This window comes from Pseudorca crassidens, chromosome 15 (genome assembly GCF_039906515.1).
Source record: "Pseudorca crassidens isolate mPseCra1 chromosome 15, mPseCra1.hap1, whole genome shotgun sequence".
In the NCBI taxonomy this organism is placed as follows: domain Eukaryota; kingdom Metazoa; phylum Chordata; class Mammalia; order Artiodactyla; family Delphinidae; genus Pseudorca; species Pseudorca crassidens.
In genome coordinates, this window is record NC_090310.1 from 15,280,239 (window position 1) to 15,340,836 (window position 60,598).

The 60,598-nt window shown below is 48.1% G+C and overlaps 3 protein-coding genes across 4 annotated transcripts; 1 reads left to right on the top strand and 2 right to left on the bottom strand.

The window, feature by feature from the left end:
• Positions 1-254: 254 nt before the first annotated feature.
• On the bottom strand, positions 255-8,443 carry TRIM72 (tripartite motif containing 72). The gene is made up of 7 exons (XM_067706073.1): positions 8,179-8,443; positions 7,340-7,736; positions 4,548-4,643; positions 4,229-4,459; positions 3,388-3,410; positions 2,372-2,490; positions 255-1,458 (listed from the first exon to the last, which is right to left on the bottom strand). The coding sequence occupies exons 2-7, from the start codon at positions 7,727-7,729 to the stop codon at positions 881-883; spliced, it is 1,437 nt and encodes a 478-aa protein (XP_067562174.1). The 5' UTR covers positions 7,730-7,736; positions 8,179-8,443; the 3' UTR covers positions 255-880.
• A 7,207-nt stretch (positions 8,444-15,650) lies between these two features.
• Positions 15,651-17,006, top strand: LOC137206886 (apoptosis-associated speck-like protein containing a CARD). The gene is made up of 3 exons (XM_067706085.1): positions 15,651-16,013; positions 16,241-16,297; positions 16,656-17,006. The coding sequence occupies exons 1-3, from the start codon at positions 15,740-15,742 to the stop codon at positions 16,910-16,912; spliced, it is 588 nt and encodes a 195-aa protein (XP_067562186.1). The 5' UTR covers positions 15,651-15,739; the 3' UTR covers positions 16,913-17,006.
• Positions 17,007-23,421: 6,415 nt separating this feature from the next.
• FUS (FUS RNA binding protein) lies at positions 23,422-33,354 on the bottom strand. 2 transcript variants are annotated; one of them, XM_067706061.1, is made up of 15 exons: positions 33,269-33,354; positions 31,699-31,723; positions 31,453-31,607; positions 30,557-30,698; positions 30,206-30,387; positions 29,784-29,991; positions 28,147-28,181; positions 26,616-26,648; positions 25,720-25,823; positions 25,234-25,363; positions 24,888-24,989; positions 24,629-24,752; positions 24,194-24,294; positions 23,931-24,078; positions 23,422-23,621 (listed from the first exon to the last, which is right to left on the bottom strand). In XM_067706061.1, the coding sequence occupies exons 1-15, from the start codon at positions 33,279-33,281 to the stop codon at positions 23,582-23,584; spliced, it is 1,542 nt and encodes a 513-aa protein (XP_067562162.1). In that variant the 5' UTR covers positions 33,282-33,354; the 3' UTR covers positions 23,422-23,581. The 2 variants fall into 2 exon arrangements, with proteins under 2 accessions (XP_067562162.1, XP_067562161.1); XM_067706060.1 differs by having other exon boundaries at positions 30,557-30,701; positions 33,269-33,353.
• Between the last annotated feature and the right edge of the window lie 27,244 nt (positions 33,355-60,598).

Below are 60,598 nucleotides of genomic sequence, written 5' to 3' on the forward strand. Positions count from 1 at the left end.
CAGAGAGCTGACTGAACAGGAGGGCTAGCTAAGTCAGCAATGCTTCAGGTGTGATCCTGCTTGTGACCTGTAGCATCAGTGCCCCCTGTGGACTTGTTAGAAAGGCACATTTTTGACCTGCCCTGGCGTACTGAACCAGAACTGTGAGGTGCTTTGAAAAGGTGATATTGATGCATGCTCCAGTTGGGGAATCACCAAGTGGAAGGCCTCTTGCTACAATGAGTCTGGACCCTGGCAGTGGAGGCCCACTGGACCCTGGCAGTGGAGGCCCACTCCCAAGGGGGAGCGGAGTGTGAGGCTGCAGGGGCTCCTTACTCTACATCAGGGCTCCCCAACCCCCAGGGTCACAGACCAGTGGCAGTCTGTGGCCCGTTAGGAACCGGGGCCGCACAGCAGGAGGTGGGCTGCACGCAAGCCAGCCGCAGCTTCATCTGCGCTCCCCATCGCTGGCATTACCGCCTGAACCATCCCCCACACCCCCGCCCCCAACCCCCATCCGTGGAAAAATTGTCTTCCACGAAACCGGTCCCTGGTGCCAAAAAGGTTGCGGACCACTGCTCTACAGAGTTCTCCAGCTCCTCCCCGCAATTCTCCCCAAGCCCCCTGACCCTTCCCCAATCTGTTTCTTCCCAGAACCCTTGGGCTTTCCTGGTTCCCCAAGTGGAGTTCCCCCACTGACCTGACTTCAGATCTCCCTTTCCCACCACCACCCCAACCCCTGGCTGGCAGTCCCCTGTTCATGCCAACTCCAAAGTTCTCAGAACGCTTGGAGTCCCCAGTCCCCAACCCCCTCCGCCCTGCCTTCAAGCCTGGCAACCCGACCCGTCTCTCCTTCCAGGCCGGCAGGGCCCCGCACCCCTCCCCAAACCCGGCGGGTGGCTCAGGCCTCGCCACTGCCGTCGGGCCCCACGAGCAGCAGCGGCTGAGTGTTCTTGCCCTTGTCGTGCCAGCACACGTCGAAGAAGGGGTACACAGGCCCGGGCAGGCGCTCGTGGAAGGCGAAGAGCAGCTCGAGTGCGTCGGGGTCGCTGGCGTCGTAGAAGGAGAGGACGCCATCGCAGAAGCTCAGGTAGATCCCGATGCGCGTCGGCCGCCTCTCGGGGGTGCGCAGGGCGCGGGGCTCCTTAGCCTCGACGTGAGCCTCCAGGATCTTGCCTTCGCGCAGCCCGAGCAGCCAGAGCCCCTGCGAGGGCACCGCTTGCAGCCGGCCGCGGCGACCGGCCTGGGCCGAGATCACGCCCAGCGCCCAGCGCGGCTTGTCGCCCACCTCCACCTCCCAGTAATGCTCGCCCTCGGAGAGCAGCTGGTGCGCCACTACCGCCACGGCCTTGTCGAACTGGCGCGGGTCCTCTCCGGCCGGCGGCGCCTTCTGCTCCGAGCACTCCACACGGCGGCCCGAGGCACACAGCACCAGGCTTGGGTGGGCCGTGCTCGGGTCAAAGGTCAGCTCCTGCAGCGCTGCCACGGGAGGGAGGAGGGTCAGGCCCTGCGGGTGTGGCTCCCGCGAGCCTTCTGCCCACCAACCTGTGGGCCAGCTTCGTCTCCTCTAATCCTCCCGGCATCTCTGGGAAGTGAGCCCCTCTCTGCTTACTGGTGGGGGCCGAAGACCACACCTCTCAGGGCTTCAGATTGTTCAGCTGTAAAACGAGGCCATAATTGCCTCCTTCCAGGGTTGTGGGCAGGAGTAAGTTGATACAAGGCATGTCACTCGCCGTCTAAGGCCCCAGAGCAGGAGATGGTCAGGAAGCCCGGTCCTAGGCAAGTCCCTACCTCGCCCTACTGTGTGACCTCAGCCTTGATCCAGTCTCTGGGCCTTAGTCTTCTCTTGGATAAAATGGAGGTCCCTCCATTCCCACAAGTGAGGGCTGCACCAGCCTTGTGTACGTGTCCTGGAGCCTGGAGCCTGCAGCATCCCAATGTGCTTTAGCTATTGGGGAGAGGAGGCTGAGCCCTTGGGCCTCCCCAGCCACAGGCCAGAGTCAGTGTCTGACCGCAGGATTCCATCTCTGCAAGTCCTCAGCCCCCAGTTAGCAGGGATCATCATCTCCACTGGTCAACAGGGGCAGGGACGGGCCAAGGATCACGCAGGGCTCAAACCCGGGCCCCAGCCTCCCTTGCTGCCGGCAGCAACATCCTTTCAGTAAGCAGTGTCCTCACCATGTCAGTCACCCACCTGAAAACCCCATGCCCTCTCAGATCCCTCTCTGAGCACAGGTTATGAAGGTGCAGGGAAACCCCAAGGGAAAGGGGCAGTGGGCCCTTCTTGGATGACCTCCCCAGCTGGAATTGGGAGGCCTCTCTGCATGTGGTCGGAGCCTCCCATCAACCACACAGTTACAAACGCAAACCCAGAGCGAGACCCTCCCAGTACCTGGCATCAGAGCTCGGAACATCTTCCTCCACACCTGGAATTTGAAGTCATCTGAGATGACGGGCAGCTGGAGGTCCAGACGGGCAGGTGATGGTGACTCTGCCAGGATCTTCTGCAGCCTGGTGGGGGGGGGGGGGGTGAGGTGTGTGCGAAGGGACTTCCTGGAGGAGGCACGGGGTTGGGGGAGGGCAAGCGGGAGTACCCAGAAAAGAGGAGGATGCGTGCTACGGTGGAGTTCCAGGGTCCCCCCCACACCAGCCCCACCACATCACATCCTGGCTTAAAACGCCTCTGTTGGTGTTTCAGTTGGGGAAGATGAAAAAGTTGTGGAGATGGATGGCGGTGATGGTTACACAACAACATGAATGTACTTAATGCCACTGAACTTAAAATGTACACTAAAAAAAATGGTTAAAATGGCGAATTCCCTGGTGGTCCAGTGGTTAGGATTCTGTGCTTTCACTGCCGATCCCTGGTCAGGAAACTAAGATCTCACAAGCCGTGCCAAAATAAAAAAAAAGGTTAAAATGGTAAATTTTATGTTATGAATATTTTACTAGAACTTTTTTAAAGCCTTCTGTTAGGATAAGGTCCAGCTCCTCCGCCCTTCACAGTTGGGCCCCTCCTGCCTCACCAGCTTCATCTTCCCTCCCTCTTAGCAGTTTGCACTGCTGTTCCCTCTGCCTGCAATGCTCTTCCACCAACTCTTTAACCTAGCCAACTCCTGTTCACTCCTTCAGCATCCAACTCTACAATGCACACCTCCGGAAAACCTGCCCTGGCCACCCCCTCCCCTCCACGGCAGCACTGAGTGATTCCTGTGTGCTGTGTCCCTGTCTGTCTCCAGGACCAGTCTGGGAGGTCCCTGAGGAGAAGGACGGGTTGGGTTCTTTTCTACATCCACACAAAGTGCAGGGGAATCGCAGTGGACTGAATGCGAGTAGAGGGTGAGCCAGCCAGTGTCCCTGGCAGACAAGGGCAAAGTGGGAAAGGGGGCAGGGCCAGGCTGATCTCACCTGCTGGTCACCAGGCAGTATTTCTGGAAAAAGAGAAAAAGAGAATGGAGCTGAGCAGGCAGTGGGGACACTGGGGAGTCCTGAGGGTGGGGTGGACCACAGAAATGCTAAGTGTGGGACCAGGAAGAATCAAAGAAGACAAAAGAAACCTAGAATTCAAGGTTGCCCTTAGCCTTTTACCTCTGTGTGAATTAGAAAAATGTACCCTCCTGGGACTTCCCTGGTGTCCCAGTGGTTAAGAATCTGCCTGCCAATGCAGGGGACACGGGTTCAAGCCCTGGTCCGGGAAGATCCCACATGCCGCGGAGCACTTAGGCCCGTGCGCCACAACCACTAAGCCTGAGCTCTAGAGCCTGCGAGCCACAACTACTGAGCCCGCATGCCTAGAGCAACAAGAGAAGCCACCGCAATGAGAAGGCCGCGCACCATAACGAACAGTAGCCCCCGCTCGCCACAAGTAGAGAAAGCCTGCGTGCAGCAACGAAGACCCAACCCAGCCAAAAATAAAATAAATACAAATAATTTTTTTTAATTTAAAAAATGAATAAAGTACCCCCTTCCTCAAGAAACTAATTCCACCTGGTAAAAAAATTGTCCTAATAAATATGCAGACCTACAATATCTATGATATGAATGGTGCCCACTTAGATATAGTGTCCTTGTGCAATGCCCAACTTAAACAACCATAATGGCCATCTTGGGGTGCACCCCTCCTCAGTGTGTGACACTGGCTCTCCCCTGCCCCTCTCTGGACCTCAGGGTCCCTGCCTGACAATGGAATGAGGTCTCTGAGACCTGAACCCTGGCTGAGGGGCAGAGAGGAAAGCCACCCAGTGCTCACCATGAGGAACTCAGTCTGTGGCTTGTCTGCCACCTCCTCCAGCACCTTCTCCATCTGCCGCAGCTGCTCCAGGTAAGAGTTCAGGCTCCCCAGCTCCCGCCGCAAGGCCACCCCTGCCTCACCCCGTACACGTTCAGCTTCGCGGTCCAAGGAGCCCTCCAGTGCAGCCAGGAACAACCGCATCTTGCCCAGCTGCTCTCCCACGGCCCCCCGGAACTGACGCACTGTCTCCTGTGGGGACAGACAGACAAAAACATTTGGCCGGGAACCCCCAGCCTAAACCCCCAGTCCCCGGGCTCTGCTGTGCGGAGCCCCTCACCTCCACCTCCACCAGCTGATGCTCCAGCACAGCCACACTCTTCTCCTTCCGCATACATGCCTCCTGCAGCTGCAGCTTCTGCTGTGGGAGCTGCGTCTGGGGGGTAAGACATAAAGAAGTGATGTTGCTGCCCACCTCCCCCACTTAACCTGCTCCCTCTGGCTCAGCCTCAGCGCCAGCTTCTCTTCCAGCCAGACTGGCATCTTACCATACACGCTCACTGGTCTCAAGCCCTTGCCGGTACTGGTTCTGAGGTCTAGAATGCTTCACCCTCCTGTGGTCTGGCTAGGTAAGTCCTCCCTAGCCTTGCCTTCCTTCCCTGATTCCATCCCCTCCGCAGACAGCCCCCCAGCACAGGTCTCTGTGAGGATGATAATCACAAATGTGGTTTGGTCTCCTCCACTGGAGGGGCAGGGGCTTTGCACACAGCAGGTTTCAGTGGTGAGCAGAGGATGTGAAAAGAAGAAATGCAGCCTCCTCCTATTCCTGGCCTTCACCCTATACTTAAAAGCAGAACCTTAGCAAAACGCCCTAATCAGCCTCCCTGCACACCGGTGCGCTCTTGGGGTAGACATTTTAATAAAAATGTCTTCTGCATGAATGAACCAAACATATCTGTGGGTCAGCTCCTACCCTAGGTCTGTCAGTTTGTGATTCCTGAAATGCAGGTGTAGGGGAGTTCCTATACCTCCAGCCAAAGCCACTGTTTGCTGGGAGGTGCACGGCCCTGGAATCAGACCCATGGCCCTGGAATCAGCCATGCCTCCATGGCTTCCAACCTCAGTTTGGTCTTCTGCAGAATGGGAACAGTCATCCCCACCTCACCTCTGATTGTGACAAATTGGCAGCCTCCTTCCCACCTCCCCCTAAAGGAAGCTGGGAGACCCTCTAAGCACTGTTTGCTGATGAATCCCCACTGGAATTGTACCATGGGCTCCCGTGGCCAGCCGCCAGGTCAGTCTCCTGCCCCAGACGTCCTGCAGGGCCACAGCCCTGCCTGCTGCAGGACAGGGTGGGCCTGGTGGCTCTCAGCCATCCGACGTTCATGGGCAGAAGGGCTGAGCCATGGGGACCAAGCACAATGCCACCCTAGAAGCTGGGGGCTGCACAGAGACTTTCGGAACATCCCGCAGTGAGGAGGTGTGGGGAGCAGTGCTCCACGACGTGGCGTGTGGTGGATCTTACCGACAGGCTTGTCTCCTACTCCGAGGCGTGCAGGAGGAGGCAGCACGGCTTCAGGGGGGTGTGAGTGTCCCCCTCACCTGGCAGATCCCATTCAACCATACTTGGGTCTGGCACATGGTCTCTGGACCCAGCCCCTCTTCCTCCCCAAGGACCCAGGTGTTCAGTCCCACCCCAGGCTTCCTGCCCCGCTCCTCCTTCAGGCTCCTTCCAGAGATCCCCATTTCAGACCTCCAGCCAGCCCCTCTCTGCGGCTTAGGGTTGGGCTGGTACAGACCCTGGCAGACTGTATCCCACCCCACCTGCCCCCTGGAGGCTCCTGGGCTGCCTGCTGCCCTGTCCCATTTCACAGACTCTGTTCTCTCTTCACAGATAAAGATGGATAAGGATGGGAGTTCTGGGGTTATCAGCAGAGGTGAGCCTCGGCAGGGAGGGCTCCTGGGTGGAGGAGGCTCCTGCACTGGGTTAGGGACCACCAGCCAGCACCGAGCTGGACTGTGCTAGGCTGAAGCCGGAGGTACGGTGAAGTTGGGCCCCTGGGAGAGAATGGGGCCCTCGAATACCAGCCTCAGGGCGGGATCTACCCCCTCTAGGAGTCTGGAGGCCAAGGAGAAGTGCATTGCAACGCTGATGTTTGTGGGCAAAGATTACCCCCCACCCCCCCAAACAGCAGCGCGAGAAGACGCTGGCAGTTTCTGCACCGCGGAGACGGCGACGGAGCACCGCTCCACGCCTCCAGACCCCGCCTCCTCCCGCCCCTGCACCTGTCGTTTATTGTTCCAACGACCCTATAAATGCTTCATGACAGACCTCCTCGGGCCTGTGTATACCTAAACCCTCCCGTAGCTGCATGCGTGTGATTTGCCATACGTATGACAGCTGAGCCAGCGTGTGCCTGTGTCTCCATTTGCCAATGTCTGGGTGTCTTTGCTGGGCTTCCATGGAGATCGCCAACCTCGGGGCGCACAACTGTGTGTGGGCTCTGGAAGCGTTCGGAACTTCCAGCTCCAATCACAATAACAGCCTGGACTTGGGTCTCGGTGCCAACCTGGGCCTGTGCACAGAGGTGCGTACCCAGGCGTGCCTTGGCCTCCCGGGTCCCCTTGGATTAGGCCACATCTGATGACGGTCAGGCCCGCACAAGCTCTGCTGCTCCAGGGGCGCAGGGGGGGCCACCACCCAGCAACTGTGTGCCCACCCCGCCCAGCACCACGCCCCCCCAGGCCAGCCCCGCCCCTCTTACCCGGGCCTGTGCCCAGCAGCAGAGCCTGCGCGCCTGGGCCGCGGGCACCGACTCAGTCCTCGCTCAGCCCCCGGCTCCGCAGACTCCGCCCTACGGCTGAGTCCCCCGCATCTCCGGCGCGCTCCAGCTGGCGCGCCTATCCCGCTGAGGCCGGTCTCCGAGCGCCTCTTCAAGGCTGAGGTCTCCGCCAAGCTCCGCCTTGAGCTCATCAGCACCCCCATTCCCTAGCCGACCCGCCCTGCCCGCGTACCTGGCAACTCCATGCGCCCCGGGCCCTGAAGCTCAAGAGGCCCGATCGGCCCGGCCCCGACCCGTCCAACAACCCCATCCGCCCCCGCCCCCCACCGGAGGCCGCCCGGCCCCGCACCTTGAGGCGCGCATGGGCTTCGGCGGCGGGCAGCAGGCGGTGGCCGCGATGCGAACCGAGCGAGGCGCACACGCCGCACACGAGCACGCGGTCCTGCTCGCAGTAGATGCTCAGCGGGTCTAGGTGCTCTTCGCAGTGGCCCTGCGGCACCTGCGCCAGCCCCTCCACCAGGCGCGCCAGCTGCAGGTTGGTGCTGAGCGCCTGCGGCCGCGTGGGTGCCTGGCAGCTCGGGCAGAGCACCGTGCCGTCCGCGGCCGGCTCCCCTGCCACGCGGCCCAGGCAGGCGCGGCAGAAGCTGTGGCCGCACTCGGCTGTCACGGGCGCGTCGAACAGCTGCAGGCACAGCGGGCAGGACAGCTCCTGGTGCAGGAGGCCGGGTGCAGCCGACATTGCGGGCCTGGGTAAGGAGGTGTCGGTCAGGGAGGCTCAGCGGAGCCACAATCCCGGGCCAGCCCCAGCCCCAGGCCGGGTTGGCAGCCCCGCAGGGAGGAGCCCCAGCCTATAGAAGCCTCTCATCTCAAACAGGAAGGGACCCTGGTGCCGGCCAAGGGAGGGAAGGGGACTCCCTCTCAGTCCCAAAGGCAGCCTCAACTGCGGTTCTCAGCCCCGGCCCCCCAAATAGCCCCTATCAGGGACCCGATCTCAATCCCAGTTCCTAAACACGAGGCTGGGTTGCAAACACGGTCTTACCCACCGTCCTTCCCTCGACTTAGCCCCAGGCCTCAGCCCCAACCCCAGATTCTCCAGCGCCCCTCCCCCCTCCCCTCCTCTCACCTCTCCAGGGCCCGCAGCCCTCCCCTCCCCCATATCCCCAGGCCGGCAGGACCCGCAGGACTCACAGGTCTGGTTGGAGATCTTGGACAAAGAGAGACTTGCAAGAGGCCCAGTCAAGGTCAGGCCTAACTGTAGGTGGGTCAGATCTGTGTCTGAAGACAGGTGAGAAGGAAGCACCGAGCTCTGACCGAGGACAAGGGACACCACGGGAGATGGGCCCGCATTGAATAGCAGACAGACCCTCCCAGACTGACCTCTGGCCCCAGGACTATATTTAGCTGCCCTGCCCACCCCCTTCCATCACTTCTGGAAACCGTTCTAAAAGTGAGGACTGAGCTGTCAGCGGACAAGCATCACATGTCAAGGCCACCTGTCCTGGCCCATCCCACTGTCCTCTCCCCTGCCCAGCCTGGAGCCAGAGCTCAGAGCCAGCAGAGACAGGGCCTCTCATACCACGGAAAAGACAGAAACATGATTGAAGGGAGTCTCCGCTTTCTCCCTCACCCCAGCCTCCGCACTCTCCAGCCTCCCCCGTTCCCTGCCTGTGGCCCCCTCCCCAGCTTATCACCCACTTATTCCCCAGGCTTAAGGCTCTCCAAAGTCACACCGGCAGTATTATTTCCACATGCGGGAGAATAGAACCTCCCCCAACCCTGAAAGTTTTTATTCCTGCAGGGCTGAGGGGAGAGCCTTTTCCCTGTTGGTGTGTCTCCAGTGCTCAGCACAAGCTGTGGGGCAAAGTGGGCCTCCCTAAGTGCTTGGAAAATGAGTGATAGAGGGACAGCTGAATAAATGAATGAACTAGATCCAGAGCCTGCAGCCGAGAGCCTCAAGGCTTATCCTTCAAATCTCAATTTAAAAACCGAAGTCCTAGGGGCTTCCCTGGTAGCGCAGTGGTTGAGAGTTCGCCTGCCGATGCAGGGGACACGGGTTCGTGCCCCGGTCCGGGAAGATCCCACATGCCACGTAGCGGTTGGGCCCGTGAGCCATGGCTGCTGAGCCTGCGCGTCCGGAGCCTGTGCTCCGCAACGGGAGAGGCCACAACAGTGAGAGGCCCACGTACCACAAAAAAAAAACAAAAACACCAAAGTCCTCACACCCTAGTCATCACTCACACTCACCTCTCCCTCTGCTCACTCCCGCCTCGGCCTTTGCATTTCTCTCCCCTCTGCCTGGAACACTCTTTCAAACCCCAGTTATGGCTGCCTCCCCCTCCTCCCTCAGATCTTTACCCCATGTCACTTTTTCAGTGGGGCTTTTCCTACCTCCCTGATTTTAAATCTCACATCTTCCTTCCCCTTTTTATTTTTCTCCATAACATTTATCACGATCTGACACATGATATATTTTACTTGTTGGTTTCTTGTCTGTCTCCTCCTACCAGAATATAAATTTTGTTCACTGCTCATCTCCAACTTTGAACAAAGTCTGTGGCACACAGCAGGTGCTCAGTAAATACTTAGTGAATGAATAAATACAGAGACTCACTCTGTCCTCTCAGCCTTTTCCTGGATTTGTTCATTTCTCCCTCGACCACTCTCCGTCTCTGTTAGTCTGAGCTTCGACAAGAGCCAGGTCAATTGTCCCATGAGAGTAGCCAGACACCCCGTACGTGAGAATCAAGGAAGAATTATTTTCCCTGCTTATAAAGGAGAAGGAAGCAGCTGTCCCCCTTCCCTCCTTAAAAGTCTTCTTTTTTTTTGGCCATGCCTTGCAACATGAGGAATCTTAGCTCCTGACCAGGAATCGAACCCATGGCCCCTGCAATGGAAGTGTGGAGTCTTAACCACTGGACCACCAGGGAAGCCCCCCTTAAAGATCTTCTTACTCCAACTTTTTGGCAAGTAAACAAATCTCCCCAGGAGTCAGATAGCTCCTAGCACACCTCTGCTTTTATGACTTGTCTCTGAGTTCTGGGGCTCATTCCTTCTTGAACCGTTGAAGTTCTTGCATGTTTCATGCTGGCCCGCTGAGGGAGCTGCTCCAGGCTCCCTGGCACTTTGGGGTCTTAACCTAGGAACTTTGTTCGGGCTGTAATGATTTGGGCCTCTCGGGAAGAGATAAGTGAGGTTTTATCATTCTTTTGGATTAGAGCAATTAATCCTGGTTCTATGAAGGATTCTGGTTATATGAAGAGTCTCAGGAAGATAGGGCTTTTTACCGGAACCCTGAGAAATCCAGAGAAGTTCCACTTCCCCAAACAGGAGGCAGGTGGGGATGAGAGCACATCTGGAGCTGGTCTCTGAAACCACTAGCCACTTCATTTCGGTTCAAAAAGTCAACATCCTGAATATAGATCTCACCTGGAGTTTCCACCCCTACCAGGCTAGGGCTGAAGGTTTTGGTCACTAGGAGTGGGTGCCCAGGAAAGGGAGGTGACACTCAACTCAATCCCTTTCTGTAGATGGGCCAGATCTGACCTCTGACCCATGAAAGGAACATAGATCATCTACAGCAGGGTGGGGGACAAGAAGGGGCCCAAAACCATGTCCGGGGAGGAGGAGGTGAGGACTAGTATTGCTGAGGCCCAGAACTCAGAGGGGGCAGATTTCAGTTTGTCCTAAGGGAGAGCTTCCCAACGGCTGGAGTGATAAGTGCCATGGGAGGTGAGAACTCCTTGTATTAGATAAATGCAAAGAGAAGCCAGAAATCCCCCGATTGGGGCCCCTGCAGATGCAGGATCTGAATGCTGGTGTCACAAACTCATGCTGGGTGTCCCCAGAAAGATCACCTACCCTTTTGGGCTGCAGCATCTTCAGCTACAATATAAGGATAAGTAGGATAATAATACCATCCCTGTAGGGTTGTTATGAGGATGAAACTAGATAATATACTAAATAAACAGCAAGGACAGCATGCTGGCACCCAAGGACTTCGGAAGCAGTGACTGCCACCACTAGGCTCAGATCTTGACTGCTCTTCCCTCATCGTGTGACCTTGATCAACCTGATTTTCTCATCTGGAAAATGGGGATCATGTCAGGATTATTATCGAGACTATTGGATCGTTAGGAAGATTCAACAAGCTAATTCATAGAAAGCTTTTAGAACAATGCCAGGCCCATAGAAAATGTTCAATAAATGTTGATATTGATATTATTACTACTAATTGTTCCAACGAGCCTTCCCTACAGCCCTGTAAGGTCAATAACATCATCCCCACTTCACAGATTTGGAAACTGAAGAATGTTAAGAAACTTTAACAATGACAAAAGCACCTACTCTGTGCCAGGCCTGTTCCAAGCACTTCACAATCCTCAATCCATTTATAGTCTCATAACCTCATTTATAACCTCATAACAACCCCATCATTTTCCCTATCTTAACAGGAAGCCATGAGGCATAAAGAGATTAAATGACTTGCCCAATGTCCTGGCAGTCTATGGTCTTCTGACCCCAGGAGGTGCAATCTGGCTCCAGCAATCAGTTACTTTTGTTGAGGGGTAGAGGTGTCGGATCACACCCAGGAAGCATCTTACCACCAACAACTGGTCTGGCCTAGTCCAGGGGGCAAGAAGGTGGGCCCAAGGGGAGACCCGGAGGTTCTTTCCTGCCAGGAGTCAAAGCTCAGAACTCGGAGTACTTCCCCCAGAAAAGGGGGGCCCAGGGAGAAGGGATTACCACAACTTCCCAGAGAGTTGCCCAGGGCTCCTATTCCCCACCTCTGCAGGGGGAAACCGCCTTGCAGTCTCCAAGAACCAGCGGCTCTGAGTCTACCTCCCTAGGGTACCCTAGAGAAGCCACTGTCCTTCTCAGAGCATTCATTTCCTATGCGCTGGCGAGTGCAGACCCCGGAAAAGGGCTGTGACCACCCTGAGTCACACAGCTAAGAGGTAGAGGGTCTGGGAATCAAACCTGAGTGGGTCTGATACCCCTCATCTCCTGTTTTTCCCACTATTCCACAGTCTTCTGAATGTGCTTTGTAAGTTTCTTGAGCATTCTGCCAAGAGGAGGAAGTTAACGTTATCATTCCTAGTATTGCAACATGTGCCCTCCTAAGGGTGTATTCGGACAGTCTGGAGGAGGCATACATTTCCATATACATTATCTCTCCAAGCAATTTGTCAATTTCTGAAGCCAGAGAGTGGGACTTTGAGGACGTAGGTTGGAATTTGGGCCCAGGAGTCAGGTGGCTCCGTCTGTATTTCCTCATGTACTACCAGTGCAGTCTTCCAGAGGAATTTTTGAAAACTTCAGTTTCCTCCTCTGTGAGGTAGGATAGACACACTTACCTCATGGGGTTGTTGGGAGAATTAAGTGAGATTATGCATGTTAAGTGCTTAACACAGTGCCTGGAACAGTAAATTTGAAAAATGGAAGCTGTCATTACTATTATTAGTCTCCCACATCACTTATCATGAGGTTGGGCATCTAGTAGGTTCTTAGGACATCTTTTTTCTAATTTGTAAATTTTTACTTTTTATTGAAGTATAGTTGATTTACAATGTTTCAGGTGTACAGCAAAGCGATTCAGTTATACATGTGTGTGTGTATATATATATTCTTTTTCCAATTCTTTTCCATTATAGGTATTACAAGATACTGAATATAGTTCCCTGTGCTATACAGTAGGTCCTTGTTGTTTATCTATTTTATATATAGTTAATACATCTTTTTAGAATCAAATAGATTCTCCTTCTGAGTTGAGAGTCTACAGTGGGCTCAATAGAGCATGTCCACCTGACAAGGTGTCACTTGTGCTCTCTGACCTCCAGCCTGAAATCACTGCAGGAGTGAGGCTTCCACTGCTAGTAGAGGATGCTCCTGCACTTCCAGCCCCTTGTCCCTTGGCTCCCTGTGACATCACACCAAAGTGCTAGCGTGTGCTCTGAGGCATGTCAGGCGAAAAATCACAGCCGGATCTTCTGTGTCTCAGTATGAATGTGTGTGAGCAGGAATGAGACTGAGTCAGGTGCCAGGGGCCAAGCTGGGTCCAAGAGGAAGGGCCCTGGGTGGTGATAAGCAGGAACAAGGGAAGGGGCACCGTGCCACACGACACACATCCTCAGCTCTCCCGCTTCCAGGAAGCCAGGTGTGGGGAGGAGACCTCCTAGCCATGACACACACTCCCCAGTGTGCAATTTCCTGCAGCCCCAAAAGTTCCATTGAGATGTGTTACATTGGTTTTACGTAAAGCCAAGGCCACCCCATCCAAACAAGAATTCAAGAGATGCAGTAAAATGGCCACATGTATGGCCAAGGGGATCCCTGCTCTTTTGGGGAGGTGCGGTTTGAATCAGGCAATCGCTTTTTAAATTCCATGGATCAAACACCCACAGCTTCTAAGATTCCAACAAATGTGAAAAGAGCAGGTTTCTATGATTCTAGATTCTAGGATTCTTTTGTCATTTCATGAAAGCTTATCAAGGCTGGAGCTGTGCCAAGCCCTGTGCTGGGTGCTGTGGACCTGAAAGGGTCCTCAGTCTGGTGAGGAAAGTAGAGTGACCAGACACACTGTGTGGTAAACACTGTGAGAAAGGCATCATAGGGGCATCCAGCCGACATGGCCAAGGAATAATTCATTTTGCACAGAGGACAGTAAAGCCAACTGGGAAGAGTAGACAGCGGCCAGACTCAGAAGCTAACGGCCAGACTCAGAAGCTAACCAGACAACCTGCATGATCCCTCAGCTATATGACCTTGGGCAAGTCCTTCAACCTCTCTGAGCCTCAATCTTCTCACTTGTACAACAGGGCTACTATTCCCTATCCCAAAGGGACTGTTGTAAGGGTTAGAAATAACGCATGTGAAGGATCACAGCCTACACACAGGGGCTCAGTTTTTCTATTTCTCAGAAAAAGTGACTCCTGATGCATGTCGGAGGACAGGCAGGAACTCATCAAGCAGACCAGGAGGGAAGAGAGGCCAAGCAGAGAGCAGGTGCTGCACGTGCAGAGGTCCAGAGGCTCACAGGGTAGAAGGTGCTGCCGAGGAAGCTGGCAAGGGACTTAAAGGCCAAGCCAAGGAGCTTAGACTTGATTCTGGGGGCACTGAGGGGTCATAGAGGTTTTCAAGCAGGGAAGGGACAGCATCAATGTGTGGGCTAGGGAGATGTAGCCTTCTGGCCACAGTGCACAAAATGACGTGGAGATTCTGCAAGGACAAAGACCAGTGAAAAGGCACAATAATGAACAGCCATGAGCCAGGGAACACTAGCCGCTGGGCCACAAGTGCCACCCATGGTAAGGATGTTGGCACATAGTACTACCCAGCCTGTGTGGGGCAACACGCACACGGATGGGGAGCAGGGCCCTGCCACTCTGCTGGAAGCTTTTGGAACACATGTTGCAGGTAACACAGCCTCAGTCATTCCTTCATCCAGCAAATCTTCACTGAGTACCTACATTGTCCCAGGCACTCTTGATGCTGGAGATTCAGCAATGAACCAGCCAAGGTCCCTGCCCTCATAGAGCTCATGTTTTAGTGGGGAGGTGGGTGCCTAAACATACTCACAGTTACAATTTAGTCACAATTGCTGTAAGAGCTACAAATCAGTAGCAAGTGTTTTGAACTGGAGGGATTCTAAACCTGGTCTCCCAGAGGAAGTAGCATTTAACTTAAGACCTAAAGTCTTGAGAGTTTGTCAGGCAAAGAGTGAGGGAAGAGAGCTCCAGGTTGAGCGAATAGCACGTGCAAAGGCTTGGAGAAGCAAAGAAGCCTGGCACATTTGAAGAACTGCGAGGCCAGTGTGGTTGGAACTCAGAGATGGAGTGTGGTCAGGGTGTGGTGCAAGACAAGGCTGGCGAGGTGCACAGGGGCAGACCAGCAGGGCCTTCCCAGCCATGTTAAGGGCAAATTAAGGATTCTGGGCACAGCTTGGCCTCCAACGCCAACCCACGCCATCCCACTCCAACCTACACCAACCCAAGCCACCTTTCATCTGCTCTTCTGGGTCAAGCCCCCTGACCCCAGAATAGCTCTCTTCCCATGACCTTCCCTCCAGTCAAGAATTTTCTCAACCATTCCAAGTGTCTCTTGTCATCACTTCCCAAGAAATTCAGTTCCTGGGGGACCAAATCCTGGCTCTCCCATGAAGCATTTGGCAAGGTTTCAGGCACCATCAGGTAGCCCATGTTATGCTGGAATATTTACTAAGTGAATGAGTGTTATTATCCCCATTTCATGGATAAGGAAACTGAGGCTTGGAGAGAGAAAGCACACACAGTAATCTACCCGTGGAATTTGGGGAGCTACGTGGCTGTTAGGATTCCATGATTCTGATCCTATGACAGGGAGAGAGGATGCTAAGGTTTAAGGAAACATGGAGATTTCAGGGTTCCAAAATTCCACGATCCTAAGCCTTAGCGCTCCAATAAACCAGGTTCCTGATCTGTGCTACCTAGTCCAAGCCTGGAGAGGCAGGCACCATCCACGAGCCCTTTTCCACCGGGTCTCCTGGGTCCCACCTCTTAGACCAGCCAAAGGATGCAATCTGGGCGCCCCCCGGTGGCCAGGAGAGAAAGGGAAGGAACGCGGTAGTCAGGAGCCTAACACCCAAGGGCAAGCTCTGAGGCAGGGACAGGACTGAAGGCGGGGAATTCCAGGCCCCGCCCCAGAGCAGACTTCCTGCTTGGCAGACTGCCTGAGCGAGCTGAAGCGGCGGCTGCGGCAGGGGACCCCAGGAGCCATGGGGTGCACGCGTGATGCCATCCTGGATGCGCTGGAAAACCTGACCGCTGACGAGTTCAAGAAGTTCAAGATGAAGCTGCTTTCAGTGCCGCTGCGCGAAGGCTACGGACGCATCCCACGGGGGACGCTGCTGCCCATGGACGCTGTGGACCTCACCGACAAGCTCGTCAGCTACTATCTGGAGGCGTACAGTGCCGAGCTCACGGTATTCGTGCTGTGCAACATCGGCATGCAGGAGGTGGCGGAGCAGCTGCAGGAGACCTTGTGCAAGGGTGAGTGCGCCCCCTCCACACAGGGCCAGACCAGTATCCCCTCTACACCCTCCTCCCAACCCAAAAGTTCGCCTCTCCTGGAGCTTCCGCTTCCTGTTTCTCCTACCCTTTAATAAAATCCTCCTGCTGGGGAGGCTTCCCGCGCTTGGTACTGACCTTGGCTTCCGGACCAAGAGACCCCCGAACCCAGAAACACTTGGGAGACACCACTTAACATTTTCTTACAGGCCCCGGAACCACGCCAGCCGGGATCAAGGCCCCTCCCCAGACAGCAGCCAAGCCAGGTAAAGCCTTCAACGCCCAACCTCACCTACCTGGGCACCTCACCAGCCCCGCCCCACCGTACCCCTGCACAGCCTCTTGTCCCAAGGCCAGGAGCACCCAAAGAGCACAAAGCTAGGCCAACCCTTCCCACCCACCTACTCACACACCTCCTGGGGCTGAGCCTGGCTGGGAGGAAAAAGGGAGACAAAGTTAAACTCATCCCACTATAGGTAGAGTCCTGGTGGCATGCCCACCTTGAACCCCACCGCTTAGGGTTGCATTCAGGGCAATTTCTAAAGAAAGCCTAGTGTTCAAGAGGGACAGGCTCCAGCACCCACCCTGGTCCCAGCTCATCCCCTCTCCTCCCTCCCGCCCCAGCACTGCACTTTGTGGAGCAGCATCGGGCGGCCCTCATTGCGCGGGTCACAGACGTGGATGGGGTGCTGGATGCCCTGTACGGGAAGGTCCTGACAGAGGACCAGTACCAGGCAGTGCGGGCGGAGTGCACCAATTCTAACAAGATGAGGAAGCTCTTCAGCTTTGCTCCAGCCTGGAACCTGACCTGCAAGAATCTGCTCCTCCAGGCCCTGAGGGACACCCAGCCCTACCTGGTGGTCGACCTGGAGCAGAGCTGAGGCATCTTCCCCAGCAGCGGTCCCACAGACAACCCCTGGCAGTTCCAGCCATCTTACCTGGAGTCTGATTTTTTAATATACATATGAAAATCCAGCTTGTATTTGGTGTGTCTTCCTACTTCCAGCCTGGAAACTCATGCAGAGCTACATATCCAAGCGCCGCAGTGACTCAGATGAAGCTCTAGCCTCCGCCTGTTCCTGGGGCAGCAGGCTCCCCAAACACTTCATCCTTCCTGCCTCAGTCACCAAGGAATGGTCCCTCACTCACCATTTGGTGGCTCCCTTAATGCCACCCCACAGGGTCTGCCCCTGAGACCTGTGAACACAGGTTAGTCTTGTGGCCAAGGTCTAAAAATTAGAATAGAAATATGTACAAAGGGCCTGGAACTGGGGGGGGCCAGACCTGACGTGCATTTAGAAGCAGACTCGTCTGCCAAGCTTCTCTTTCGCTTTTTCATAGGAAAAAAAATTGCAAAATGAGAGCAATTTTCAGGGGAAGTGACAAGAGTACCATCTAAGCAGGAAAGAGCACAAGCCACCGAGTGTCCCTAGGGCTCCTTCTGGCACGGACACCAGCAGGCGTCACTCCTCCCTCTGCTCCTTCCCACCCGCTCCAAGAGGTTATAGGTTACACTCTGCCCAGAAAACATGCCAATCACAAAAGCAACTTCAGGAAATGAGTTCTAGTAGCTGTTCCCTCTCTCGATGAAATTGTGCCCACAAAAGAAAATAGGAGTATTTATTTCCACAAAACACTTAGGGAGCCTTTCCAGAGGCTGTTACGGAACCAGATTCTAGGACCACATCCTGAGTACACTTTGCACCCAAATTCTTTCTGGCCTGCAGGGGGTAGATGCAAAGCAACAGGCAGGCCCCAAGGAGGCCAGATATCCTATCCTTAGGAGTCAGATCATCAGACTCGGCGATCCAGATATGAGGGTACAAAGTGTGCCGTTCACAACGACAGACCAGCACAGAATGGAAAAGCTGTATGAAGGCTTCACTTGGAACACCCTCCCTAGACACAAGAATTGACAGATGCAGTGTTTATCCCCCTCCCCCCACCCCACACAGTCAACACTTCCCTATTCTGATGACCAGATCACCAGAGCAACAGGAGAAAACAAGTTGTTTACTGCAGGAGGAAGCTACCAAAAAGCTAAGCTAATGACCACTGTCAAGGCTACAGTGACATGGGACTGCTCCTAATGCCATTTAGGACTCCAGGAGGAAAGCTGAGCTTCCGCAAAAGTGGGAATCAGCCCGAACACTCAGGATCCCGTGGGCTTATCTTCTTTGGCCAAATATCCCATAAAATAAGTGATGCTCCCCATTCTACTCTCAGCCCTTTTCTACCAAGTCTTCTTAAATCTTATAAACCAAGCCTCATTCAATCCCCGAGATGTGTTTGCTCACTTATGTTCTGAAGGACCTTGCCATTTCCCAAACTGAAGTTGTCTTCCTTTTACTATCCCTGTATCTCGACATATGGCAACAGCAGCAGCCTAACCAGAAAACAAGAAACACCAGCGTGTTCCATAAAGTTTAGTCAGTCTTCCAACTTACATCCAAACACCTTCCTTTTCAACTTCACTGCCCCCCTCTGGCGTATGCCTTCATGTCTTACCACAACAGGCCTCCTGATCTCCCTGCTTCTCGTCAACCACCTTAAAGGGCCTGAGTACTGAAAACTGATGACGGAAATGGACTCCCTTCTAACAGTAGCACACCTAAGCCCCGCTTCCAACCTGACCCTGAATAACCCCATCCAACCTCTCCTACCTTCCTCTTCACATACCACCAGATCTCAACACTACTTATACACCCTGCCCTACCACACGCTGATCCAGACTCTGGATACCTTGAAACCCACCTGTCCTAGCATGCCTGGAGAGGGCCTTCCTCTGGGCTCCAGTGGCATTTTCACCTAGGTTCCCTGTGGTAGAGCAAACCATATTGTCACATCTACTTTCACACAGGACTCTCCCATTAGATCCCCACAAAAAGACATCTTTTCAACCTCTGTACAGTGCCTTGCATGTGAAAAATAATAACATCAGTTACTGTGTATGTCTACTGTCCTAACAGAGGATTTTTTTTTACACTTCATAGGAACCTAATGCTTCTCATGATATGGAGCCATAACACTTCCTTGCACAGCAGATGCTCAAACAGAGCAGCTACAAAAACTAGTGCAAGCCTGAGGCAAAAGACACAGTTCTAAGAAACAGCTCCCCGAAGTTGAAAGACTTCTTGGGGGCTTTCTTTTTCCTTTTTATTTGGTGGGGGAGGCGGGGAGAAGGGTGAGGCTCAGAGTTCTACCAGCCACAGCATATTGGTTAAGGACACACTTCTGCAGCCAAAGGGCAGATTCAAATCCCTGCTCTACCTCACTCACCAGTTATGAGACTTAAGGCCAGTTTGTACCTCAGCATCCCATCTATAAAGTAGGGATAACAGGACACAGCTCATCACCTAAAATCAACTGGCCCACAGTGAGCACACACTGGTGTCAACAGTGATCTCCAGGATGTTTCTGTTCCTAGCTGCTCAATGGCTTAGGCTCCTCAGTCTGAAACAATCAACATTTTCTGCTCAAACCTCTAAGCATCACAAGACTGGGGAAAAAAAAAAAGCAGATCAACAAGTAATGTCCGCTGGGCCTGTGCTAATAAGAACAAAAACCCACATCCAGGACCCAGCCTTCCACGAGTGACCTTTTTCTTAGCTCCTGGCTTAAACTGTCTACATGAACAGTTCTGTACAAAACTGAGTTCCCCTTTCCAGACATGACAGGGGGAATTAGCAGAAAAGGAGTCTCTGCAGAACTTCAGAGCATCGCCAGAGGTGGCAACACCCCACCAGGACCTACACACTGAGTTAGAACCGACGTGCTAACCACATTGCCAAGCGATTCAGGTACGTATTCAACTTACACGCTGCTATAGCGAGAATGTGGCTCTGCCACCTCAGTCAGCCTGTGACAGGTTTGCAGAAGCCTTCTCACAGAGGGATGTGCCTTGTCACTCAGGGAAAGACTATACAGGATGGGCCCATTTCCCCTCAAATTCTGGTTTAAGAGGGGAGGAAAAAAAAAAAACAGCCATCAAGCTAAATCTGACAGGTTCGTACCTCAAGCAGGCTGCAGTGAGGCCCTAAGGATCCTGCACGGAACAGCTACAAGGAATCAGTGCAATTGTGCAACACTGCCACCCTGAGGTGCGCATGCAGAATGCTACCTGGAAAGCCTGGTTCCTGCCTCCCTTCAGTTTCTTCTTCCCATACCCACCCCACCCTCCTTGGCATTCTCTACCGGCAATGGCCTAAAGCTCAGTTCCCCACTACACACAAGGAATCCCCTATCTTCGACCGCGTAGTCCAAGCTCCCTTCCTGTCTCCAATCCCCACACTGGTGGCTCTCAATTATCCTTCATGTTAAAGGAGCCCTTCATGCTAGCACTACAACCCCAAGACAATCCAAGGAGCTGAGAGAGCACAATCCATCCACAGAGCACTATTTCCAGACCCAAACTCCTCTGACATACTTCTGTTCCTCCCTCAAAAATATTTAGGAATTTTAGGGCTTCCCTGGTGGCGCAGTGGTTGAGAGTCCGCCTGCCGATGCAGGGTACACAGGTTCGTGCCCCAGTCCGGGAAGGTCCCACATGCCGCAGAGCGGCTGGGCCCGTGCGCCATGGCCGCTGAGCCTGCGCGTCCGGAGCCTGTGCTCCGCAACGGGAGAGGCCACAACAGTGAGAGGCCCACGTACCGCAAAAAAAAAAAAAAAAAAAAATTAGGAATTTTAAATTCAATGGTCTCTTAAAACTCTAACTGCTAACACCATAGGATTGAGGGCCAAACAATTTCTACAAGCCCAAAAGTCAAACCTGCTGCCAAGATCCACTTGACACTACTTCCTCATTTCTTAATACCCCCAGCACCAGGAAGATTACCGTCTGCATGGGGAGCTGAACAAGATAATTTTTGTGGAAACCTAAGTCTGAATTATTTCAAAATAAAATTTAAAGATGAAAGGAAAGAGACTAAGTATTGAGGGCCCAAAGGCAAAAAAGGGAGTCTGAGTTCTGAAAAGACTGGAGAGGAATGGCTGCAGATGGGACCTCACACTGAGCTGAGCCTCTCACAGACTAGTAGAGGGAGTGAGACCTGGTTACAAAACCCCTGGTGGAAGACTGACAGGAGACTGGAAGTGGGAAGCAACATACCTAAATAAAGATGTTAATGTGTTGAGTCTCACAGGAGCTGGACCCAGCAATGACTTAACCTCAGCCCTATATCCAAGTTACTGAAATCCAGCATGTGATGGGGAAAAGGTGAAAAGCCTGAGAACTAAACCAGTGGAAACAAACAGACCCGCAGCACACTTCTCCCCACCACAACCTACCCTCCTCACTTCTCCCTAGTCAGCCTGTCCCAATTCAAAAAGCCAGGCGCCTAAGTGCTTCCAGACTGCAGGCCATTTTCCATAATTCAGTAATAATGTATTCTTTAGATCTCTAAGGACTAGCCTAAGATCCTCATCAGAGAAATATGACTGGCTATTACTGGCCTAGTGCTTACAAGGGAATGCAGCCAAGAGCAGAGGGCCCAAAGTCCAACCCCCTTGAGGTCTCACTCCTATTTTCTCGCCAGTGGATAAGCTGGCACCAGAACCAACAACATTCCCTCTGTTGCTAGTTCTGTCGTCATCCATTCTTTTCTCCTGGAAAAGGACTCCAAACTGGATCTACCCACTAGACACTTGAGACTCTATTTTCTTTTACTTAAGAGCAAAAGCAATCACTGAAGCCCTTTAAAGGACAAAAACTAAATACTAACAGTCCCAGTCAGTAACTGGGTCTCACCCAGAGCTTCAACCTCCTTCACCGCTAGCAGTAGGGATGAAGGAACCACAACCAAACCCTAACACCAGAACCCTACCAGGTGAAGCACACACAATAAACTTCTCAGACATGGATAGTGCCATTCAAACCAAGCATCACTGTTAAGAAAGCAGAGGCAGCTGAACACACCAGGGAGAGAAACGATGCCATATCCTCGGCTCTAATTCTGAGGGTTTCTCAAGCGTACGAAGTTCAGTAAGCCAAAGGAAAGCACTGCCTGGAGCAGCTCAGCCATTCTCCACCTACTCTTGGTAGAGCACCTCCACACAGTAGGGAGGATAAAGCAGCTATTCCTTTTGACAAAGCCACAGCTTCCATCTCAAGTCACCAGAGATTGGAAGACGAAACAACTCCTAAGAAGAGAACACTTACAGCATACTTGACAATTTTAAACCAAGAGAAAAAGCACTTCCCACCAGGGGTCCCAGGCACTCTACGAGCTGTGCTTCTGACAGCAAAGAAGCCTGTTGCTGTTGGCTATAATTTTCAGTTCTGTATAACTAAAATTCAACTGCTTGGCAGGGATGGGCAAGTTTTCTAAACTCAGTCTGAGCTGGAAAAAAGGCAGGGGGGAAATTTTTGGGGTCAGGAAAGGCATGTTAAGGTTGACAGGCACTGGAGTCTGAGGTTTCAACTCATCGGCCCCAACCTTTGCCTTTCTCAAAATTATCAATGACCTCAGCCCTCTGGGTATAGGCAGGATGTAAACATGACCCAGCTAGACCACTGTCTCTCTAAAGACACCTACCAAAGCCCCACCTTCAGGAAAACTAATGGAGGGGGTCACCCTGAAATATAAAGAACTGCCTCTACCTTACTTTCCCAGCTAACCTTCCCCCCTTTACCATCTCCTCTCCTTCCCAAGTCTCTTTCCCTAAAATTTAGCATCCTCTTAAGGCCTAGGCAAACAACGTTTGGGATAGGAGTCTGTCCCCTTCAGAACAATGATTTCAGAACGAAATGCCAAGAAATGAAAATGAAGTGATCAGACAGGGACTCCATCCTGGGGTCGACCATTTCCTGAGAAACGAGAGCCACATCACCCATGCACTGGGCATGAAGTGAGCAAGGCCACGGAACACCTGCCATTAAGTAGGTGCTCAGTTACTCTCCTTCCTTCAAAACACCCAACTGGCTAATAACTATGTGCTCCAATCACGATCAAGCTTGAATACCACCCCCAAAGCAACCTAATTTGTTTGAGCCCCACTCAGAAAAGTGCCAGAAGAGCCAAGAGGCCTTAAAAAAAGAACAGAACTACTATAATAAACTCACTAAAACCAGCATGTGAATAAACATGGTAAAAGAAAAACTTCCAAATGGTTGGACAATTCTGGGCCAACACACCACATGTTTCTCATTTACCACTTTCATTCATCTAGTTTTTACCATAACAGAAAAGTTTAATCTCTACTTTCAAGGATACACTTGACCTTTTCTCCCTGAAACAAGTATCAAACACTTTATTCCAGTTCCTGCTAAGCGGGAACAAACAAATTATTCCAGTTCCCACAAGGCAGGTTGATCTGAAAGAGGAACACTCCCCACATTCTTGACCTGGACATCAACGCTCCAGGACAGTGAAGAGGGGGAAGAGGAAGAAAATTTAACTAAAATGATGGTTTTTAATGGGAACCAGAGATATGGTTACAATTACATAGTCCGACACAAAAAACCCGTGGGTGATCAGGAGTTGGAAGGTTACAAAATAATGAGGGTAACACTGGGTACAGGAGAAAGCCGCTCCAGAACTTCAGGAGCCAGGCTAATACGGCCTCTCCCTGCGGTCCTGTCTGTGCTCACCCCTGCAAGAAAGAGTATCCATTAGGTCTGAGTTACCAACCTCTCTACCCACCCCACCCCAGAAATCCTATCTGCCCCTGCTACCCAAGCCCAAGAACTAGCTCATATCTCCCTATAGGTATAGAGAGTACACGGGAGTCTACAGATTAGCTCCCCCAGATAATCTTCCTTCCCTCCTTCCCTACCCACTATGGTTACAGTCTCAGCTTTCCAACCTAGCCCTCAAAATGAAACCACTGTCCCAAAACCTTGCAATCCCATGACCTCTGTTCAACTGCTCTACTTTCATTTCAATTTAGAGTCTTACTTACCTGGAGTCCATCTTGCCAGGGCCAAAGCCACCTCTGTCCCCACCACCCCGGCCCCCTCGGAAGCCCCCACGGTCCCCGCCTCGGCCTCGGTAGCCGCCCCGATCATAGCCTCCTCTGCCACCACGACGATCGTCTCCATAGTTACCCCCTAGGAAAAAAGAAATATGATATATCCCCATATCACATCCCCCAAATTCCTCCTACCTTCCCTCTAGCCTCCTTTTGATTCCAACTCCTTATCACCAGCTCTGCCTCTTCCTTACCCATATGAGAGCCTCCTGGTCCCCCTCCTGGGCCATCTGGTTTAGGGGCCTTACACTGGTTGCATTCATTCCTCCAAGAGAAGTTCATGTTCTCACACGTACTGAGGAAAATAAGACAATTAGTCAGGGCCGGGGGGCGGTAAGACAAGACCTAGAATTACGAACACTCCAGTTACCTTACGGATACGTGAGGAAAATGAGGCCTCGGAAAAGCAAAAAGGCTTGTTTCTCAGGAGCGAGCCAGACAAAAACTGCAGGTTATTGAACCCAGTCCAATACCTTTCCCACTAGAGCAACCTCACCTAGGTGACTCCTGGCCAAGCCTGTCAAAGTGTACCTTTGACATCTATTAGTCGGAAAACACAAGCTCTACCATAGTACCAAAGGGCACACATGTAAGAGGGCTGAGAAAAGAATTAAAGTTGTTTCACTCACGGATTAGGACACTTCCAGTCCCCTGCTCGCTGCTGTCCTCCACCGCCACCGCCACCGCTGGGGAATCCTCCTCGGCCCCCACCACCACTGCCACCACCTCCATAGCCTCCACGGCCCATGGGTCCTAGTGTAGACAAAAGAATACGTCTGCTCCGCTTCCAAGTCTGGTTAACCTAACCTTCTCTCCTATGCAAACCCTTACCACCCTCTCTCCCTTCTCTCCCCATCACCTCTTACGCCAGCAGAAGTAGATCCTCACCTCCTCGCCCTCGGCCTCCACGACCATTGCCACCACCCCGATTGAAGTCTGCTCGCCGAGTAGCAAATGAGACCTTGATAGGATTCCCAGAGAATTCTTTACCTAAAGAAATAAAGGAGGTATAAAGAGACTTTTTATTAAGACCTGTGGGTCTAAAAACACACTTGGTACAATCAAGAGAAGACTTTGCCTTCTTGTAAATGTTTACAATCTCATGAAACATAAGAAAAAATAAGACCACGCCAAAATAGGAGTGTTGGAAGACTCATAGAAATCCTCAAAACACAGGCCGTTTCCCAAAGCTAGTTACCCTGTCCCCCACCCCTGCCAGCCTCCGCATACATACCATCAAACCAATCAATAGCTGCTTTAGCAGAAGGTGGGTCATCAAATGACACTGTTGCCTCTCCCTTCAGTTTGCCTGTTTCCCTGTCTGTGTACAGATTAATCATGGGCTGTCCTGTTTTCTTATTTGTCTGAAAAAATCAACGTGAGATAACATCAGTCTTAAAGAAGACAGCACTATCACAACCATACCTTTCTATTTCACGTAACTTGAATTAAAGCCATCAACTATAACTGTTTCTCACTTCAATATTAAAAAATGAAAGTAAAGATTATAGACTACAAATTCAAAAGTTTTAGACACTCCCTTTTTTATCAATTGTGCGTTTGTGTTAAAATGTGATTCCCTTTAAAAAATGGCAAAGGCTAATGTTCTTTCTTCAACAAATTAAGCAGGCAACCATTAAGACTTTTTTTTTTCCACTAAGGTATGAAATCCAAAAGCCTGCAGCACTGATAGAAAGCACCCACTCTGCTCCACAAGTACCTTAATGATACCAATCTGCTTGAAGTAATCAGCTACAGACTCAATTGTAACATTCTCGCCCAGGCCTTGCACGAAGATGGTGTTGTTGTCTGAATTATCCTGTTCTGCTTGTCAAACGCAGAAAGAAACATGAATTTGGAGAGGAAACAAGCAAAGGTAAAACAAGTCAGTGACTCTTAATAACCTAACTTTAATACTTGCTATTTCGCTTTCAAAGAAGAAAAATTCTAAAGCAAGCAATATACTTTGGTTTAGGTCAGACAAAAGAAATCCCCATCCCTTCTATTTTATTATCTGAGTACCAATATGCCAGCCACTTCACAAATTTAAATTTAGTTTTACAACTACCCTTTGAAACATGATGATACTCACTAAAGAAACCAGGGCTCAGGAGTTAACTGCCCAACCACACAATAAGTACACCAGTTGTCAACGTTAAGACCCCCAAGTTAAGAAACCTATTTTACACTAAAATCCAGTATATAAACATAATTAAAACAAAAAATACACTAAGTGCTTCCCTTTCTGTGTCTTTTTCGTTCAATAATTTGGTTACGATCCCCATTTTTAAAAGCCACTGCTTTAACTGAACCAGCAGTTCAGGATTATGGTCCACACACAGATGCATCAGCATCTCCTGAAACTTGTTAGAAATGCAAATTCTCGGGCTCCTCCCAGACCTACTAAATTGCTGGGAGAGGAAATCACCACATCAGGTATTTCTGATACATGGCTCATTTATAAATCACTGTTAAGTATAGCTACACCTAAACTCCCTTCCCCACATTTTCCTTCTTCTCTACCCCTGTTCTTCACATCCCTTTAAGTTTCAAAGAACATCCAGGAAAAGTCCTGATACCACTTGAGCCATTCCTTCATGCCACCTCTGGACTTACCAGAGTCATGACGTGATCCTTGGTCCCGAGGGCCTTAAGTGACATGAAAAAAAAACAAAAAACAAAAAAACAAGGAAAGAGGAGCCGTTAGTCAACAGGCTGAGAAAGACAAGGAGAAAAATTCACACCAAATCCAAACTTTTGCAAAATATCAGGTAAGTGCTCACAGCCTCACTCCAAACCCTGTCCTGGGTTGCCTGCCCAGAGAAAAATCCTAGGCAGGTCTGGGGAAGACAGAGGCCCCTTTTCTTAAGACCTGTATGTAACCTGAGTCCCCACAGGGACAACGCCACACTTCAGAAAATGCTGCCTCCCCCAGCTCAGGCTGGGAAATGTCCTCAGCACAGACTGGGAGGGCCAGGAGGGAGACCCCTTGAAGTTAACCAACTCATAGCTTGGCCCTGTTCTCTCACCCCAGAGAGAAATGGGCTCACCACCAGCAATGTGATATGCATCCATACAGTTTCTCCAAACTTTAACACCAAAGACACTTATCCCTTGTAGAACAATTTTTAATTTCATCTTTAGAAACCATTCTTAAAACCATGTTTGTTTCCCCCAAAACCACATGAAAATAAAAATCATACATAACAGCTATTGTATTTTTTAAGCATGTCCCAGGGAACAGACCAGAAATCTTATTTCCATAATGCAGCCTCTCTTTTTTTTCCAGAGACCATCTTTGACCAAAGTTTATCTGAATTCATCATAAATAAATATTGTACCCACACTCAATGACACCTAAATCATGAACCCAAGCCTTTGGCTTTAAATGTTGAGACAAATCAAGAAACCTTTTGTTAGTTAACCAAACCAGAAAAGTTCCGGCTTACTGGGAGACTTCTCAAATTTGCCATTTTTCCATGAATTCAGTTTTGTGCTGTTTAAGACCTGGTTATTTCCCATGAGCCACACATACTCCCAACCTTTCTTGGAAGTAGTCCACACCTTCCTTCCCAGAGCTAGTTTCTATTTGCCCATCTGAATTGAGTTTAAATGCGTGTATGTAGAATCGCATCGACACCATTCAGTATTTAATATATAAATATATACCAACTTCACCATCCTCAGGGCAGGGCAAAAGTTCACATCCCTCGTCCAGAATTAAAACATTTGGAGATTGTTACACACACACACACACACACACACACACACTAACCTCGGACACACTGATCAAAAGGGTCCTAAAGCCAAGTCGGCCCCACGTGTCCCAGCACACTCTCCAGCTTCTCATTACGGTGCTCACTAAGTGCCGGGTGTGGCAACACTCCTCTCAGAGGCCTACTTAAACACCTCTTATTTAACCTGGGTCAAACCGAATTGGTACCAGATGCCTGCTGAGTCTTACCCCTGCCTGCCTCCAGGTTAGCACACATCTGGCAGCAGGTGGCATTCTACCCCACCCCTTTCTGGAGGTGGTTCTGGACACTCCAAAACCTTTGACACTTAAAACACGTTAAGACATCTGCAAATGAACAATCAGACAAAGCATTGCTGGGAGTTGGGAATTTTGGAAACTCTGTTCACTTACCACCAAATTTATTGAAGCCACCACGGTCACTTCCGCTGGAGAAGACAAGTTAGAAGAAAGGACATGAAGCTTCCAACGGCTACAAAAGGGCGGTTTTTGATTTTGTTCAACATTCCCCAAACATGGGTAGGTGTTTTGGGAAAATGATAATACAAATGGCTACTAAAATACATTCCCCTTCCTGACCACCCCTTGTCTGACCTTTGAGCATGTCACACACACGTGTGCAATTTCTCAGACACAATTTTTAAGGATTTTGCTTTAAAAGGTTATATATCTATTTCCTCTGGAAAAAAAAAAAGACCCATTTTCCTTGGTCGTTCTTCCGACGTAGCAGATGTTTTTTCCTCTTGTCGCGAGTGGATGACAACCCAGTAGTTGGTTTAAAAACCCTACCCCCGATTTACCCAGAAGACATTTCACACCAGGCTGGGGTAGCCCTGAACACATTTTTGTGGTTTTTTGCTTTGAAAGCAGCAAGCAGACCCAACCCTGTTCCATAAAAAGTCAAAACCAAAGGCAATTTCCCCTTAAAGCGAGACCAACTTAGCTAAGCCCTACCCTAACTACTGAGCTGTTTTTGATCTCTCCCCACCCCCGGGGTCACCCCTTCTAACACTGTGAGAAGAGCGGAGTATTTTGCAATGTCACCTTTCATACCTGTGGCACATAAAATGCAGAGCAAGTTAACAGTCACATTAACAGTTGTTTTTCTTTTTAAAGTTTTGCATTAAACACACGCACACAACAGAGTTTTCCTTATTTTGTACGGTTTTTGAGATTGCCCCCACCCACCTCTGAATACTTACCATACACAAACTCTTTAAAAAACCTACTTTTTCCCAAAAAGGAATAACACACTGACATTCCTCCCCTCTCAAGGGAGACAGAGTAGGGTCCTTCAAATCATATTTACCAACAGATTTGACAAGTGCTTTAACATCAAATCTAAGGTTTTACTTCAACTTCAGCAGGAAGGGGAGGAAAGAAGGTCCAGTTGGACAAGTAACCAGAGGAAGGGGGACAGTGGAGCAAATAGGTGGGATACCACTGTCAAGCATACTGTATTTTGTCCAAAAGGTCTGCACACTTCAGATAGCCCCATGAACCAAGTCACACACAAAATCATTACTGTCAGTCAAATGAGTGCTCGTGGATTCAAATGACTACAGAATACAGAAAGAGAGAGTAGCCAATTCCTGGAAGCTCAAGTCAGGTTAATCATTTACAACTTCCTCAGAGGACACATGGGAATACAAGTAACAAGTAACAAGTTTCCCTATTACCAGGAGTGGGATCATCGGTTTCCCTTGCAGAGAAAGAAGCCTTTACTTCCATTTTTCTTGCCTAGGATATCAATGACTCCAATCCATATACACCCATGTTTCTTTTTCTTGAGAAATAAAAATGTCAGTACTCAAATCTCTATACAGAGGTGTGGGTAGAAGTTCAGGTTCCCAAGTTCTCACAAAAATAAAATGGGGATGAAGAAGAAACAGTCAATGCTCCTAAATCAAAGCCCCCACAAATCCCTAGAATAAGACTAACCATGCACTAAGGGACTAGGCTTCAAGGGAGATTCATGCAACCCTTCACACTGCTCAGTGATGTTACTCCCTGGCTCACAAGACACCTACCCCATGCCGCCTCTGCCTCCACGGCCGCCTCCACGACCTCTGGGTTCATAGCCACCACTGCTGCGGCTGTAACCACCGCCACCGCCCCGGCCACGGCCCCCACGGTCCTGCTGGCCTCCCCCGTAGCCGCCGCCACCACTCTGGTCCTGATTGCCATAACCGCTGCCACCACTACTACTCATGGAGGGCTGATCTTGGCCATAGTTACCTGTCAGGAAAGAAAGGATGCCTTTAAGAAACACAAAACAGACTGTGAGGTGGCATAAAGCAGTTCAACTGCACAGGTGATAAATGACAATAAAAATTAAAATGAAGCTAGGAAACAAAAGCGCAACATTTTTAAGAACCTTTTAGGGAACGGGTCGAGCGGGATACAATTCCTTACAAAAAGCAGGTATGAGACAAAGCTGAAGACATCTCACCTCCACCACCCCCTCCACCTCCACTGCTGCTGTTGTACTGGTTCTGCTGCCCATAGCCCTGAGGGGGATTATAGCTTTGCTGCTGTCCATAGCTTTGCTGCTGTCCACCATAGCCAGACTGCTGGCCATAGCCCCCACTCGGGGGCTGCCCATAGCTGCTGCTCTGAGAACTGCTACCGTAACTAGGGAAAAGGAAAAAACAGAATCATAATGCCAGCATGTCCAAAACCTTCTTTCACTTTCAGTACACCCCATTCTCTGTACCCAACAGAGGCCACCCCCGTTAGTCCTCATGCTCACTCATGCACCCCTAATCTTTCAGTCCTCTCCCCTCTCCCCAGAACTCCTTACCTTCCCGAGGCGCTGCTAGGAGTTGGCTGCTGGCCATAGCCAGGGTATGAGGACTGCTGCCCGTAAGACGACTGAGAACTTTGGCTACTGCCATAGCCACCAGTTGAGCCATATCCCTGGGGAGTTGACTGTGTGCCATAGCCTGCTAGAAGAAAAAGGAAGTCACAAAAACTATGATGAAAGAGAAAAGGCAGGGAATGGGTTGAAGAAAACATTATATACCACCTAATGCTTCCCATACTTGAAAACTCAACCTCTTAGAAGATGCTTGGAAATCTTGCAACTCACAGTCAGAGATTACCCTTCTTTTACCTTAAAGCTTAATATTCCAACTTCTACCAACTTCAGAGTTCCAATCTCATCCCACCCACACCAAAGCCAGCCTCCAGGACCACCACTAATCACAGCCCAAGAGATCCCTATTAATTAACAGCATTTTAACCTGCCCATTACGTGTGCAGTACCAATAAGACAACCCCATATTATTTACACTTCAGGACCTCAGGGCAAATTCCACCTCCTGGTGTATCATGTGATATACAGCAGTCGGACTTCAAACATCTTCAAGGAAGCCATTTTCTCCCTTTAAGTATCTAAAAGTTTTCTCCCTTTAGGCAATACTCCCCCACACACACACCCCGCCCTCCCATTTCACTTTCACTCTTAGGGGAAATGGGGAAAAGTGCAACATAAATAGAAAAGTAAAAAGTCAAAGAAAATAATAGGAAACAATTACAAACCAATTAAGTATTTTTGTTTGAAAGGACTCAAAGGCTTAAGTGCTTTAAGGGTCATAGACTGGTTAAAGCAAACACTTCAGCACTGCTTAGGTTTTAAAAAAAGCAACATTCAGAAACAGCAGGAAGCGGTGGGGTGACCCACTAAAAGAGACTCACTGTTCTGGGTCTGTCCGTAAGAACTACCATAGCTGCTCTGGCCATAGCCTGAAGCATCCGCTGACTGGCCGTAGCCACTGTAACTCTGCTGTCCATAGGGCTGATTGCTCTGCTGGGAATAGCCCTGCCCAGGCTGGGTCGGGTAGGCCCCATAACTGGAGAAAAAGACAAACCGTGCTCTCAGACAAAAACACCTTAGCCACCCTCGCCCTTTACAAACTCTGGAAGCCCAGAAATGACACTCACCTTTGGGTTGCTTGTTGAGTATAGTCTGAAAAACAAAAACACAATTATATTACCTTCAACCATCCCTAAGAGTAGACTAGGGCGAAAAGTCTTAACTCAAGCTAGCTTTGGGGCCCCCAGAGAGGAAAGTCAACGAGGCATAAATTCCCACATGAAACCCTAGTTGAGAGGAGCAATCTGGCAGACCGTAGTCAAGTTTTCTTACAATAAAGAAAAGCAAAGAAACAGCGAATTTCTACAGAGACCAAGAAGCCTTAAGTACTGGAAAAAGCAAGAGCCTTGGTGAACAGCTCCAATTTTCTGCAACTTCAATCGATGTCAGGAACTGCACAAATTTACACACATTTCCTTCTCACACCTGCTCGAAGACAAAGATATCACCGAAAGTCAAGCTAAAGTCACACAGCTGCTTCAGCAGAACAGGTTTTAATTCAAGCCAGAGGCAGAACTGTTCGGAACGTAGCCTTCACTTTCTCAATCCGAAAAACAAGAATGTCTCCAAGGAGGCCGCTCTTCACCCTTTGCCCAATCTTGGGAGACTGGAAACGGAAGCTTTTAATGCAAAGCTAGCTAACCAAGAGAAGAGCGCTCTTTGATCCCAAACAACAGAGATCACCATCAAGAGCGGTCGCCTCGGGAGGCAAGTCGACTGGTACTCAAGTCCCCAGCCCTGTGGCTCCCCACGAGTGCGTTTTCTTATCTCCTCCTTGCCTGCCTCGGGACTGTGGGGAGACTCGGCGAACCGAAGAAAGAGAAAGCGCTTTTAAAACGCCACATGTTAGACGCACTGGCCAGATCCACTCGTCTCGCCGGTACAGAAAACGAGGCGCTTCCTCCCGCAGAAAAGAGCAAAAGGACGGGGAGAAGGTGGGGCCTCGGGCGGCCGTTCCTTTCAGTAACCACCTCCGAGAGAGGAAATTTAGGCGGGAAAAGCCTCGGGCCGGGTCCCCAAGTCCGTTGGACCACCCCCAGCCGTTAAGCGGGCCCAAGCCTCCGCCCCCGCCCGCGTGGCAAGCGAGGCGGGAACGAGGCGGTCCCGCCCCTTCCCGAGGGACCCCGGGGGCGAGGCCCAAACCGGACGCGCGCCGCGGAGCCTCCAGCGAAGGGTCTCGCGACAAAAAGCAGGGCCGACACGAGGCGGGAGGGGGGGTTCGCGCCGCCAGAAAGGGGGGAGGGGCCAGCAGAGCGCGTGCGCGCTCCGAATGCCCGGATGCAGCACTGCGACAAAGCGGGCCCGAGCGCGAGGCTCGGAATGAGAAGGAGTAAAGGCTACAGGGACCGGGCATTTCCATCCATGCCTCACGTTTCCAATCTCCAAGAAGTGTCCCTCCCAACCCTCACCTCAAGGAAAGGGGCTGCGAAGGGAAGACCTCCCGCCCCGCGCCAGAGGAGCGAAACAAGATGGCGACATCGGCCTCCCCCTTCCACCCCTCTCCGCTGCTTCCCGCCAGTGCTGCGAGAAGACCCTACACGCGATCGCCGCTCAGGTCCCACCGAAAAACAAAAGCCCGACTGGAAGGTAACAAGGCCCGGGGCCGGCGCGCCACCGCCGCCTCGCGCCCTTACATACCGTTTGAGGCCATGTCCGCGCACGCGCGCACAGGCCGACAATCAGCAAGATTCCAATACCACAGCACCGACGCCTCGAGGACTGAGCAGCCCCGCCTCCTGCGTCGAGGTTTATGTACGCCTCCCCGCCTACGCATGCCGGGGGAACGCACCAACTGCGGAAAGGAAAGGGGGAATCGTGGCCGACTCCTGCAACTCTTCAGGGAGTATAGAGGACCCTAGCAGGCAGAAAGGAAGCGTATTAACTAAGAACCTTGCAAATAATACATATAATCCTCTGTTTTTCTGACAAAGAAGTTATATTTGCTTTTCAGGACTAAGCCCACGTTTCACCCTCACCCCTATGATGGCATAATGGTACAGCCCTATTACCCTCTGGGGGCGGGGCGAGGGGCCCAGGGCGGTTGCGGGCGGAACTGTAGTCAAAGCCGGGAGCCGAGGGGCGGGAACCGAAATTCCTCAGGCTGGCCCCTTTCACTGGGCCTCACTTTCGCTCAGGATGGAGAGCTCCTGCGCTCCATTCCCCTTACACTGCATCAAATGCATCCTCCCTCCGGCGCCAGCCTCCCTCTCTGGCTCTAGTGTTCCTCCACCGACAACACACACCGACCCTCTCCCTGCGTCTAGGTATTCACTCATCGTCTTTCAGGCTTGCGTCTGCTGAAGTCCTTACCAGGGTTTGTAGATTGTGGCACTTGCCATGAAAGAAAGCATGGACCCTTGGGTCCCAGTCTGGTCAAGCACTGATCGCCCACCCACACCCTCACGGCTTGGCCCGCGAGTAGCTTGGCTTGAGTAGCTCTTGGACTGGAAAGCCCAAACCCTCCGGATCTCAAAGAGCACTGAGATTAGATCAGGGATTTCCCAGCCTTTTTACTGATAAAGGGCTACTCTTTATTCTCCTGAAACCCTACCGAGGAACCAATGTGGAGATCCAATAATAACTGATATTTGTATAGAGCTGAAGTGATTTCAAAATGCACAATTAATTGCTTTCCCATTACAGTCTTATGAAGAAGGTAAAGCTATCTCCATTTTACAGGTAAGAAAAATGAGACTCAGGCTGAGTGCAATCCATGATTATAGAACACCTAAGGGTCAGGGGTCCTGATTTGAATCCAGGTCTGTGTGGCTGCAAAACACTCCTTATGTTGGTTATGCGAACACTTTGAAGTGTTCTGAAGCCTTTTCACTCCCTATAAGAGCAAGGACAAAAAGTGAAATTCAAATTAACTTGCAACTTGCACTCTAATCAGCCTTGCCTAGAGAAGGAAATTTGAAAGTATCGAATAAAACAAGACAAAGGAGGTTATTCCTGGTACATGTGCCATGCGGATTTTCCTTCCCAGCTTACCTGTGATGTGGGTTCCAGAACTTCCTTTGTAGGTTAGACACGTTTTCCTAGAGAAATAATTGTGGGCTATGCCCACAAACTTCTACTAAATTCCTGACTTAGGCCCTAATGGCCCTTGAACACCCTGTCACCCACCCCACCCCCACTGGGAGGGCATTGTGACACTTGAGTGAGGGCAAACAGAGGGAAGTCCACCCCTCATTCATTCATTGATTCTACAAATATTTATTAAGTACCTACAGTGTTCCAGGGACTGTCCAGGGTACTGAGGATGCATTAGTGTACAAAATAGATGAAGCAATTTAATAACAAAGCTAACATATAATAATAATAATATTTATATATAACATATTTATAATAACATAACACTTTGATAAGGCTTACTAAGTTTCAGGCAGTGTTCTGAGTGCTGTAAGTATAGCTTGTTTAATCTTATTCTTCACAATAAAATGTTGACATGAGGATTACCTTTTACAGATGAACAAAAAGGCATGGAAAGGTAAAAAGCTGTGCCCAGGGCTACACAGAAAGTGGCAAAGCCAGGTTCCCAACGCAGGCAGCCTGGCTCAGAGTTCCGGCTCTTAACCCCCGTGCTTCAGCAAACGTCGCTTGAGCACTGCATAATATGTACCAAGCCTGGGGCAGACCTAGAGAGAAGAGGATAAAAAAATCCAGTCCCTGAGCCACAAGACCTTATAGCCAGTGGGCAAGATGTGGGTGAGACCCACAAACCCCACAAACCCCAAAGTGTATTTGAATCAAATGTGGTAAGTGCTGTAACATGGAATCAAGGACTGTGGAAACTCTTCTGGGAGAGCAAGTCATCCATCAGGTAGACAACCGCAGAAGAGGAAAAAGAGGTGGTGACATTGAAGCCAGGCCTTACAGGATAAGTAGGAGTTCACCAAGCAGCAGAGGATATGGTGTAACAGGCAGATGGAATGGCAAAGTCAAAGGCGTGGGTGGGGAAGGGCACTCATGCAGCAGCATGGCAGGGAGTAACAGGCTCAGACTGTGACTTGTGAAAGGCATCCTCAAGTGACTGTTTCTCCAGGCTTATCTCTCTCAGTGAACCTCTCCTGACTCACGAAACACGGGGGCCTCTCACTCCTTAAAAGTCTCCTTACTTGGCATCCCTGCTCCGGGCCCTCCCCCCTTTCCCACTGTCCATTTAGCTCCTTCCCTGCATTCTCCTCCTCTGCTCGCCCTGCAGATAGCAGTGCTCTCCAGAGTTCTGTCTTCAGCCTCCTTTGCTTCTTCCTCGAGACTCAAAAGCCCCAACTGCAGCCTGGTGTGAAACGCAGCCCGCAGACAGGTTGTCTGTAGCCTACATGTTGGTTTTAATTTTTTTAACCATTTGCCAACACTAAAAATAGAGAAAAACCCAAACTTCTGGCTTTTCTTGAAAACTGGAGGCTCTGGCCATCCAGGGCCCACTTTCCCGCAGGGCAAGGGTCAGCTGGGACAAGAAGCTGCTGAGGCATGTGCTTGCAACCGACCAGAGTCTCCATTACTTCCTAGTATTCCTGACATGGAAGCCAGAGTCAATTGCCATTTATATCAGGTGTTTAACGTAGTTGTTCTTAGAGTGGAATTAAAAGCAAGGGAAAATATTTCTTCCCTTCAAACGTAAGAAACCAAAGCAGGTCCTGGTTTTCAGGCCTCTACCTGGCCCTTGGAGGCAGTTGAGTTTGTGATTAGTTCCAGATGAGAGCTTCTTAACCTCTTTTTGTGCCAGAGTCTAGTGAATTCTGTGGATCCCTTCTTAGAATATTTTTAAATGCATAAAACAAACATTGTAAGAATACAAAGGAAACCAATTAAATGAAAATAGAGTTATCAAAATATTTCTTAAAAACATCTTCATGATCAAATATACAGACCTGATAGCATAATATCTGAATTTTGAAGTAGAACGGAATGTAAAAAGTGTTTTAAGTTACCTGCAACAGCTGCAATGTGATATGAAAATTTCTGAGATTTCTGTTGGTGTCAAAGACCCAGACACTGCTGTGGTTTGTTGCCTATAGACAGCCGATTGAGAAAAATGCTAAGTGTCAATTGGAGGTTAGTAAAAATTTAAATGTACTCTTTTCTGTCCAAATCTGTGACCCCCCCGATGCTATTCTCAGACCCCTAGCAAAGACTCCAAGTTAAAAATTGGCTCTGGAGAATCTCATCCACATCATGCCTTCAGCTCCCCGATGTGTAGGTCCAGCCATGATGCTCCTGAGTTCCACGCCTGTCTCTTGATCACCTCCAGCCCAATTTTGTCCAGCAGATGCATCACGCAGGATTGGAGGCAGCAGTCATTTGTGGTACATTCAGCTGTTCTGGCCAGCATAGCAGCCCAAGCCTTTGGTCCTTCAGGGGTAGCTCTTGTGCAGGTTATAACATCCTTAGTATCACTAATGTCAATGGCATGAGGCAACAGCACTGGAATTTCCACTAGAAATTTTCTGTGGTGTTGTTGGAACCTCAGCCTGGTATCTATTACCGGCTGGGAAGCATCCAAACTTGACTCTTAACCTCCTCAAAAACTTAGTCACCACCTTATAATCCCTTTCTGCTTAAACTAAAATAGATTATATCATCTGCAACTGAGAACTCCAATTTATACCATTGTCAATGCAGCACTGTCTATATATCAAAATATTAGAAACCACCTAAGTGCCTATCAATAGGGGATCTGGTTAACTGAGTTATTATACAGCAAAATTTCTCGGTCTCGGCACTATTGGCATTTTAGGCCAGAGAATTCTTTGCTGTGGGGGACTGTTCTGTGTATTATAGGATATTTAGCAGCATTCCTGGCCTCTACCCATATTGGATGTTTGTAACCACCCCCAGTTGTAATAACCAAAGTTGTCTCCTGGCTGGAGGGGGAGGGGGTACAGAGTCACCCAAGATTGAGAACCACTGTGATACAGCTATACCATGAGATTAAGAAAATTAGATAGATCTAAGTGTAGACACTATGAGATTTTTTTTTTAATGAGATGGGTCTGAATGCACAGATATAAAGACTATCTAATCTCTATTACTAATGGGAGGAAGGAGCAAGGTACTGGACAATATGTGTGTAATATGCTATTATCTAGGTTTTAAAGTGAGGGGGGAGAGTTACTTTATATATATATATATATATATATATACACATATATATATATGTTTGTTTATGCATACAATATCTCTGGAAGAAGAAAAAAACTAGTAACAGTGGTTATTTCTGGGGAAGGAGTCTGAGAAACTTGGGATTGAGTGTATGAAGGAAACTCACTTTTCCCTGGATCCTCCTTTATATTTGAAATTTTTTACCATGAATGTATATTGACCAAAAAGAAATTGACTCTTACAGAGTGCCATAGCAGTAGGTGGTAAGAGGATGTTGTAGGGTGGGACCAAAGAAGCTTGATTAGTTTTGCAGTGAGCAGTGGAATGGATCAGCCTTCCCTATAATAGACGTGAGGACTTTGCAGCTGGGAGTCTACAAGACAAGCAAGGCATCTGTCAGCCCAAGAATGGCGTGAACCGAGGAAGGAGGAGGAGCCAGCTTGACCGAGGGCCTGTCCTCCAGACACTGTGGCTGGGTCCCTGCCTACAGGGCTCATGGGGAAGAGCAGGCAACATCCCTCTTCTCAGGAACTTTGAGACGGATGGAGTGGGGCTTTGGGCCAGACCTGGGCACTTAGCCTGCAGTGTGTCTTTGTGTGACTTGGGAAGGCATCCCTTCCTCCAGGCCAACACGGCCCAAGCAGGGCCCAAGGCTTAGCGAATAGAGCAGGAGCTGAATTTCACGCAGCCCCAATTTGCCTCTTGGAGACGAGTTTTCTGCAGGACAAAACCCATAGCAACTTAAGCAGAGGCCCTGAGGTGTAAGACAACTCTGCTACTTCCTATAAGTCAAAATAAGAATAAAAGAAAGCAACCTTGTAGGTCTAAGGTGAATATCAAACGATATTTCCATCTGCAAATCACCTGTAACTGGGCCTGGAACATAACTGCATGAATAAATGTCCTTTTCTCTCTCACCCGTCCTTCAAGATGCACAGCTTCAAGTAAGAAATAATTGCTTTATTATTTCCTTGGGCAGCGCCCAGGACAGGAAGTGCCGCTGGCTGTGGGGGCTGGTGGTTAACTCAGTTTCTGTGTCTCTGTGGGAAGTTGTCATGATAAACAGAACTGGGAAAGTAAATACTGGGCAGCTCACTGGGCTGTGCTAAGAGAAAACCTGCTTGGACTGGCTAGAAAAGGGCCACACAGTTCACTGGGTCTGAGCAAAATGGCAGAAAGCCTTCTAGGAAGCAGAGCCAGGAGACAGAAAGGACACGGGGCGAGGAATTTGGTGGTCATGGCGACACCAAAGGGCACAACTGTCCTGTCAAAATGGCACATCCATTTCCAAATGGGTTAGAGGTCCCAGGGGAACGAACTGGCCAGCCCCAAATACTGGTACCTGGTTCATGAAAATGAAACATGAAAGGCTCTGGTGGCATTTCCGCATCATTGCCTGTCAGGGAGGGTCTCTCGCTCTACAGACAAAGGAAAAAGGAGGAGGGCTGAGAAAAGGTAGCAATACAGGGGCTTCCTGAGAAATAAATAAAAAATCTGAAAAAACTTTATGCTTGAGTTGTTTATGCAAAGACCTGAACATTCCAAATATATTTTGTTCAATTTCATTTGCATATTTCGACAGGAAGATACAAGTAAGAGAAAAGTTCTCCTTACTTTCTTTGTGGGGGCCTAAAATGAAAACTACACATATAAAAAATTGTTTCTAATGAATGTCCAAAGGAACTATCTAGAACCTTAAGATCCACTTACATAATTTTAATTTTTCTAGGCCACATTTTAAGAAGTATAAGCGAATCAGTGAGATATTTTACACTATTATTTTTTCAAGCTATGTCTTCAGATCTAGTAGGTCAACAAGATGAGCCTAGCCAAACTGCAATGAATTCTGTTTTCAACGAAACAGGTTTTGACTGGCTTTTTTTCTTTTTAAGAATTTTGCCCTAAGGCTCCTGCCTCTTAGCTGATTAGAAACCAGAGAACTTAGCAGCGCCTCTTTTTTTTTTTTTTTTTTTTTTTCTGGCTGCGTTGGGTCTTTGTTGCTACACGCAGGCTTTCTGTAGTTGCGGCGAGCAGGGGCTACTCTTCTTTGTGGTGCACGGACTTCTCATTGTGGTGGCTTCTCTTGTTGCGGAGCACGGGCTCTAGGCGTGCAGGCTTCAGTAGTTGTGGTGCGTGAGCTCAGTAGTTGTGGCACACGGGCTTAGTTGCTCTGCAGCACGTGAGATCTTCCCAGACCAGGACTCAAGTCCGTGTCACCTGCGTTGTTAGACGGATTCTTAACCACTGCACCACCAGGGAAGTCCCGCAACTCCTTTCTTTAGTGAAAGCTTCATATGAAACAACTTAGGAAAGTGTTGCTTAAAAAAAAAAAAAAAAGTGTGAAGAATATGGCATAGTAAAACTGAGAGATTTGCTTCTCATTTCAGGGGTTTTCTTTTTTTATTTATTTATTATTTTAATTTATTTATTTTTGGCTGTGTTGGGTCTTCGTTGCTGTGCGTGGGTTTTCTCTAGTTGCGTCGAGTGGGGGCTACTCTTTGTTGCGGTGCGTGGGCTTCTAAATGTGGTGGCTTCTCTTGTTGCGGAGCCCGGGCTCTAGGCACACGGGCTTCAGTAGTTGCAGCAGGCAGGCTCAGTAGTTGTGGCTCGCAGGCTCTAGAGCACAGGCTCAGTCTTTGTGGTGTATGGGCTTAGTTGCTCCACGGCATGTGGGATCTTCCCAGACCAGGGCTCGAACCCATGTCCCCTGCATTGGCAGGCAGATTCTTAACCACTGCACCAGCAGGGAAGTCCTCAGGGGTTTTCTTACCTGATGGTTCTTACTGAAATAAGAAGACATTATGGGTAAATTTGGCTTTAGTAATTTTTAGGTGGAGATGTATTTCTTCTCTGCAGTAGAAGAAACACATCGTTCCATCATCCAGAAACCTAACCACCATTGAGTGTAAAATTGGAGATACAGGCATAGTTTATTATTGTCCACAGGGAAAAATAATGTAGCTGTGCTCAACGTAATTGTTATCGGCTACTTTTTCTATGACAATAGGAAAAACCCTCTGAACCAGTACCAAAATTCTGTGGAAATTTGCTGATAATCATATCAAAATGTATCTAATTATAGTGGCGTTATGAGGTTGTAATTCACCAGGGCTTGTCTATTTCAGAACTTCCTTTTACTGCTGCAAGACGGCAAGTAGTATTTGCAATGATGGTTCAAATAAACTCTCTGGGTGAGAATTTTCCTGTGTCATCTTGAATTCATTTCTAGAACTCTTATTCAGCAGTGTTATCTAAAGAACGTAATAAACATTTGAATATACTCAAGTACCACAGAGTAATTGGAATTTATCAGGAAAACCTCAGGATGATCTAGGATACCCTTGTTCCAGCTTTAGCCTAAGTTTTTAATTACAGTTGTCCCTTGAACAACACAGGTTTGAACTGCAGGTGCACTTACAAGCAGTTTTTTGGTTTTTGTCTTTTTTCCAATAAATACATACTGTAGTTCTACACGATCTGCGGTTGGTTGAATCGTCAGGTTTTGGAACCATGGATATGGAGAGACCTCATATACAGAGGAACCACGTGTACAGAGAGCCGACCATAAACTACAAGTGGAAGGTCAGCACCCCAACCCTGCCGTGATGTTCAAGGGTCAGCTGGATTACAAAAAGCAAATAGTTGTGCAGGACCTACTTTAACTAGTAGCTCTCAATAATTCAGACTTTTACTTTAGCCTCTAAAATTTCTAAGGAATAGACCCTTAATTTTTAATCTCTGCTCCCTGGAAACACTATATCTTTCAAAAAGAGGCCGGAGGGGAACCTCCCTGGCGGTCCAGTGGTTAAGACTTCTTGCTTCCACTGCAGGGGGCGTGGGTTCGATCCCTGGTTGGGGAACTAAGATCCCGCAAGCCATGCTGTGTGGCCAAAAAGAAAAAAAAAGCCAGTGGGCAAATGAGCACAGACCTAAAGATAAAACATGTTCTGGGCTTCCCTGGTGGCGCAGTGGTTGAGAGTCCGCCTGCCGATGCAGGGGACACGGGTTCGTGCCCCGGTCCGGGAGGATCCCACATGCCGCGGAGCAGCTGGGCCCGTGAGCCATGGCCGCTGAGCCTGTGCGTCCGGAGCCTGTGCTCCGCAATGGGAGAGGCCACAACAGTGAGAGGCCCGCGTACCACACACACACACACAAAAAAACATGTTCTGAAACATGTTCTGATGTTGAAAAGTGTGGGAAAACTGGAGAATCATTACATAGTAATGGTAAAATAAAACACAATGAGGGGGCTTCCCTGGTGGCACAGTGGTTAAGAATCCGCCTGCCGATGCAGGAGACACGGGTTCGAGCCCTGGTCCAGGAAGATCCCACATGCCGCGGAACAACTAAGCCTGTGTGCCACAACTACTGAGCCTGCGCTCTGGAGCCTTTCAGCCACAGCTACTGAAGCCCACGCACCTGGAGCCCCTGCTCCACACACCACAATGAAGTGTAGCCCCCTCTCGCCACAACTAGAGAAAGCCCGCGCACAGCAATGAAGACCCAACACAGCCAATAATTAATTAATTAATTAAAAAAAAATTTTTAAATACCCACAATGAGGGACTTCCCTGGTGGTTCAGTGGTTAAGAATCCGGCAACTAAGATCCCACATGCTGTGGGACAACTAAACCCGAGTGCCACAACTAGAGAGAAGCCGGCAATGAAGACCCAGGGCAGCCAAAAAAAACCCAAAAAACAAAAAAAAAAAACCAATGATGTAAGTACCCCCCAGCAACACAGGGAAAGAAATGACAAGGAACTTCCTGTAACAGGAGAGCCTGTGATTTTATAAATGGGATAATATAAAAATAGATTCCAACAGCAGGAACTCCAGTTGGCATGCTGAGGGACCTTATGGCCGTAAGTGTCTGATGAGCTGGCTAGGAGCACCGTTGGAACCTGCAGAAGGAGCCGAAAGGGAACAGCAGAGCAGAACCAGCACACTGCTTTAACAGCCTGCTGGCCATCTCCTCTGAAAATCGTATCAGTACTCTTGAAGATAGATGGGCAAGGATACATCCCTATGAATGAAAGCTAAAGCTTTGCATAGCACTATAACTTAAATGTATACTTTGTGTAATAATACATGTCATAAAACAAATATTTGGGGGAAATGTGTATAGGTATGAAAACAAAGAAAGGGAGAAGAAAGGAACCCCCAAAAGCTTTTCTTTATGTAGGTTATATCTATCTCTATTTACTATACTGAAAAATAAAACTGGTAATTTTTTAAAACACAAGAACACATTTCGTTAGCCATCGGAGTGATAACATCATCACGTGTTACATAGTCTTTGGAAAACTCCAGAGAGTGAAAAAACAAATAACCTTTTAGTATTATCATGAAAATAGTTTTGATCTTGCAGACCCTCCGAAAGGGTTTGGGAGCCCACAGAGGTCCCCAGACCTCACTTTGAGAACTGCTGTGCTAAATTATCATGCTGTGGTAATAACCCCAGTATCTCAGGAGCTTAACACACATAGGTTTATGTCTTGCTTCATGTCCACTGAGGGCTGACTGAGGGCTCTGCTCTACATCATTCTCATTCTGGGGCCAGGCTGAAACATTGCTCATTACTGGGGCAAGGGGAAAAAGCCAGTGCTAGGAGGCCCCAGCACTAAAATTCTGGCCTGGTAGTTGCACATGTGTTGGAGGAGGTCATGGAGAGGAAACGACCACCAGTTGATGTCAGAAAGCTGGACCCAGTCTTTTGGAGTCTCCTCACCCACACCCACCCCCGTCCTTGGAATGTACACTCTGCCCATTGTTCCCACCGTGGGAGCTACTACAAGGAGGTAGCCTTGAGAGAGTATGGTGTTGCTGAGACCATCTGGACAGTATACATGACTAAAACCAGTTAAGGCCGCTATATAAACTTGTAAGCTACTGGCTGGCAGGTGTGGAGATCTACTCATCTGTGGCTGCCCAAGACAAGCCTCGTATGTAAGTTCCCTTGCTTATTGCACCTGCCATCTACCAATCTGGAGTCTGGAGTCGTCTGCTTCTTTCTTCGACCTCTCTTTGCCCTTTGTTTATGGGGCCAGTTGGTGAACCAACACCATGGCATTTCCACTCAGAGCTTATTGGCCAGAACTAGTCACATGACTCTAGGGGGGCAGGAAGTACAATCCTGCCATGGGAAGAGGATCCTTTCTCCTTGAAGAGATTTTTCTTTTTCTTTCGTTTTTTTTTTTTTTTTGGCCACACAGCAGGGCATGCAGGATCTTAGTTCCCTGATCAGGGATCAAACCCATGCCCCCTACAGTGGAAGAACAGAGTCTTAACCACTGGGCCTCCAGGGAAGTCCCTGGAACTTTTCTTTTAAATAGTGGAAGAAAGTCTTTTACAGAAGCTCCAGCAGAGTTTCCCTGGGTCAGAACTGAACCAATCACTGGTGAAGAGGAGCAGTGTTGCCCCCAAGTGGCTGACACCCATCCTCATGCACCCCCTGGGCAGGAGGTAGGGGTCCTACATCCGTGGACATATTGCTGCCCACCCAATGGCTGAACAAAATTGGGATCCAGTTAGCAAGAAAGAAGGAGAGGAATGGCTGTGACAATCTTCCCCTCTCATTTTTGTTTTTGTCTGCTCTCCCACTAGCATCATGAATAGTGTATTGAGACAGGCAGGAAATATACTTAGGGTGTATCTCTTAAAAAGGAAGATTTCCATCTACAGTAACACTTGCCTAAGAGATATCAAAACTGAATATTGTATTTCATCTCAACCAGCTGAAACTAATAAACAGGTGTGGCTTTAGACTGACCTTGTATGCCAGACCCTCTGATTGGACTTAACTGAAGACTCTTTCCCTACCAATGAGCAATGGGACTTGTTTTAACCAATTGGGTCAGGTGCCCTCTGTAGAAAACTATGACAAATACCAATCCGTTCGAGAGCAGGGCCAGTCAGGGTCACCAACAGACCACCATCCCTACTAACACCCTGATTGGCCCAGCTTGAATCAATTCTCCTAGACTAAGAACTGGTCAGGGAGGTGAGGTTGTGTCTTTCAAAATGGCTGATAGGATGAGATTGAAAAAAGCAGTCAGGGACCTGTGTCCCCAGGCATTGTGGGTCATACTGAGGAGTTTGGTTTTATTATAAGAGACTTGAGTAGCCACGGAAGACTTTTAAGCAGGGGAAAACATTTTTTTAATTTGAGTTAATATCAGCTAAGGCCCCACTCCTGTGGATCAGGGGAGCAGATAGGAGGAAGTGCTACTGGAAGCTGAACAAACAATATAGAACAGCAGGTATACAACAGGATTTTCTGCAATGATGGAAATGTTCTGTATCTGTCCGTCCAGTGTGGCAGACGCTAACCCCATGTGGCTATGGAGGCTTTGAAATGTGGTTAGTGCAACTAAAGAACTGAATTTTAAATTCTATTTAATTTTAATGCATTTTAATATTAATAGCCACATGTAGTTAATGACCTTTGTATATCTTTCCTTCTGTTCAAAAGTTCACTTTATGCCACTCACTTTTACGAAAGACCTACATTAGTACCTGTCTTTGCTAACTGAAAGATATACATAGAGGGTTTCTGCTTTTACAAAAAAGAAGTGAAAAAAGTGTTCAGTGTTTGCTGTGAGAAAGCTATGTCCACCCCAAGCAGCGAGAGCGGCACCACCAAGCTCCTTCCTTGGGAACTACACTCAACATTTCAACATCAAGCTCCCTTAGCTCTGAACTACGTCTGGGAGCATCTGTGCTTTCTCTGGATTTATTTTGTGCAACCGTTAGCAAGATGTATTCTGAAGTAATTGCTTCTTTGCTTTACGCCATTTTGGCTTACGAAAAGTTTCATAAGAATGCTCTGCTTTCAGAGAGCAGGGTGTTGACCTAAAACAAATAGCCTGCCAGATATTTCTCCAGCAAAGATGAATTTATTCAGGATCAGTAGAGAATTGTAATTCAGAGTCTGCAACCATGGCAAACCACATGCAAGTCCCCACATAGCAAAAGAAGGAGAACTCTTTTATAGAGGGGAAAAGGAAGGTGGGAAGGCTATCATAAACAAAGAGTATATGGCTTTTCATTGGCTGAGTCCTTGCCAGGAAAGAAGAGGAATTTTCTTCTTCCTGTTAGACTCTACTATGGTCCCAGGGTATGGAGCTTCCCCTCTGGTCTTCCAACTCTATTTAATTGAGGCTTCTCTTTATTAAGTTTTTTTTACAGATCCTCCTTTTGATCCAGTTGTTTCTCTGAATGCATTGCTGATCAAGAGTCAGGTTTTCTAGTTTCAGCAGCTTTTTGTCCCACAACACCAGGAAGGACCTTTCCTGGGTATAGTGTCTCTTTTCAGAGGGAATGTACACAGATTGGAAACCTGTTGAGGTCACATCTGGGTAACAAGGAGGGAAAGGAGGGAGAACTCTCAGGCACTTTCAATCTCAAGTCCACCTGTCGTCAAGATCATAGATATTGGAGATCATCTGAAACATTATGTCGTCATCAACAGTTTGGTGACAAACATCCAACAGGCCTGGTCTAGATATCTTGGGAAAGCTGTCTTATCAGATGTTGTCTCTTTCAGTTCTAGGAACTCTTTACTTTCAGGGCACCAGAAAATGTGCAGGTCCAGTCAGGGTTCAGTGCTTCCTTTAGGTGTGTCACATGAATCCAAGGGTCTATGCTTTGGAGTTTGACAACCCAAGCGCTGGTTAGCAGAACCTGATAGGGGCCTCTCCAGTGAGGTTGAAGAGAGTTCTGAAGGTGTCTTTTCCAAAAGACTAAATCTCCAGGTTGCAAGATGTCATGTTTAAGGTCTTCATCTCCCAAGGGCACACTGTGAAAAGACAGTTGCTCTACCAAAGCATGATTATTATTCTTTCTTTAAAAGCTTTTCTCTTTCTTTTTTGTTTCTCTTTATTTCTTTTTTGGCTGCATTGGGTCTTCGTTGCTGCATGGGCTTTCTCTAGTTGCGGCGAGCAAGGGCTACTCTTCATTATGGTGCGCGGGCTTCTCATTGTGGTGTCTTCTCTTGTTGTGGAGCACGGGCTCTAGGCGCGCGGGCTTCAGTGGTTATGGCACTCGGGCTCAGTAGTTGTGGCTCGCAGGCTCTAGAGCACAGGCTCAGCAGTTGTGGCACACGGGCTTAGTTGCTCCGCAGCATGTAGGATCTTCCCGGACTAAGGCTCGAACCCGTATCCCCTGCATTGGCAGGCAGATTCTTAACCAGTGTACCACCAGGGAAGTCCAGAATGACTATTTTTAATACAAGCAATTATGCCTTTGAAATATTGGAATATCTCTCCTTTTATCAGTTGTGGGTCAAAAGAATCAAGAGACAAGTGCATTGGATGACCCGTGACTATCTCAAAGGATAAGTTTCATGGGTTCCAAAAATGGGTGGATCTGAGATTTAGAAAGACCAACAGCAGTGCTTTTGACCAAGGTATTTGGAGGATCTCTATAAACTTTGTCAACTGAGTCTTAATAATGCCATTAATGTGTTCAAGTAAAGAAGAGGATCGAGGGAATTCCCTGTCAGTCAGTCCAGTGGTTAGGACTCCATGCTTTCACTGCCAAAGGCCACCCGTGGGTTCAATCCTGGTTGAGGGCGGCACGTACAGTGAAAGTTTTGTAAAACGGGCCAAACTGCACAGACTTGTTGAAGTATGTGGCAAGTAAAATGGGTTCCTTTATCACTATGAAACACAAAAGGAGTTCCCCAAGTAGGGGTAGTTTTTTCTAAAAGGATTTTAGCCACAGAAGAGGCAGTAACCTGTCTACAAGGGAAGGCTTTAGTCCAGTGTGAAAACATGTAGACCATAACTAAAACATTTATACCCATAAGATGGAGGAAGTTGTATGAAATCCATTTACCAGATTTCAAATGGTCCATTAAGCAGTTTAAAATGTCCAGGAGCAGTACGAACAGGCTTCCCTGGGTTATACTTCAGACAAGTGGGACAAGTGAGGTAGGCACTTTTTGTGGTGCTGTTCATGTTTCCTCACCAATATTGATTCATGAATGCTATTATTTTATTAGTGGATCAATGGTTTAATGCATGTACAGTGGTGAAAAGTGGGAATTTTAGAGTCTCCAGTAGGACTGGGTTGTTACTTGACCAAAATCGGAGCCTTCTCTTTTTATCAAACCAAGAGTTGTTGAATTTCCAAACTTGTTTTTCCTTTTCTGAGGCCAATTGTTGGGGTTCTCTAGCCAGTTTTTCTAAGTTATCCTTTGGGGGAAATATTCCTTTGGACCATGACAGAGGTTTCGCTGCTCTTGGTCCCATTAAGGACAGCATTCTTGTGGAAATATCAGCAAAGAGGTTTTCCTTAGCTTCTAAAGAGTCATGTTTAGAATGCCCCAGAACCTTAATAATAGTTAAAGTGGCAGGTAAAAGTATTGCATCCACTAATTCCTGAATATAAGGGCCATTTTTAATTTTATTTCCACTGGAAGTGAGGGGAAGCCATGTTGCTTCCACAACATTCCAAAATCATGAACTACTCCCAAAGCATATCTACTATCAATATAAATACTGGCAATTTGGGGGAATTCCTTGGCGGTCCAGTGGTTAGGACTCTGCGCTTCCACCGCAGGGGGCACGGGTTCCATCCCTGGTCAGGGAACTAAGATCCCACATGCCACACAGCACAGCCAATAAATTAATTAATTAAATAAAAATAAATAAATAAACATTGGCAATTTTTTCCTTGGCCAAAGAACAAGAACGATATAATTCAGCCTGTTGGGTTGAAGTAGCCGTCGGTAAAGATGCTGCCTCAAGACAACATCAAAAGGAGTAGCACAGCATACCGAGCATGATATTAGCCATTGTTCCCTTTTAAATAAGAAACATCATTCAACCATGAGAAGTCAGCGTTATCCAAAGGAATTTCCTGCAGACCATCACCAGGAGTCAGGGGGTGGTCCATCAGTGTTAAGCAGTCATGAGGAATTTCATCAGTGACAGAGTGGAGAAGAGTAGCAGGGTTAAAATCATTACAACAAAAAAGGGTTATGTGAGGAGCAGTTAACATAGGACTTCATAGGAGGTGAGGTGGCTGACTGAGAACTATTGAGTGTGGTGAAAATTCAGGAAAACTTCTATTGCATGAGGTACAGAAATGGATAAAGGGGATCTCACAAGGATTTTCTCAGTGGTCATAACCAAAAGGGCAGTGGCTATAATGGCTCTAAGGTAAGGGGCGTATCCGTGTGCCACTGGGTCCAGTTACTGGCTATAACACCCTATGGATCGATGGAGGTCCTTGTATTTTCGGGTGAGTAGCCCAAGTGCTCTCTTTTCCCTTCCTTTTCATATACGAAAAGGAAAAGGTGAATCTGAGCATTGGGATTCCCAAGGTCAGGTATGTTCATCAAACTCTCCTTTTAAGGCCTTGAAGTCTATGTTGTCTGGCTCAAAATTGGGTCAGGGTTATTACTGTTGACTAAAACATACAGAGGTTTGGCCATAAGAGAAAAATTTGGAATCCAGTTTCAGCAATTACCAACTAGCCCAAGAAAACCTCCCAGTTAACTCTTAGTTTTGGGTTTGGGGAAACTTAGGACACAATGAGTCCTATCTGGATCCAAGTGTAGCCTTTGTTCTCTTATCAAATGCCCTAAATATTGAACCTGGGTTTGGGCGAACCATAATTTTTCTTTGGTGAATTTATGTCCCTTTAAGGCTAAAAGCTTTAGCGAGTGGATGTTGTCTTCCTGTGAGGAGGCTTGAAAAGGAGAGCAAAGAAGCAAATCATCCACATGTTACAACAAAATAAAACCTCCAGGGAACGTTATATCATATAGATCAGCCCTCAGGATCTGCAAGAAGTAGGGACTCTCAGTAAAACCTTGAAGACTTACTGTCCAAGTGAGTTGTTTTTCTTCCCAAGTGAAGGCTAAAAGGTATTGGCTAGCTTCATCAGCTGGAATACTAAAGAATGCACTACATTTCTTTACTGTAAATCAATTACAGTAAAGAATTAGCTTCCCGGGAATGGGTGTTAGTCACATATGAGAGTTAGGAATGACAGGGTGTCCAGGGATGTGTATTGTCAATGTTGTTTATTGGAGGTCCTGGACCAACCTCCACCCTTGGCCCTCAGGTTTTCTCACTGGTAAAACTGGGAGTGTTACAGGGGCTAATACAAGGGATAATGAGGTCTTGAACCTCGTAATCTTCTGTTATAGAATTTATGCCTTGAAGGGCTTCTTGACTTACAGGGTATTGATTAATTCTGAGAAGAGGTTTTGAGGAATCTATTAGAATTTTTTTAATTTATTTTATTATTATTTTATTTATTTTTATTTTTGGCTATGTTGTATCTTCGTTGGTGCTCGCAGGCTTTCTCTAGTTGTGGCGAGCAGGGGTTACTCTTCATTGTGGTGCGCGGGCTTCTCATTGCGGTGTCTTCTCTTGTTGTGGAGCACAGGCTCTAGGCGAGTGGGCTTCAGTGGTTATAGCACTCGGGCTCAGTAGTTGTGGTGCATGGGCTTAGTTGCTCCGCGGCATGTGGGATCTTCCCAGACCAGGGCTCAAACCCCGTGTCCCCTGCATTGGCAGGCGGATTCTTAACCACTGCGCCACCAAGGAAGCCCTCTATTTGAATTTTGATGGGAGGTGTGCTTTGACTTTTGCCAGCATCATTTGGAGATTTTTTCCCATAAGAAAGGTGGTAACTGATTCAGTAGGGACAAATGATTAGTGTTTCCAGAATCAGCTCTAGTACTGTCAGAGATGGAAGGCATAAAGAATGTCAAAGGGTCATTTTGTTCACCTGGTTGGTTACTTTGATTGAAATTATTTCCTCCTTTTGAGAGAAAGAAATTCTTGAATGATGCTTCTCTAAGAAGTCTCAGCCTAATAAATGGGTAAGAGCAGAGGAACTAAGTATAAAAGGGTGTGTAGGGCTTCCCTGGTGGCGCAGTGGTTGAGAGTCCGCCTGCCGATGCAGGGGACACAATAAATTAGCAGGCTGGTCTCCCAGTTGTAATTCTAGAGATCTGTCAGGATTTTTCTAATTATTTTCAATTTTCATCCAATGCTGGGCCTGGCCTTCACTGACAGGTATAGAAAATGGCTGATAAAGGGAATCTCCTGGCTGTCCAATTGTTAGGACTCAGCACTTTCACTGCCAGGGCCCAGGTTCGATCCCTGGTTGGGGAACTAAGATCCCACAAGCTGTGTGGCACAGCCAAAAAAAAAAAAAAAAATGCTGATAAGTCAGAGAAAGCAGGTTAATAAATCTGAGTGACTTTGTTAAATTTCTCAGCAAATCTGTGAGAAACTTCAGTTACTTTGGGAAAATCTTTGACTCTGGCTTGCAGTTCAGCTTTAGTCCAGAGAGTATAAGCTATTAAAGCTTTAGCCTCTGAATCCTCAGAAGACTTAACTTTAAAGGGACAGATTCTGACAAGTTCAGAGGAAAAGGGAGCAAGGAGATTTTCATAGAAAAGAAGTTCAGAAGAAAAGGGAGCAAGGAGATTTTCATAGAAAAGGAGAGAATTGGTACTGGGGAACTGAGGGTATAGAGGAGGCCTAGGTGGTGTAGGAGGGAAAGAGGAAGATGGCCCCATAGACAGAGACAAGATGACACCAGAGGTGGCGCCTGAGACAAAGAAGCCAAGGAAGAAGAGCCTGAGGCTTCCGGAAACATGTTTTCTTTCTTTAATCATTTGTTGGCCTCAGTTAACCTTAAAATCTTATTTTGCAGAGAAGCAATTTAGACTCCAGATACTGTTGGGAAGCCTCAAAAGATCAATCAAAATAAGCATTCCAGAGCTTCCCTGGTGGCGCAGTGGTTGAGAGTCCGCCTGCCGATGCAGGGGACACGGGTTCGTGCCCCGGTCCGGGAAGATCCCACATGCCACGGAGCGGCTGGGCCCGTGTGCCATGGCCACTGAGCCTGCGCGTCCAGAGCCTGTGATCCGCAACGGGAGAGTCCACAACAGTGAGAGGCCCACGTACCGTAAAAAAAAAAAAAAAAAAAAAAAAAAAGCATTCCACTCAGTTCTGAAAACGTTTGAGCTATTGTAGTCCAATTTGGCTTTAAGGAAATTAAGTTTGGGGATTTCCAAATTTCCCCATCATGGCCATCGATATTCTAAATTGCCTTTCTTCAAGTTGGTCAGTTTAGTTAGATAGAAATGATTATGAGGAAGAACTGCAGTTTTGAAACATAAAATCGGCTAGAGTCCCTAGATGTGGGGCACTCTCAAAATATTTAGATAACCTGGATCCCATTTCTCAGAAGTTTTTCTCTAGAGTAAAAGAAAAAATTTCAAACAGCTTCAACAGCTTCCAGCTTCAAACAGTTCAATTCAGACAGCTTGCAAGCTAATATCAGCTAATTCTAAGGAAACAGCTTGGACCCAGAGGAGCCAGGCCAAAGACTTTTTCAGCCAGTTTCCAGAGAATAGTTTATTCCAAAGGAATAGACCAAAGGTGGCAAAACTGGCACAGTTTAAGTGAAGCAGCCCCTCTTCCCAAAGGAATGGGCCAAAGGCATTTTCAGCCAGCTTTGGTTGAAACAGTCTGATCTCAAAATCAGACTGAAGTATCAAATGAGTACTCACATGCAGAACAAGGCCTTAACTCAAAAGACAAAACCTAAAAATAAACCCTAAATGAATCCTGGAAAGCTTCAAATGCAAATAGGGTGTGAGCTCCAATCCAGGAGAAAGATGCACCTTCAAACTCCAGGGTTGGTGAGAAAGCACTGAGTGAAAATGGGCTCAATTGTGAGTACCACACCTGTCTGCTCACCAGCCCCAGAGCCTTCAGGGATCTTCTCTGGTCTCTGTATGGGCCACCAAAATGTTGACCTAAAATAAAAAGACTTCCAGTTATTTTTCTAGCAAAGATGGGTTTATTCGGAATCAGCAGGGAATTCAAGCCACATGCAAGTCCCTGTACAGCAGGGGAAGGAGAATTCTTTTATAGAGGGGAAAGGAAGTTGGGAGGGCTATAGTAAACAGAGTCCATGGCTTTTCATTAGCTAAGTCTTTGCCAGAAAAGGAGTCTTTTTTCTTGCTGTTGGGCTCTGTTTCTGTTGTAGACCCTTCTGGTCTCCCAACTCTATTTAATTGAGTTTTCTGTTTATTAATTTTTTATAAGGGGAAACCTGAAATAATGTGCCTGTTTTTTTGTTTGTTTGTTTGTTTTTAGTGGTACGCGGGCCTCTCACTGTTGTGGCCTCTCCCGTTGCAGAGCACAGGCTCCAGATGCACAGGCTCAGCGGCCATGGCTCACGGGCCCAGCCGCTCCGTGGCATGTGGGATCTTCCCGGACTGGGGCACGAACCCGTGTCCCCTGCATCGGCAGGCGGACTCCCAACCACTGCGCCACCAGGGAAGCCCCTGTTTTTTATTAATATAATCTGAGTGGGTTTCTGTAATCTACAGCTTCCCTCCTCAGACACGCTCTCATTTTAGATGCTTAGAATTCAGAAAACCCAAACAGCTTACAGGAGAAATATCTGCTATGGTATGAGTACCCAAGGCCCACCATGCTTCATCCCCCATCTTTACAGAGGGGTCTAGAAGGCTTCCTGAGCTCAGGCCTCCAAGTCAGGGCCTTGTTGCCACAGTTGCTTCTCAAAAATCTTGCCCTCACCCCAACCCCAATCATCTCCTGACTCCCTCTCTTACCCCCAGGGGCTAAACTGGGCTCAGCCACACCTGTCCACAGCTGCTCTCCTCAGAGGCAGAGGGTCTCTCTCCCAGACCCCAACACAGATCATTTCCTCTTTCTCTCAAGAACCACCCTCCACATGGCATAGATTGCACCTCACTAAAATGAGTCCTCTTGAAGTAGGGCTGCTCATTTGAGACCAAAGTGCTGAGTCCTGGGGCAATTTCTGTCTCCAGTGTGCCTCAGCTGCTTGGGGGATGTATTGGAGGAAAGGAAGGGAGGCCCAGGTGGTGACCTTGTGCCAGCATGGTCCCTGGAGACCAGGTGATAGAGGCAGGGGATGGGAGTGTCTGGTGGAGTGATATGGAAAGAGGAGCAGTTACTCTTTCCTGCCACAAGTGGGAGCTTCAGACGACATCTTGACCGTACCAGTCAACTCGGCTTCTGGTACAGAGTGGAGTCAAATATGTCAACTTTTATCAATGGTCTCTCAAATATTCCCACTCAGAGGGACACTGCACCGAGTTACATGGCGTGCGCATTTTAGACCCCACCTCAAGTTATTTTGGAGCACACTCCAGAAAGTCTTCTTCCAAGCGAGAGACAACACAGTAACTTAGCAAGGCAATGTTATAGCCAAGGGAATAGGGTTGCCAAGTTTAGCAAATAAAAATGCAGGATGCCAAATTAACTCTGAATTTCAGATAAACACGAATAATTATTTCCCAAATATTGCGTGGGACATAGTTATACAAAAAACTTGTTCATTGATTATCTGAAATTCAGATTTAACTGAACATCGTCTATTTTACCTGACAACCTTACCAGGGGTTACATCCAATTTTAACAGTTTTCCAAACTAAAATGTTTGCAGCCTTGCTCTGTGATGACACCCTTCTGCTGTGCGTTAGAGCAGACACCCCAGATCCTTTTCCAATTTCTTCACATCTTTTCACAAGAAGATGCATCACTGTCCAGCTTAGTCACAAGGAGTATATGTGGCCCTGACCTTAACCTGTGGAAACAATCTCCTGCCCCCTCTGCTCAGCACCTTTCAAAAGCTTGGCTGGGAGAAACAATATTTTTTAACGATTATCTCAAGAATGTCTTTTTTTCTAGGTCAGTGATAATCAACCTTTTTAGTGAGAAGCCCAATTCAGAAAAAAAAGTAACTTGTTACCAATTTTTTTTAAAAGAAATTATCTTTTTTATCAGGAATGTAGTATCAACAACTTTGCTTAAGTGTGCTTTTATTGTTTCTCCAATCACTAAAGGGCTTCATTCTTTTGGCTAAACTTTCAGAAACTACATAACATGCCTGCTCTGGTGTATCTGATGGAATGCTCCACCTTTTACCAAAGCTTGTGGTCTAGGAAAGAATTTTTGGAGCTGGCTCAGTTGTTTTTCCTTAATTGACCCTGGAGTCCACTTAATTGCAAAATGTGCTTTGTCTCTTTTTATTCAGGCGTAACGACCACACAGTAAAAGTTCACAAAGTGTGCTAATCTTAAATCTCAGTGAAGTTCTGAATTTGTATACACCTGAGTAGCCACCACCTAGATCAAGATATAGAACTTTCCTGCACTCCAACAAGTATTTTTGTGCTGTTCCCAGTCACTACTTCCACCAGAGGTCACCACTATTCTGACTTCTATATTCGTTGATTAGTTTTGTTCTTGAATCGTATATAATTGGAATCATACATTTAGGATACTTATATTTGTTGAACATTTTCTGTGAGATCCATCCGTGTGGGTGTACATGTCAGTAATTCATCCTTTTTTATTGCTGCATAGTATTCCATTGTATGAATATATTACAATTGATTTATCAATTTTCCTGTTACTAGGCATTAATGTTGTTTCTGGGTGTTGGCTCTTATGAATAAAGCTTCAACAGACACTTTGTTATACTCATGTCTTTCGGTGCACTCATTTCTCTTGTGTCTAATCATAGGAGTATTGTTATTGGGTCACGGTATAGGTATATGTTCAGCTTTAGTGAATACTACCAAACAATTTTCTACCCACCCTCCCCACCCCTCAGCAGCGTATGAGAATTTCACTCACTCTACCTCTTCACCAACATTTGGCGTCGACAGCTTTTGAAATTTTAGCCATTCTGGTGGGTGTTTGGTGGAAGCTCTTGATGGTTTCTCTCGAGTCATCTTGCACAGCTTTTCATATGCATATTGGCTGTTGGGTAGCCTCTTTTATTGAAGTACCTGAGAGTCTGTGGTAGGTCAGCTCCAAAGATGACCCCCTCAAGGAAGCATGCCTTCTAGTATTCACACCCTTTGTAATCCCCTTCTCACTGAAATCTGCACTAGGTTGTGACTCTTTTTAACCAATAGAATGCTGCAGCAGTGGGGCTGTGCCAGTCCAGGCCTAAGCCCCAGGAAGGCATGGCAGCGTCTGCTCTAGGGTTCTTGGGAACTTCTGAGCCACCAGTAAGAAGTCCAGCTGCCGTGCTGGAGAGACCATGTAGAGTGACTACATGGAGAGGAGAGACCTTGATGTTACGTGGAGAAGGAGAGAGGCCCAGCCATCCCAGGTGAACATCCAGAAATTTCCAGCCCCAGCTGCATCCGACTGCAACCCCATGACAGACCCCAAGCTGGATCAGCAGCAGAACAACCCAGCGGAGCCCAGTCACCCCTCACAACAAAGAGAGATAATAAAAGGGGTTCTGTTTTATTTGTTTATTTATTCGAAGTTCATTTATTTATTTATTATTTATTTATTGAAGTATAGTTAATTTACAATGTTGTGTTAGTTTCAGGTGTATGACAAAGTGATTCCGTTTTTCAAATTCTTTTCCCTTATAGGTTACTACACAATATTGAGTATAGTTTCCTGTGCTACACAGTGGGTCCTTGCTGTTTATCTATTTTATATATAGTAGTGTGTATATGTTAATCCGAAACTGCTAATTTATCCCTCCCGCCCCCCGCCGCCCTTTCCCCTTTGGTAACCATAAGTTTGTTATCTGTGTCTGTGAGTCTGCTTCTGTTTTGTATACAAGTTCATTCATATCATTGTTTTTATAAATGTATTTATTTTATTTTTGGCTACGTTGGGTCTTCGTTGCTGCGCACGGGCTTTCTCTAGTTGCGGTGAGCAGGGGCTACTCTTCGTTGTGGTGCGCGGGCTTCTCATTGTGGTGGCTTCTCTTGTTGCAGAGCACGGGCTCTAGGCACACCAGCTTCAGTAGTTGTGGCTCGTGGGTTCTAGAGCGCAGGCTCAGTAGTTGTGGCGCACGGGCTTAGTTGCTCCACAGCATGTGGGATCTTCCCGGACCAGGGCTCGAACCCATGTCTCCTGCATTGGCAGGCGGATTCTTAACCACTGTGCCATGAGGGAAGTCCCTGTTGGTTTGTTTTTGAAGTATAATTGACCTACAACACTATGTTAGTTCCTGGTACACAACATAGTGATTTGGTGTTTCTGTACATTTCAAAATGATCACCACTATAAGTCTAGTTCCAATATGTCACCATACAAAGATATTACATAGTTATTAACTATATTCCCCACACCACACATTTCATCCCTGTGACTCATTTATTTTGCAGCTGGAAGTTTGTACCTCTAATCTCCCTCACCTATTTCTTTCCTCCTCCCACCTCTCTCCCCTCTGGCAATCACTTGTTTGTTCTCTGTCTCTATGACTCTTTCTGTTTAGTTATGTTTGCTCATTTATTTTGTTTTTTAGAGTCCATATGTAAGTGAAGTCGTATGGTATTTGTCTTTCTCTGTCTGACTTATTTCACTAAGAGTAATGTCCTCTTAGGTCCATCCTGAGACGTTGTCGCAAATGGCAAGATTTCATTCTCTTTTATGGCTGAATAATATTCCATTGTATATATGCACATCTTCTTTATCCATTCATCTATTGATGGGCACTTGTGTTTCTTGCATATTTGGCTATTGTAAATAATGCTGCAACGAGCATAAGGTGTATATATCTTCTCTAATTAGATAAATACCCAGGAGTAGAATTGCTGGATCATATGGTAGCTTTATTTTTAATTTTTTGAGGAACCTCCATACTGTTCTCCATAGTGGCTGCACCAATTTACATTCCCACCAACAGTCCTCAAGGTGTCCCTTTTCTCCACATCCTCGCAAATCACATGAATCCTTAAACTCAGAGAACTTTTTCTGGTTTTGGCCAGAGAGGAAGATGTGAAGACAGAAAAAGGTCAGAGAGATGCAACATTGCTGGTGCTGAAGATGGAGGAAAGGAGCCATGAGCCGTGAGAGCAGCCTCCGAAAGCTGGAAAAGACAAGCAAATGGAGTCTCCCTTAGAGCCTCGAGGAAGGAACTCAGCCCTGCTGACACCGTGATTTTAGCCCAGGGAAACCCATGTCAGAATTCTAACCCTCAAAATTGTAAGGTAATAAGTGTGTTGTTTTAAGTGACTAAATGTATGGTATTTTGCTATGTCGGTGACAGAAAACTAATACACTAGTTGATCTATAATTTCCCCTTCCACCAAACAGATCAACAGTGAACTGTGTGTCCGTGCACTGCCTCTCTTACCCAAAGCCATCCCCATATAATTATTTTATTGACGATGTTTGATTATGGTGTTATGGGCTGACATTCAGCAGCTCTATAAAAGTCAACCTTATGGGGCTTCCCTGGTGGCGCAGTGGTTGAGAGTCCGCCTGCCAATCCAGGGGACGCAGGTTCGTGCCTCGGTCCACGAAGATCCCACGTGCCGCGGAGCGGCTGGGCCCGTGAGCCATGGCCGCTGAGCCTGCGCGTCCGGAGCCTGTGCTCCGCAACGGGAGAGGCCACAACAGTGAGAGGCCCGCGTATCACCAAAAAAAAAAAAAAAAAGTCAACCTTATGAAACTCCTAGCTGTTTTGTTTTTTGTTTTGTTTGTTTGTTTTGCTGCCCCACGGCATGTGGGATCTTAGTTCCCCAGCCAGGGAACGAACCCATGCTCCCTGCATTGGAAGCGTGGAGTCTTAACCACTGGACCACCAGGGGAGTCCCTCTTTGCTGTTTTTGCCACAATGATACTGTTGAGGAAGATTTCATTACACTGAAGTGTCCTCTCCATGAGTACCTTCAGGAGAAATTTATTTTCTGTCCTAGTACCTGGAAGAGAGACTCCTGCTTGGGTTTCCCTCTGTGTTGGCTATTAGAAAACTTAGAGCAGTGATTCTTAAGCAAGAGCATATCGGGGTGGAGCAACTATCAGAATCACCAGGGCAGCTTTTGAAAACTGCACTTGCACTCCCTCAGAAATTCCAATCTGTCTCCCTAGAAGAAAGTGTTCCCTCTTGCTCCCACAAGATGCATTGCTTTGGGGAGCCCCTGTCCTATTTAGAAAGGTCTTTTGGGTTGGGGAAAGGGTAAGAATTATTGTCTTGAGCAGCAGTTCTCAAATATGGTCTGGGAACCCCTGGAGGAGCCCCAAGACCCTTTCAAGAGGTGCTCAAGGGCAAAACTATTTTCATGACGTCAAGTGTACAATGTAGGTTTCCAAAGGATTCTTTTTTAATGGCGGTTCTTTTTTTTTCTTTTTCTTTTTTTAAATTTATTTTTGGCTGCATTGGGTCTTCGTTGCTGCACGCGGGCTTTCTTTAGTTGCAGCGAGCGGGGGCTACTCTTCATTGTGGTGTGCGGGCTTATTGCGGTGGCTTCTCTTGTTGCGGAGCACGGGCTCTAGGCACACGGGCTCAGTAGTTGTGGCTCGCGGGCTCTAGAACACAGGCTCAGTAGTTGTGGCGCACGGGCTTAGTTGCTCCGCGGCATGTGGAATCTTCCCGGACCAGGGCTCGAACCCATGTCCTCTGCCTCGGCAGGCGGATTCTTAACCACTGCGCTACCAGGGAAGCCCTCCAAAGGATTCTTGACACATGATGTCCCAATAGACTGGATGCAAAAGCAGATATGAGAATCCAGCTGTATTTTATTAATCAAGACACTAAAAAAGGTTTGCAAAAGTGTAAAACAATGCCACTCTTCTCACCTTTTCTTTGGTTTTGGAAATGTAGCTGTTTTTCATAAAAAATATGTTATTTACATTAACATAATGAATTTCTTTTTAATGAATTAATATGTATTTCAAGTATTTTTCAGTTTTAATTTCAAATGCAGTAAATATTGATAGATATAAGGCACATAAGCGAAACCTCTTCAGATTCCTCAATAATTTTTAAGATTTCTAAGGAGGTCCTGAGACCAAAACACTTAACTGCTGAATTGGAGGAAGCAGTTTGTAGGTGAGGGTCTTCGTGGCGTGCATGCTTTGCATTAGCCACTCTCCACACCCTCTTCTTCCTACCTTCTTTTTGCCCATACCTCATTTTTCTGAGTGTTTATTGAATAAATGGCTGGTTCTTCATCTTTGGAGGAACAAATGCCTACAAATAAGTGCCGGGGGAGACTTAGAAACCCAAGGATTGTGTTAACAAGTCTGAAGTTGTTATCCTAAAACAATACAACAACCAGTTATTTTACCAGGAAAATGGGTTTATTCGGGAGCAACAAAGATTTGCCATTCGGGACATGCAACTATGGCAAACCACATGCAAGCCAGGTAACGCAAAGGAGAGTTAACTCTTATAGAGGAGAGGGGGAAGTTGAGAGGGGCTGTTATAAACAAAAAGTCCTTTCGAAGAAACTGGGAGTTCAAAGTATAGTGGCTTTTCACTGTCTGAGACAGTCTCTCATTGGCTGAGCTGCTGCCAGGCAGGGAAAAAATCTTTCTTCCTCCTGCTGGGGGTAGAAAAGTAGTGTCACTTCCTGCTGGAGATGCAAAGCGATGTCTCTTCCAGTTGGGAACTCTATTGACATCAAGTAGTATGTGCGTGAGAGCTCCCCCTTCTGGCCTCCCAACTCCATTTCAGTGAGGTTTCCCTTTAGTAATATTCACACCACCACGTTGACCTTCATTTCCTGCCACGGACTAGCTAAAGTTAACAAGATTATCAATCAATAGTTGGGTCTCTGTATTTGCATTTCCTCTCTCCCTGATCACTTCTCATTTTCCTTTACTCTTGCTGCCCTGCGACTGCACTTCCCAAAAAGGAAACAGCATGTAGGTTTTGCCTAGGCCTCTGTTTTCTAGGGAAACTGGACTAATAGAGTATTGTTATTATTCGCTTATGTTATTGATAAGAAAATAGATATATTTGTGTGGATACTTTTTGTTTGACCCTCCATTTCCATTCCCCACACTTCTCCATCCTGATCTGTTCCCCCAGAGGGTGACCTGTATGGACCACATCATGGGCTCC

Excerpts from the sequence above, each read along its gene's own strand:
- FUS (XM_067706060.1), bottom strand. Across the intron at positions 31,608-31,698 it reads ACTCAACAAGCAACCCAAAG|TTATGGGGCCTACCCGACCC; the intron begins GTGAGTGTCATT and ends CTTTTTCTCCAG. Across the intron at positions 24,295-24,628 it reads GACTGGAAGTGTCCTAATCC|TACGTGTGAGAACATGAACT; the intron begins GTGAGTGAAACA and ends TATTTTCCTCAG.
- LOC137206886 (XM_067706085.1), top strand. The coding sequence starts at position 15,740 with ATGGGGTGCACGCGTGATGCCATCCTGGATGCGCTGGAAAACCTGACC. Across the intron at positions 16,014-16,240 it reads GCAGGAGACCTTGTGCAAGG|GCCCCGGAACCACGCCAGCC; the intron begins GTGAGTGCGCCC and ends ATTTTCTTACAG. Across the intron at positions 16,298-16,655 it reads CCAGACAGCAGCCAAGCCAG|CACTGCACTTTGTGGAGCAG; the intron begins GTAAAGCCTTCA and ends CTCCCGCCCCAG.
- TRIM72 (XM_067706073.1), bottom strand. The coding sequence starts at position 7,729 with ATGTCGGCTGCACCCGGCCTCCTGCACCAGGAGCTGTCCTGCCCGCTG. Across the intron at positions 2,491-3,387 it reads TACTGCCTGGTGACCAGCAG|GCTGCAGAAGATCCTGGCAG; the intron begins GTGAGATCAGCC and ends CCCCCCCACCAG. Across the intron at positions 1,459-2,371 it reads GTTCCGAGCTCTGATGCCAG|CGCTGCAGGAGCTGACCTTT; the intron begins GTACTGGGAGGG and ends CTCCCGTGGCAG.